We start from the raw sequence: 72,089 nt of genomic DNA, 5'->3' as shown, positions 1-72,089 counted from the left end.
GGTAGACTTATTGCCATATGTGCATGGACTGCTTTTTTCAAGTTTCTTTCATATTCTTCAACCCTCCAACCTCGTACTGCTCTCTCTAAGCTATGATGTGCTTGATAATTTAGTCAGATGAGGCATTTATTTTATTATAATTTCTTCTTTTGGACCAGAGGCAGCTTGAAGCAACAATGCAAAACAGCTTGTTACAATTTGACTATTTTATCTCCCAAAGGAAGAAAGTGTATTAACAGTACTGGACTTCTTCCAGACCAAAATATAGCAATACATATGAATTAATATGGAGAAAGGATAACAAGAAATTTCTGTAGGAATGCTTGTATTGCCACAAGCAAAAGTGGGTACCATGGACATGATATAGATTAAAACCTGAATGTGTTTCAAAATGGTGTGCAGATACATTCATGAAGCAGTTATTTAGACAAGTTTAATTAATAGCTTGCAGTGCATGCAGCATTGCAATGAAAGAGAAGATACGTTAGTGCATTAGACTGTCTCAGGAGGTAGATCTCAATAAAGAACACAGAGCTTATGTCCAGGAATAAAGGTCGAAGAACAAAGCCAAAGAAGCCAGAAAAGTAAAAAACAAGGAAGTCAGCTAAAACAGACAAAATCTGACAAAATTTTAGAACTTGTATTCAGCAGTGAAACTGGAAACCTGAGCCTAAAGGAAGAGAGAAAGGAGAACTGTTGTAAAATAGGAATAAAAACATGGACTGTTATGGAACGGTCAGAGGGAGTGATAAGGATTTGAAAGGGTCTGTATAAATGCAAGATGCACGAGAAAGAAAACAGGGAAACCAGAACTACACAGAGAATATTGTCATAATTAATCTAACTAGACCAGGAATGAGGAACAAAAATCTGTTAGGGATAAACAGCATAAGATATAGATCATGCAGAGGGGAACAGATGGGAGAGAAGCTTGGAAATAAATAAAAAAAAGGATTATCAAAGAACATGAAAATTGGCTAAAAATTTTGGATATTATTAGAAATACTGCTTTACCTCAGCTCTTAATGACTTTCAAAATGGTTTTCCAGTTGTTGAATGTGTTTCTGGTACATCTAATTAGGACAGTTTGGAGAATCATTTCTTTGTGAAAGAAATACCTCAGAAGAACTACAGCCATCCTTATTGGTACAATAGTATTTCTAATCTAGCATCCTGTCATCTGATGAGCTGCCCTGGGTGTCACTGCATCCTCCCCCTATCAGAGAAGCTTTTTTAGAGAACAGATGAATCACTCACAGACAGCAGCCACTGACTCTGACAGAGCTCCTAGTGAAATACAGCATGTAGAAGCCAACACGTGTCCTGAGAGCTGACATCCAGCTGAGGAATTTGAGAAGAAAAGGAACATGAAAATTTTTATGGTATTATGATATTCTCATGGTGTTTTGTTCAGTATCATGGTGCCATAATATTATGATAATGTTTCATAATGGAAGTTGCCTTTGTTTTTAAATATTGAAGTGAACATTCAAAAGAGCTTTGAAGTTTTCTTGGGGAAAAAAAAATATATATATACGAATCAACCTATGTAAAAATGCAGTCAATACTGTTTTTTTTCTGTTTTGAAAAGTAAATTTGAAGCCAATTAAACTCATCTGAATGTTTACTGACCTGTCCTGATCCTCACCATTTCAGGGTAAAGCAACTTGTGTTAAAAATCTTTCACTGAAAGATATGTTTAAAGCAGAAAGGTGTATATATTCCTAGACAATATTAAACGAGCTGTACCTGAAATCACCACTAAAGGGTTGATTAGACTGGATTGGACATACTGTGAATGCATTTCTAGTCATAGTTATGTCCAAACTCTCCATCTGGTCCTTAACTTGCCTTTCTGCTCCAACTCTAAGCCAGCTAATCCTGCGTTTTACCAATATCTCCAAATCCAGAGGAATTGCTTACTGCCCTTCCCGCCCATGGTGCATTTAAGCTCATCCCAATTGTGTAGGAGTGATCTGGCAGTGCTGCTGCCAGAAGGGATGTGATGCCATTTACCCTGGCAGGGCTAATCCTTATTCACCTTTACTATGTCCTACTCCAGTCTTGGATGAGTTGAATGTCTAAGCCAGCTGCATAGGCAGGAGCAGCCTGGGGTTTGCAGCCTGAAAGACCAGACCTCAAGCAGAGGCTTTGTGGCAGAAGGTCAGATTTGGAAGAAGGAAGGGGCACTATGGTACAGTTCTGTTCTCTGAGGACTTACCTTCATAGGTCAGCACTCCTTTGCACTCCTTTTGTCCACACCTCGGCCTCTGTTGCTGCTTTATTTCAGCTGCTTCTCTTCCAGTTTTGCAGTAGATTTCAGTTCTGCTTCAACTCCCTCAGTGGCAGTTGCTTCATCTAGTAGAATAACTGAAATATGACTTTTTTTTCTTTTTTTATGAATCTGTGGCTCTGTGTCCTTAGTTAGGCAGTGCACTTTCGCTCTGTGTCTGCAGTTACTAATGTTTCTTCCAGATCAGAGGTTAATGTAATGATTGGTACTTATGTGGTATTTTTCTCAGTATTTTGGGGCCAAGGCTGCAATAATCAACAAAAACGTATTTTCTATATCTTGAGAATACAGAAACTCTTCAACAATCCTAAAATAATTGTTGCACCTCATATTTTCATGTAACTGGCAGGAGTAGTAAACTTCTGCAGCTTAGTACACTCTATTAAAAATGAGTGTTATACATATTGATCATAATGCTTCTCTTAGCTGATGAGGCATCTCTTGGGGATGAAACCATAGTACCATATGGCTTTAATTTATTTGATATAGTTCTCTAAATAACTGCTATAAATTATATTTCAGAATTATTCTGGACAGCAATTGAGTTTGTCTTCCAAACTGTCAATAATATATTGTGACTGTAGGTAAGAATTTGATTACTCACAGGATGCAGTATTTAAATAATTAACAACTACCCAATCCATTTTGCAAGTGTCATTTGTTACACTTTGAATTCTACTAATTTTAACTTTAACATCCCATGATAAAATGGGCAAATAACATACCCAGCAAATTGAAACTTACTTAGGAAGCAGAATGCACCATGTATCTATCATTGTAGCTAAAGTAATGCAATACATTTTCCTCACAAAGAATGAGATCCAGCATCTTATTACAATTTTAAATGCAAATTTTAAATGGAAACATTCTTCTAAGTATGAAAGCAGTTTACTGCCCAATTCTGGCAGAAGGTGATGTAATAAATAGCTGAATTTAAATTTAGGACAAAGTTAAGTATATAGTTTGATTTTCTAGGATTATATTATATATTTTTTCCCTCAAATGTTTATTTGTCAAGAAGTTAAATTATTAACACAAATCAGTTTCATTCTTGAACAAAACTCGCTCCATGAAATAATCAGCTTTACCTGTTAAACACTAACAATATTGTTGTTTCTGATATTACCAGCTGGCAGAAGACATGATGGCCTTCTAAAATGTAGACCTAGAGGGAATAGTGCAGAGACCAAACCATCAAGTTCAGAATGTGTACAATATCTGGATCCAAATATTGGTTTCTGGCAAGACAGACAGCCTTTCCTCCTTCAAGAGGTAAAGAAACTGGCTAATGGTCCAACACCTTCTTTGCTGTGCCTCACAATTAAAGATCCTGTAGCACTTTCTTAGGATAGGAAATCAGCATTTCAGTGAATGTACTGTTGGGCAAAATCTTCTTGCACCTTTTTAACAGTCCTCTTTGTTCTGCTTTTCAGTGTGGCTGGAGTTGATATCACCACCCTGCTGCATTCCAGGGTTGAACTGCAAAATTCCAGGTAGGAGATAAAAGAGAATTAAGAAAAATGATGAAATTTAGGCAGAAATTTTGTTACTTCCAGGAATGTCATGGAGACCTTTGCAGTTTTTTCAGAGGAAGTAAAAAAAGGCATTGTTTTGATATATTTGCTAGCCCTAGTTGTGAATATAGGGAAAGTTATTAGAACCTGAGTTTTTTACTAGGTGCCTACTGTGATATACAGTCAGCTGTGCTCAGCTTTTCTCCTCAGACATTGTCTTTTTGATTAAATAGCTATTTGCAGATCAGAGAAAATTCAATTCTGAATAAAGTTTCAGATTAACATTATCAATCATCATTTCCTCATAGGCCTAACAGTCAAGTGTGGCTGCTGCTGGTGAGGTGTGTCTCAAAGATTTGCTGAACTCACTCAAATATCAGGGTCTCCAAGGCTTCAGTAAGTTGGAATGGAGGTCTAACTGTATAGGTTTAAGGAAGAGAAGAAGACATAGCTGTAGCATTCACTTTAGTCAGTTTGGATTAAAGCATGCTGCTCTCTATTGTTATGTCTTGATAGGGATTTCTCTTTGGAGTGGAAGGCAAAGTTGAGGAAGAAGTCATTGCTATAAATGTTTTAGCAGTAGATGACTGTGAACTTTTCTCTCCTAGTGGAGAGAAACTTCTCCCTCTTAGTGGAGCTTGCGAAGACACAAATGTTTCTTCCAACTGAAGGAATTCAAAGGTGAGTGCCCTACACCTTTTCAAACATTTTTACAAATACTGTAGAACTTTTGTATAAAGACTCTGTATTACTGAAGAAGTATAAAGTAGTATCTGGACATCACTGATGTCAACAACATTGGGAAGATTTTCCCTTCTCATTGTTGCACCTTTTTTCTTTTCTTTTCTTTTCTTTTCTTTTCTTTTCTTTTCTTTTTTTTTCTTGTAGTGTACTCAGTACCATGAGATTGAGGTACATTATCTTCTAAATGGTAATATCAGTGACTTCATTGTTTCTTTCTAAAGACTGTCAGTTTCTGGAATATTGAGGCAGAGAGGTATTCATTGCCTGTTATTGTTCTAGAATAAGTTTTGGAATAGCATGTTGAGGTGGAGAGGAAAACCTGATCCAGTGAATCCATGAAGGGAATAGAACTTTTCCCCATCCCCAATACATTTAATACTCCACATGATGTAAAACAAACACACATCTCGCTCTCTTTTTTTTTTTTTCTTTTTTTTTTTTTTTTCTGGCTCTTGCTCATGGAAGTTATTAAAAATATTAGATAATGTTTTAGACATCCATATGTGTGTGTGTTGGGTGGTAGAATTACATTAGAGCAGAAATACAATGCTAAAAATAAATTATCCTCATTCTACACATGGTCACAATCAGTCTTCTCCAACTTTGCCCTCTTTAATGGTACAGTACTTGCTGTAGCATGGAATTTAAAGTAAGTTTATAGTATATAAATGTCATGCATTTGATGCTGGTTTTCTATGATCTGTACTAGCTACTCTCATGGATAGTTTACCACATCTCCCTCCTGATATATCAAAGAGATTGTGGAAGCTTTGAGGCATTAAAGATTTGCTTGACAAACCCCTGGAAAATTGTGAGTTTTACTAGCTTAATGGTGTACAGACCTCTGTCTCCTCACAAAATATATATATATATATATATATATATTTTACAACATCGGACTCATGAGATCACATATTTTTCCCAAAGCTGATGAATTACAGGTTACTTCTTGGAGTTAAGAGACCAGAAGTGAAGAACAGAACCAGATCCAAATGGCACAAAAGGTAAGAAGTGGAAAACATTGGCAGTCATTGCTTTTTCATAGGCAACAATCAACCATAGCTGCTGTCAAGAAGGTGTGCCTCAAAGATTCACTGAGCTCATTCAAATAAATTTATGATGTCAGTAACTTGAACTTGAGATCTGATTGCACAAAGGTAAAGAGGGGGAGAAACAAATAACTATGACATTAGTTAATTTGGGTTAAACTATGCTTTACTTGCTGCTGCAAATACTTTGTTGGTAGTTCTGGAAACTTCTTTGAGTCATTCTATTCTCTGCCCTGTGCTGTGTTTAACTTAATTTAACTCATTTCTGTACATTTTTCTTTCTACACCATTTGATCAGAAGTGTTTTTAGAACCTGAGTCTTCCACAGCTCTAAGGGGGGGCCAGCGCTCTTTGCATCTTGCTCAGTAGTCCATCTCTCCCACCATCCCAGTCTTTCTGACCTGCATTTTTCAGCTTTCTTTCTATGCACCAGGAGTAGGATGGTCAGGGAAATGATGTATGTAAGTTTTCTGGTAGTGTAATGTCAGGAAATGCTTCTGGCTAGATATTAGCTATTGTGTATTAGGCAAAGCTGAAAGAATCATAATTTTCTCACTCAGTGTACTCCTATAAAATTCCTTTTGTCCTGTAGTAACAGCAATTTGAAGAACTATTAAGTAGCAAGTAGCAACCAACACAATCAAGCATAAAGCCACTTGGAATGATCCCATCCCGCAGATACCTGAAGTGCTGTGGCTCCACCAAGTCTACAGGTAGAGCTTACAACCCAGATCATCTCTGTGCTTTTGCAGTGAGGAGCACAGTTCCAGCACAAAGAAAGGATGAGATAAATAACTAATTAATTAATTTTATTTATTTATTTAATTTATTAAAGTGATATAAAGGAAAATGTATTGAATATCAGTCATCTCTATGGTATTTGGTATGCAAGTCCAAATTCTCTTCCATGTTTTGCTCCTCTTAAATCTCACTCCCTTATTCCTTTTTTTTTTTTTTTTTTTTTCCTGAGTTACTGTTCATTAATTCTTGTATTCAGGAAAATCTACTAATCTACTAATCTAATTTACTTGTAACAAGCATTGTGCTTTACAAGAAATACATTTATGTACTTACTCAGCAGCCATAGGAGATAATTACATGCTATTTCCAGAAGCGTCAAAAGGCTTATTTGCTATTTTTCACCTTAAGGCCCTGTTATAAAGTTTTAGCAGTTTTATATACTTCTTTGTCTTTCACTCCTCAGCTTATTTGTGAATGTTTCACAGGCTCGTGACAATGAACATTCTCATCTACTATTATGGCCTTAGCGTTAATAGTGATTACACCAAATTAAGCTGTGAATTCACAAAAACATTCAAGTACGAAAAAAACCTGTCAAAGTTTGAATAGGGATTGTACAGAAATTCTCGAAAGCAAATAAAACTCCAATATTCAGCCCTAGCTATCTTTTTTTTTTTTTTTTTTTTTTTTTTTCCCCCACATGTTGAATACAGTGAACATGATTTATGAGACCTTGATAACACTCATTAAATTTTCATATCGGCTGTACTTTGAAAGACAATTGAACTACATGTATTCCTAACAGCTCTTCTGGTCTAAGCTACTCTGAGTCCAAGATTCATGAGTTCTTCAGTTAGTTTAAACTAATACAAAGAAAGAGACCATCAAATTTGTTCATGTAGGTAAGAAATAAAAAAAGAAGGCATAACATGGAGATTAAAAAAAAAAATGCAACTTCTGGTTACCACATGATATGTTATAGTACTGTCTTTATTCAACACTAGAAAATGAATGAAATCACCTCTTGGGTAGAACTTCTTAGTCTCTTACAATAACATTCCATGAAAGTTGATGGGGAAGAAGTGAAAGAAAACATTGTATTCACTTCAAACTGGCAGGATATTTGTTGTATGTCTCTATGTTCTAATTATCTAGTATGAAATTTGGCTACATGAACATCATTACTCTTCTGTAAACTGCCATTGGATTTTTAATGACCAGTAAGTATTAGGATTCAAAGATCTGTATTTCTTCTCAAGTCCCAGACCTGTACTGTTGGCATCACGCAAGAGCCTTAGTTCAGTAGTAACTCAGACAGACGAGGGCTACCAGTACTATTTCCTTCAGTGCACACATTCAGTTTTCCTTGGAGGATCTCCTATTTAAATTCAGACTTGGCTCAGCCCTGCTTAACTTGGGAGGTCTGACTGGCTCACAACACTAAAAGTTGTGGCTGCAATCCACTATATTCATTTGGTCTCCATACATTTGGATTCACCTCCTGTTAATCACATATATTTGATTATGATTCATCAGGCACTTCAAGAACATCATCTGATGGAGATGATATTTGAGAGCCTCTTTTTTTTTCTTTTTTTTCTTCTTTTTTTTTTTTTTTTTTTTTTTTAATTTCTATTGCATTGCCTGTTTAATCTGTGAAATATTTGCCTTTCTTTGTCTTTCCACACCCCCAAAAAGTCATGAGAGGTCTTGAGTGTTTCCTGAAGGATTTCAGAAATTCAAACTGCATACAGAAAGGGTGTCATATGCACATTTGTTAAAGGCTGTGATTGAGCTGTACTTGCTGAAAGGGTTTGCAAGCAGTTCCTCTGATGATGTGGCTGACATGCATGAATATGAGTTACTTATATTAACCAATGAAGCAGGAAATATACTGTAACTTGTTGCTCATTCTTGTCAAGCACATGAATACACTGGCTGCTAAAAATGAGATTTTTGCCTAGCAAGAATCGTATTTAATATTGGTCCTTCTGTGAGAGATTCCAAGAGGATGCAGTTTTTGATAGTTCCTGTTTTATGTTATCAAGTATGCGTGCTTCATCAATGTCTTCCAGTGCTGAACAAGATTTGTGTTTAATAGATAAAGTTCACTGCAGAATTACGTTTTAACCAACTAAAAATAGTCAGAATAAAACTTGAAAATTTGGCTATGAAACCTGAAAATAAGAACCAGGAAGATTTTAGAATTATCATGAGGTTGTTTTGCTAAACTTTTATATGTGTGACCCATAATTATCCTTAGCATTTACATCCATTTAGAGCAGGAAGTCCAAAAGTGGCAGTGATCATCGTTCTGTTTTTTCTTGTGAACTCTGAGTAGGGCTTCAGGTACTCTGATGCTGATGCTACAGTATCTTCAGGAAGCAAAACTCTTCTAGGAAATGTGTGAAAAAGTTCACTGCTCCATCTTAAGGAAAGCTGTTATGCCAAGTGTTTCCTGAACTGTCAGGAGAATCTAGAAGGAAAACGTGATCAGAACAGTCTTTTGATTTCTGCAAAGGAGGTTATATGCGAAGACCACGCTCCCACATGTTGCACAATTTCTAGTTCACTTTTCTTTCCTGTTGTTATGTGCAAAACTTCTTTGGCTATGGGAGAAGTCTCTTGCTTCTTAAAATCCACTGTGACATTAATGATGAGTAGTAAAGACCACTGCACTGCACTTTGTATGCTAATCAGTCTTTGTGTTGCCTTGTATCATGTACAATATGTAACTATGACTTGGCTTGGAAGGAGAACTGTAGCTGGCTGCACTTACGCTGATTGTTCTTATAAAGATCAAACACAGTTTGACAGAAATTTTATAAATCATCATGTTACAAAACATACCTAGCATAAACTGACTTGAGCAAAGAAGGTGTGTTCAGAAAGGACAAAGTTAATCAAAAGCATATGAAACTGGCCATCTGTGCAGTGGTGGTGCATTTTCGTGCCTGAAGACAAATAAATACGGTGAACTTTCTGTACAGTCAGAATGAAGATACTAAAGATTTTTGAAAGTTAAGAAGTGAAAATTCTATAATTCATACCAAATCCACTGGAGGTAGTCAGGGTAGGATTTGTTTGGGATTTACCCTTTTTCCTTTCACATATCCAGGAACTCCCTCTGACACAACCTCAGCCTTTGCTTGTTTGGTTTATGTTTGTAATCTTAACTGCCAACGCATATAAATTAAAAAATATAAAAAGAGGCTTTTACTAACTCAAGGAAGCAGGTGGCAAGATACTTGTTACAATTTTGCACTGAAGAAGACAGGGTGTTCACACTGGAAGTGTTCTATTTGCAAAACGAGTAAAGTGATTTTCCAGCCTTATCCTTTGTATCTGTATCTTTAAAAAATATGTAAATAATCAGAACCAGACAGTCATAAGGGATGCACGAAAACCTGTTTCAGCAAAATCAAAGTTGCTAGTTTAGAGTCCATGAAAGGAAACTAAAGAAAAAATAGAAAATCAGGATAGCATACATATCTTCTTGTTTAAAAAAAAAAAAAAAAAAAAAAAAAAAAAAAAAAAAAAAAAAAGCCTGATGCACAGAAGTGAAAGGAAACATGAGATCTGAAAATTCAAGTCTGTTAAAGTAAAAACACATACAGCACAAGCTGACAACAGAAAAATCAAAAATCCTAACAAAAGCAGTCAATTACTTTATGAAAACATACATGAAATCCATTACGTAATGGCTTCTTACAAATTCTCTAAATATATCAGAAATTGGTTTGGTAAAGTAGACAAAGAAACTGACAGGTCTAATATTTATTGAAGATAATTTTGGTAGAGATGGAATGGAACATAGAGTAGGGTGCTAAGATGTATCTTTTATCTTTGTTTTTTTTAAAAAAAAGATTATTGTGACTAATGTGATTATTGTGATCAATGCAGTAATGTGAAGGGTATACAGAAGAAGAAGGACTAGAAGAACCCAAATGTCAGCTTGAGAAAAAAATAAATAGATAATTTAGGTATATTCTTTGAAGAAGGTGAGAATAACAAATAAATGCTTTCAGTGTGCACTAAACTGTTAGCAGTTACCTTCTGAACCAGCTGGGAATAGATGAAGTCCCAAATGCTTCAGATGATAACAACATGATGCAGCGTAGCACCGCCCCTGACTTTCCAGAGTACAAGTTGTTCTGGGTGGGACAGCAATGATTGTGCTTTATAGCCATTTCCAAAGTACTTGCAACAGTTCTGCAACATATTTGCAAAAACAGACTAGGGGAATGATGCAGAGGGAGCTGACATTAGCTTTAATGTAATCAGAGTTTAGTTCCTGTTAATTCAAGGCTGTATTGGTATGAAAAGTCACTGAGGTTTTGCTCTGAAGGTTTTGCTAGCATCAGAGTAATTTTATCCTTCTGGTTATGTATTAGATTATGATTTTCATAATATAATCGTAAAACGTATGTAAAACTGGCAGGCTAAGAAAAGAGAGTAATTTCAAGTATGTCAGTAAACTTGAGAACTGAATAGATGTTCTGAGATCAGCAACATAAAATTCAACAACAGGGTCATGTCCATTTAAAATAAGACAGGTAAGAATTGACTTGGTCTGCAGAAAAAAAAAAATTAAAAAGAAGTTTCTCAGTTTAGATCACTAAGCTATATATATAAGTAAATATTTGCATAAACCACAGTGAGAGTAGTAGGACTTCATCCTACATTGGAGACTTTCTTTGAAGACACAAGTACATAAGTGATGACCAAGATATGCTTCATGTTATTTGTGGGCTAAGGAAAGGTCTGGATGACTTCTTGATATTCTCATGAATCTGTTTTATCTGAAGTCTTTGAGTGAAGAGAGAAGGGAAATTATTGTAGAGTAGTTAGTGTAGGAGACAGAGATGCTGAAGGGATAACTGAAAGAGGCTTATTTAAGACAGACTTCAGATTTGTGTGACCCTCAGTTGTAAGAGGGCAATGTGGGAACAGAAAGGAAAGCAAAAAATGAGCCAGGAGGATTGTAGGGCAGATACACACTACAAAATTTGATCATTGTCTTGATTATCTGATATTTGTAGCCTAATGATTTTTTTCAGGCAATACTCCCCACGTCAGTAATGCTTGGTATGGACATGCACAAATTAAGAGACTGGAAAACAACTTTTCATACTACATACTACATACATTCTACATACTACATTTTTGAATAGCAGTCTGTAAACACAAACCTGATGCTGTGCTGTTGATACAGAAAGGATTTATGGAAAGAGAAATGATTTAACGGAATGTGAACCCATGGCAAAAGGAAGGTCATAATTATTATAGCTAAAAGGGTTGGGGCTAGATAAAGAAAAAAACAATGGATTTTTCATACATACACAAGTGTGTATGTATATATATATATATATTTTTATGTACACACATATATGTATATCCTGCTATTTTTTCAGTTGGCTGAAATTTTCCTAAGTGGAGATCATCTTGAGTTTTTGTGCCAAGTTTACAAATATGGAAACTGCATTTACTTTATCACAGTCCTTGTAGTACCTGGCAGAGTAACTGACCATTGTAATCTTACGTCAGTTTAATGGCTTTTGTTTGTTGCTGCAATAGCTACTTTAAAAAACATATGTAGAAACAAAACAAAGGAAAAAAAAGTTTGAAATTCATGTGAACTTTGGGGAGAAACATAAATGCAAACTATACCAAATGTTTCAGTTTGCCTCAAACAAATAAAATAACCCGGTGGGACTACATCCCTGTAGTGAGAGACAAACTTTACCTGCCAGTGATTTGAGGCAGATGTAGACTCAGCTGGCTTGGCTGCAGTATGATGTGAAAAAAACCCACAAGATTTTTTGGGTTTTATAGCTGCAGTTCTGCTGACTGCAGCTGCTCCCTCAGCATATTATTAACTCCAAAACATGTTCATTTTTTTTTAAAAAAAAGGAAAGAAGGAAAAGATTTCTGGTGCTTCTTTATCATGCAGGGAATCTCTTGGACTAGTCTGAGGGGATGTATTTGAACACTGCTGTGGAGGATGTAATGCACAAAGATTAATAGTAACAAAATGGAATCTAAATGAGGGAAAAAAAGAAAAAAAAAAAAAGACAAAATGGAAAATATTAGAGGTGCATCCCTCTGGAGCTTTCCTGGATAGGCACCCAGAACCCTAGCAGTGACTTTCGAAGGAATCTCAACAAGCATATTAAAAACCTTGTCACCCCTCTTCATACTCTGCTCTGTTTCTGCGGAAATGACAAGGCCATGTAGCTTATAAAGCAATGAATAATATGGCAGAAGTTTTGTAGCATCACAAGATAATTGAATTTAAATCTGGAAAGTGCCTCCTGAGATCTCCCAGTGCCCCAGTAGAAGAATCAAATACACCTACATTTCTCTTAACACATTTGTCTTAAGGGCTTCCATTGATGGACCAGATAACTTCATTAACTTTCCCCCAGTGCATCACATATATTTGCTGGTGAAGTTTAAGCCCATAACTTCGTGTCTGTTTACTGTCATAACTGTAGATAATTTAATAGCTATTCTCTTTTCAGGTTCTTTTCATCTCATCTTAGTTTAGTTTCAAACTTTGCTTTTTCCCCTTTCCTTTCCCTTTTCCCTCTCTTCATACCCCTTTCCCCTTGCTTCTCCATCCTTTCTCATTCCTGTCATCTCTTCTCCAGACTCTAATGGTAACCTTTCTCAGTTTGTCATTTCTGGGCCAAGCCTCCCAACAGCTCTTAGCATTGTCATAGAAAGGGCTCCTTCAGTAATGTAGTCTCTATCTCTTTCCACAGAGCAAAAGTCTTGCTTTATGTTCAGCTTATGATTCACCACCTCCCTTGAAGTCTTTTCTCAACCCCAGCTGGTAAATTGTTTTGCATTCTGTTTGTGTGTACAGTTCTTCAGACAGAAGCTAAGTATTTCTCAGCTAACTTCATGTGACTCCATATCTTCTAAGCTATCTTTAATTTTCCAAGATTATACTACAGCCTAATGGGCTATCAGCTTCTTCCAGGTCAATGTGCTTTGAATAGTTAGTAATTGCATTCTTAGAAATTGATTGTCCTGGACTAAAAAGTTTTTGGAAAATGTTTTTTGAGAATGATTCTTGGGAGTTAGCTCAAAGGTTTACTATCTGTGACGAGTAGGAACAACTTCTGGAGAAAGGTGCCGTGGTGCCAATATATATGGATTTGACTTTTCCTCAAGAATTGTTTGCCAGATGGCTTTTTTTTTAATCATTTTTCCCCTGTTCATGAAGAAGGACATACATATGTTGTGTCAAGAGACCTATGATGTAAAAACTAAGGTCTTTATGCTATGTACTTGTTCTGCATTTATTTATTTGACGCTGAATACGATAGGCTCTGGGTTATTCCACTGTAATACATAAAGATACAATGAAGTAAGAATCTGATAAAGTTTTATTTTACTGAGTGAACCATTCTCCTGAATGAACGCTCTGAGCACTGTAATGCTGTACATAATAGCAAATCATACTGTGCTGTACCCTTCAAGTTTGGATAAATAATATTTTGTGTTGTCAGAGACCACAGTATTTTTTCTGCTAAGTTTGTCTGGCATATAGGTCCCACATGCAACTGCAAAATTGTAATTCTAAATATTTTAGTACTTCAGAAGAATTTGTAAAAGACTCTTGGTCAGATTCTCTGCTAGTCCTTTAAGATATCACTATTTTAATGAAGACTTTCATTGATTGATTGATTGATTGATTGATGAGTCAGAGGAGTCTTGGGACAAGTGGTATGGATTCTGCAGCATTTACTGTGGTGGTTTGTGTACATCTGTTGCTGAACCAGATGTGATTTGGATAAAACGGTTTTCTCTGAAGTACCCTTATAGAATCACAGAGTCATAGAATTTCTTAGGTTGGAAAATATCTTAAAGATCATCAAGTCCAACTGCAACCTAATCATACTACCCTAATTCTAACAACCCTCCGATATTATGCCATGCACTAATCCAGAGGAGGGCCAGGGTCCACAGGAGGGGCACAAAGATAATCAGAAGGCTGGAGCACCTCTCCTATAAGGAAAGGTTGGGATTGTTTAGCTTGGAAAAGAGAAGACTGTGGGGAGACCTCATTGCGGCCTTCCAGTACTTGAAGGGAGCATATAAACAGGAGGGGAAACAGCTGTTTACAAGGGTGGATAGTGGTAAGACAAGGGGGAGTAGTTTTAAGCTGAGACAGGGGAGGTTTAGGTTAGATATCAGGAGGAAATTTTTCACACAGTGGGTGAAAACACACTGGAACAGGTTGCCCAAGGAGGTTTTGGATGCCCCATCTCTGGAGGCATTCAAGGCCAGGCTGGATGTGGCTCTGGGCAGCCTGGGCTAGTGATTGGCAATCCTGCTCATAGCAGGGGGATCAATAGGGGCGTTGAAACTAGATTTTCACTGAGGTCCCTTTCAACCCAGGCCATTCTATGATTCTATGACAGTCACAGAAGCTGAGGTTTGAGATTTAATTTTCTCTTGATTTTCCTAAGAAAGCTTGTCTTTCTTTTGCCTTCTACATAATTTTTCTTCTGCAGCAGCTCAGGTATGTACATAAACATATATTAAGTAGAAAATAACCTAAATATTAGTATTAAGCTATATTTGATGTTTTCTGAAAGCTTTTGATTATTCTACCTATGTAAATACTCATATCCTTATATATTACTAATGTACTGTATTTACAGTACATATTTGATACTACAATCTACCAAATATTACACATTATTATGTTGATACACACAGAATTATACAGATTATACAGAAGATACTCGCACAAAGCTGCTTTACCGAATATTTACAAGAGCGATGATAGCAAAGTTAGAATAAATGTCATACTGTTCTGAAGATTTGCAGGATACAATTCAGATTATTTTATTCAGTCTCTAGTAACCCTCAACATTCCCTCACATGAAACACCTACTTAGTACCAAAATCCACACACCTATTTTCAATACCAGCTTCTTTCACTGTTTGATTTATTGACACGTTAAGTGGGTTTTCAAACCTAACAAATAGCCTGAAATATTTGTTTCACTTCCACTTTTTCTCTGGGGCAGTGAGGGTCAGTTTCTGTTGTGAGCTCTTAAATCCAATTTAGAATTAGCTGGAAGTCATTAGCGCTCAATATAAATTCAGCAGCAAGCTTGGAATGAGATGGTAGTTTGACTGGGCTTGTACAAGATCTGTTTTAAAGTGGAGGTAACTACTTCTCAACTGACACTTTTTTGTGTCAAATTTATTGAATAGTACTGATCCTGCTGTCTCTGAAAAATGCACATTGCGTTTTCAGATTATTGGTTGCTTTCAGGGCTCAGGAGAAAAACAAGCTTGCCCAATGGCAGGCTCATGGCATAGTTTTACAAGTAGACTTTTCAGAATTGCATGCTGAAGTATTTGTATCCATTGCAAACTGAAGTGATGATATAATAAAATAGGCAAAATTTGCTAGTGGTGCAGTTCTACTGAAAAGGCTGAAAAAAATTTAAGATGAAAGCATATATTGTTTCCATATACAAATACCCAATCTTCATCATTAAATTGGGTATTTCTACATTGCTGCTAAGCAGCTAGATGGCCATGTATACACTGCATTTTATGTAAGGTCCATACAGTTGTCAATTGTGCATGTGCTTTGGAGATGAGTGATGAAGTGGGAGTCTTGCCATTCAAAACTGTTTGATAGTGTGAAAAAACAATCTATTAATAACGCATCGGATCTCATAAGTTTGCCCACCTTGTTCATCTTTGTGAACTAGAAAATATTCTTGCCTTTCCCTCAATAATCATCTAAAATTTCTGAGATAAGGCAATTGGAAGCAATTTCCCAGCTGGTGTTTTGTGACTATATGTCAGTGAGAGAGACCAGGAAAAGATGAAAAAAGGATCCAGTAAAGGGACAGGGAGATGCAGTATAGTCTAACATGGAAAAAGAGTCCTTGGGGAAGCATTTACTCTAACAGAGACTTTGAAAAGTGAGCTGTCTCTTTTCATTTGGTTTTACTTGTGTTCAGGGCAAGAGCACCTTGTAAATTCCTGTAAATAAATGAGGCAGCATCAGAGAACACCTAACTCCCTCACCAATTTCCTCTTGTAATGGAAACAGTGTTCAAGACTTGGCTTTTTTGCTGGTTGTTCAAGTGAATAATGGGCAATGCTCTTCAAATTTTGCATGCACTGCATACTGCCATTCTTTACTTTTACTTGTATTGTAATGGATTAATATCATAAAGCAATGATTGCATTGGTGGATACTTCTTGTTGCAAGATGATATCTTATGTTATAGCAGTGCTTTTACTTTGCCAACCTGAAAATAAGTTCCTCAGAGCATATTTGGCATTTTCTAGTTGGAGGGAGAGATAGTACATGCTTTCTGCTAAAGAGGGAAAAACCTTTCATTTTTGTATAAGATATCTGAAGATCTATGGAAGTTTATATAAATAATTTTGAGCCCAATGGCAACTTTCATTTTGGAGAAACTTCCTGTTTTCTTTGATTGAGGTTGTCTTTTTCAAAATAAAATGCTGGCACATAAAAAGAGGTACAGCACTAGAAAATGAGTATTTGTAATTCACTATCATAATATTGCAAGTTTTTGAGGGTTTTACCATTTCTTCTTATGAATTTGAAAATGGCTCAGGGAAATTTGAATGCATAGGATTTTAAACTCAGAGGTTGGCTTAAGCTGCAGATTATTTTTGTATATACATTATGCAGAAGACAGGTAAGTAGTAAAGTAGGTGCTGGACTTGCATATAGTACTATGTGCCTGTACAAAAAACCTACTGTATTTATGTTTTTGAGGTGAATGACAAAATGGGAGCCTTACCTTACAAACTCATCAGTTTAATTACAAGATTTGCCTAAAGACTAGTGCTCAAATCTAAGTAGTAGTAGCTTTTTTGGTTTTTTTTTTTTTTTTCATGAAAAGTCAATATTTTATGAAACTGTTAGTACAAACATTATTTTGTATGAAACTCCTGATTTTGTAGGAAATACAATAAATACTTGTCCACATTACTCCTCAAAGGTAACTGCAACTTCATTGCCGTTTTGAAGTGTGCAAGTTGGCTGCGTATTGTGATGGTAATAGGAATATTATTTCTAAGCAATTTATTTTAATTCCAGGTGTTCTCAAGTCCTGTGACGACAATGGGTTGCAGTAAAAAGCAGTAGAAGAAATGCCTTCACAAGAAATGGGTAGACTTTTTAAAAAAAGAAGGAAGAAAAAAAAGGTTTACTTCCTGTAAAACTTCAGCAAGTATGATGAAGTTTCCACACTGGCAGATTGTCATGAAAGAATATGAAAGGGAAATTGTTTTACTGGCTTGGGTCCTACATATGGACAATTTCTCTTTAATCATCCTTGAGAAACAACACAAGTCTGGACTATTTATTTAATCATACATGAACCCAAAAGAAGTCCGGTCCAAAAAGACATAGCCCTTGAAATGCATTCTCTCACAAATTAGATGAGAGCAGTGAAGATTTTTTGAATCCTGAGAAGCATAACTGGGAGTAAAATAAGATGTTCTTTTTTGTGTATGGGAAATCTTGCAAAACAGAGAACATAAATCTAAAGACATCATTAAAAATGACTGGAATTTATATATGTTTTGCACTATTTACTTAGGAAGTCATATAGGGAAAAAGACAGAGACAATAAGCATTTTAGATTGATTGTTTCATGGAATGAAAGGTCCTGCAAATGTTCAAAATGCTAAGATTACTGCAATTCAAGAACTTTGCATCAGAAGGGTATTTCAGTATTAATTAATATAACTTTTCATAATTATACCAATAAAGATTTCAAAAATGCTTGGCAAGAGTGGCATAGAAAATGTTCCCCTTTATCATTGCTAATTGGATACTCCAAAACATGAGTATGGCACTTGAACAGTTCTGTAATCTACCTGCTCAAAGTGCTGCTATGTAAAAAGAAATAACCTGATATGGTTTTAATGAAAGCAAACAAAAGGACAGGTGTTCCCCTGTGTTTATTTGATTTAATTTAGTAAGTCAATGCATAAATAACTCAGACACTGCAGCTGAGATTTAATCTCCAGCAGCAGTAGCAAATATGCATTTTTTAAAAATTTAATTCACTTAAGTAAATGTTGCTGAACATATATTCTTAGTTTTCATTCTTTCTTCATTTAGATTCTTCAGCAATGATTTAAATTATAATTTCTTAGTCTACCTCAATCTGTTTACTCTGCATAGCCATGATTTAACATGTAAGAAAAAAAAAAACTTGGTAAAAACATGAAAAATCTGTATTTTTGATGTGCTTTAGTTTTGATTAAGCTTTTACTGGTGAAAGGAGTGTTTTGATGGTAATTTTTTTACTACCTCTGTAAAATGACCCTTCCCCAGCATCCTTACCCCTGTAATATCTGAGTAGTTTCCAGTATGAAATAACCTCTTTCACAGATTGCAGTCTATCTATGATGTGCAGATCCAAAATGTATTTTTTTTTTCTTCTCCTGTCAGGGAAGCAGGGAAGAAGAGAACATTTATTTTGAATTTGTGCGGTTGTTCTTTTTCCAGGATGATTCAGAGTGGCTTTTTTCTTTTTTTCTTTCTGATCCTGTGTGAGTATTGGCTCTTTTTTCCTTAGAAATGATATGTTTCAATCATATCTGCAATGTGACATAACAGGTATCTAAATAATGTGCTTCTCAGTAGCTTTCAAACTGAGCTAGCTGAAAGAAGCATGCTTAGTTCAAGTAGAAAAAATACATATGTCTCATTATGGCAAAAACACAGAACTGGCGGATGCTACCTTGACAGAGCAGATCTATATTTTCACTAGAAAGTAAATTATTATTGCAATCTATAAAAGCGTTCACAATTTCTTTTTCTTTTTTTTCCTCTTGGGTCATGATATAACTGTTAAACAGAGTGGACATGAATACTGAAAAGGTCTTTGTCTCATATGAAGATGCACAAATCAAGCTTGTACCAGGTTTTCTAACATTCCAAAACATCGCAGAAGGAGACAGTTTCCTAAAAACCCTTTTCATCTCTTGAAAACATTGTCATATCTTGCACAAGTTCATTTAGATGTCTTTATAGGACTGATGAAAAGCAGGCTATTGAAGAGCTCCAAGTCACAGGCCAGCAGCTCCTTGAGTTCATTCCGCTTTAGGATAAAAATCCTCTATTCCATGTTGTTTTTAAGAAAGTCTGGGAGAATCCAAAGTGATGCCCAGGAGTGAATTCAAAATTAAGCACACAATAAAAAGGTTCAATACTCAAATGAGAATTCCGGTCCTCTTTGCTTGAGCAATAAATATAAAGATAATGATTTGTTAAGCAGTAAGGATATGCCCTTTAATTCCTAGGCAAAGGTGCCAGAGAATACTGGGATGAAAAATTGCATTGCTGTGATGAGAGGTGATCTGTCTGGCTTGATGCACTATCCCAAGAGGACAAGGATTGGATTCCTCTGAATGTGCAACTGACACTTTCTACAAAGTGTGATTAATTTAGCTTTCTCTGGATGTGTATTATTTTTAGCTTACATGAAATTAGCCCATGTGTTAATTTTACTTGGATTTTTAAAAAGAGACTTAAAAGAGAGAAACATTCTGTTTGTATTGTGAAGGTACATTCATCCAGTCTTCATTTTTTTACTTAAACTAATTATGCACCTTTTCCATATGTAAAAGAAACATATGTATTTTATTACATTTTTATATGGATGAGGCATTTTTTTTTGACAGTTTACATAAGGATGAAAACAGAGAGTGCTGGATGCTGCTTAGAGCTGCAGCCATATTTATGAATTGCTATTTACTAATTTCCTTTCCTTCTTGTCTCCAGGGAATCTTGAAGGTGGCCGAGGTCATCACAGCAGACTGCAAACTGATTGAAGCCTCTGAGGAGGTAATAATACTTTCTCATTCCTCTCTTGTTTAATCTTGACAAACTAGCTGTAACTCGCTGTGGATTAGCAATGTACAATCTGGTGTGGTAGAACAAGCCGGGTTTAAAGTATGTCTTTAAACTTCATTAAGGGTTTTTCATTCCTACATGATTAGAAAGTTTTTTTTTTCTTTGGTTTTTTTTTTTTTCTTTGTTTTTTTTTTTTTTTTTTAATCTGAGCTGCAGTAAAAGCTGGGTCACTGGGTTAATGGACAATAAGAAACAATTAATCTATAAATCCACTGAGTTAATGTAATGATGTAGAACAGATTTTTAAATCTTAAAGGATTTGGAGGACTCTGTTTTCCCTTTCTGTTGCTTGTTAAGTACTAGAATATACTTTACGTGTTCCAGTTTAGCAGACATTTTGACTTCCAAAGCAACCAGTAGTGCTTTCACTTGCCTGTGGTACTTATTTCCTTCTTAGCTGATTATGTAAATCCTTTGACTGTGTGGTGTGTATTTGTCAGCATACACAGCAAACCTCCCTCTGAAAGCTAGTGAGAGATTTTATGAATGTTGAATGTGTAAACAAAACAGTAGTGTTTTTATTTCACTCCACTTGAGGCAATAGATATTTTGCACATAAGAAATTTTAATCGTATCACTGTCATACTCTGCCCTGTGTCTAGAACTAAGTATCAGTGCTGGAACAATCCTTGAAGCCAGGTGAGTTTTACTGTAAATTTTTCCAGCATGGTTCCTGTTTAACTAGTTTAACTAAATGCTTGTATAGGATCAAAACGTGGATATCAGAATTTTTATTTATATATATAATATTTGTAATAAATTCATTATAGTATTAATGCTACTGTTGAAAGTGTGCTAAACTTCCAAATATGCAGACTGAGATATTGTTATATATAAATATTCCATGCTCGTGTACATATTTATATCTTTATCAATAGCAAGCAAGGGTGTATTATACTAACAAAAGTACTGAACACATTTTCTGTATGTATGCAGGCTTGAAAGATCTAAGACATAATTAAAACTGTTAGTTACATCATTTCAGTCAAGTGTTTAAAACCTTGGTGACTATAAACCCCTTTTGTAAGGACTTGGTCATTAAAATGGCTCCTTACAAATAAGAGGAGAATAAATGGGTGCATTCAGGGAGGGAACTGGAGGTTCAGCAGACTAATTGCATATCACAACGGATAGCAAATTGTATGTGTTTGATAAATAGAGAAGAGCACAGAAATCTGTGTCCATCCATAAACCCCCTTTGCCTCTTATCCCCCAACCCAGACTAAAACATTACTTAGTCTTAGAAGCAAATAGAGCTGATGTAGAGATGCGTTTATGGAGAGAAGCAATTGCTTCAAGATGGACCACAGTGGTTGATAAAAATAAATAATGAATAAATAATAGTATATGCTGTGTTCTCGACTAGCCTAAGACAAAAGGATTTATGTAGAGATCACTCACCATTTTTCTGGAAAGTGTTTGAAATCTCTTCCAGATAGACAACACATAGTAAATGCACAGAACCAATTCTCTCATTTAGGGTCTGTGATTATGAGGCAGAAGACCTGATCAGTATATTTGCTCTGAGTGAACCTAATTAGTTCATTTATCTCACACTGAGGAAAAGCTGGATTGATTAGATGGATGGGGAGCAGGTTAGGTCAAACATCTACCTGGAGTTTTCATCAAGTGGTGGCATTGTAGTATTTGAAGGGTTAATGGTTTTTAAGCTTCTTTTAATTGGAAGTAAAGATTGTGTAAAAGTTTTCTTTTTATAGCCTTAATCTACATATTAATATTTCCTGTATTTTAATGACGTATTCCCCAGCACCAGATGAGTGGTATACTAACATATAATGAAAGTCAGTCATAGCCTGCTGGCAAGCAATGACCTTACCTTCAACTCATCATGATGGATAAAGAGGGTTCAGCCTTTTTTATTCTTTAACATTAGTTTGTAATACAAATGCATAAAAGGCACAACTTGTATTTTTTTTGCATGCTCTTCAGAATGTTGGCCAGAATAACAATGCAGTAATATCTGCTTTCTTAAAGCACTTTTCTTTATTTCCTGGTTGAAGTTTGCCAAGGGGTGTGTGTTTGTGCGTGTATGTGAAAAGAAGAGACAGAGACACAAAAAGGGCTGAAAGTTCAGCAGAATTTCTGAGATTTCAAATGCAGTTTCTGTGTTGCATGTACCTAAAAAAAAAAAAAAAAGCATTAGCTAGTTTGGGCAGATTTTAATGCAACCATTGTACTTAAACAAGGCTTCCACTCACAACTGTTTCCTGAGGCATTTATTAGTTCAGGCATGTATTCTATGGATTATAAAAAGAGCATATTACTATATTTGAGTATATCATCTAGATTGTATGTATTTTAGTCTATTTTTGTTGCACAAGGGAAGCTAAGTTTTTTTTTTGCTCTGTTTCCTTTGAAACCTTCCTCTCATGCTGCAGTATTAGGGGAGGAAAAATCTGTCTAACATTATATGCTGATACAATTAAATGCAGAAGCTGGCTAGCATTTCCATGTATTGGCTGCAAGTCAAGGTACCCATAAAAGTGAAAAAAAAAATATATATATATATATATATAAATATATGTGTATGCATTCATGTATGCATATATATATATGTGTACATAAATAATAAAGTATAACTGAAATACGGTAATTATTTTTCTCCTGATTTCAAGTTGGATTCCACTCCTTTGTTTTTGCCAAAGTAAGATAAATCTAGTATTTCTTTCAATCTATCCTGCAGTATTTATCAGCTCAATAAACATACTCTGGAAAACCAAAGAGAAACTATTGGTGTTCTTTAGCAGAGAGTGAAACAAAGCCAAACATTCTGAGAGTTTATGAGAGCATGTAAAAAGATCATTTCCTGAAAAAGTTCCTAGTTAGAGTGAAAAGATCAAAATGGCCTGATAGGGAGATTGTGTTAGTTACAAAATATGATGCATGTTGCATTTTGGAGCTATCATCTACTTAACACTTACTGTTGCTGTACTGAAGAAAAGCAGCACCTGTTGATGCCTTATTGAATGTGGCAACAATAATGAAAAGTGTAGAGGAGGTGTAGTGATGAACAATATAGATGCTAGAAGGAGCCAGCTTTGTGCTGTGGTGAGTGAAAATTCCCTTCCATCAACTTGAGGATTGACTTAGCCCTATGACTACAGACTCCTAGCTCACTGACAGAAAAATGAGCTATACAACCTTCTACTTACATTAAGAACTATACCAGCTCAGCCCATCAGTGCATACTATTTATACTACTTTTCTGTACTGCCCTAATGTATCAGATGCTTTTTTTTTTAAAGCTCCTATGTTATTTGCCAGGCCTATCAGAACTACCTTGCAGATAGTTCTTCAGATAGAACTTGCTCAAGACGCAGTTATGTATATACGTGATTAACCTATGTATAATACCATCTCCTCAGCACACATGGAAATACTAAAAGTATAATAATGAGTAGGACAGGTCAGAAATTTTACATCAGAGCTCCTTCTATTTATATATTTATTTATTTTATTCAAGACTGTGCATTTCATGTTTTAGTTGGAAATTCAATTATCTGTGAAAAGAAACTGAAAGATATCCCTACAAAACAAACAAACAAACCCAGCAAACCAAAACAAAACAAACAAAAAACCCAATAACCTAAAAATATATAAGGGTGTGGTTATGATGATTAGTGAAACCTGTGTTGGGTGCTCTGTGTTTTCCTCTTGCTCTTCAGGATGGAGCCTAGGTACCCCCATGGAAGCAACCAGGTGAGTCAACGAGAGAAGAGATGATATAGTATGTATGTATACTAAATTAGAAACATTCACTAGGCGTGATAGGGTAGATATGGATAAGGCATCATCTGTACAAAAACTTTGGTAATGTTTTTTCAATTCAAAAATTTTTATCCATGAGTTTCATGTTTTAAGCTTTTAAGGTTCAGGTATATTGTGTAGCCTTTTCAGTTTGTATCTCTGTGATTTCACGTGGCAGTAATGTTGCACATTGATTATTGTTTGTTTGTTTGTTTGTTTTTTTAATTTTAGTTTTTGGGTTTTTTTTAGTTTTCCCTAACTTCTGGTAGTAGTTACTGTTGAAAATCAAACATACTTGTTGCATTGTGAAATAATCACTGTTTTTGTAGGATAGTTGCTCAGGAACCCTGAAAAACTGGATGCCATTTTCTAAAACTTTTTCTACATCCGCTTGCAAGCAGAGTGGTAAAATCTTCCCTTCATTATGAAGAAAAGAATGGGGATGGGAGCTGAGAGAGAGGATGAGAAGAAAGTGAAACTCAGCCAAGTGCACTATGTCCCCTTGGGATTTAATGGGCAGCTTATAAGACTTCACGCACTAAAGGATTGATTGGCAAAAGCTGTGGCAATCTTCCTAAGCTAACCCTGATAAAGGCATCCTTATTCTGCCTTTGAGCTAGGTTTGGTTTTCTGTTTTTGTGTGGGAGAACAGAGTGTGTTATATTAAAAGAGCTAAACACTTGAAAATTAAGTTGTGTGAGATGCATGCTGCTTTTTCACTTGTGATTTTGAGAGGACAATGGAAGTGCTGGATTTTTCATCTTTCTGTAACCTCAATTTTACATTGAAGGTGAATCTCATCTTCAGGAATAGAGCATAGAAATGAAAGATTGTTCTTCATGTGAAAAACAGCTTGAGAAATTTTCTAGGAGATCCAATACTCGTAGTTACTCAAAGTGCATTGCTAAATAACAGACTGCGTCTCCTTTTCTTTAATTCTGCTCAGTACTGCACATTTTTTTATTTCATTCCTTGTTGCCATGCATTTACCTGGGATGCTCATTAATCTGGTATTCCTATTATCAGCATACTTTGAAAGAGACCAGATTTCAACCAGAAATCTTGACATATATGTAAATCTTCCAGTTAGGAAAAGATAAAACACCACACGTTGGTGTCTATGGGTCAACCACATGCTATATAAAATAAGGTTCTGTGTAGTTGAAATAAATGAAAAAGAAAAATCATTAATCCATTTTAAAAAAGACTGAATTCTTTAATGAACAGTCCTTTCAAATCAGGTAATACTGATTTGATAATACTTTCTCTGACTGTACGTACTAAGTAACATAGTATACCTCTGTGCTGAGGAGTGTCTGCAGACTACTTCAGAAATACTTTCTTTGTTTTCATCACTGAAATGTCCACCTCTGCTTGCTACATAGTTCCCGGTGGTAGGAGGATAGAGAAAAACACTTTGTACTGGATCTACTGCTCTTAGATTACTTTGCAGTTTTCTTCAATGTGTGGGGCACCGGGGAGGTACTGCACATCTTTTGTTTCCTATTTTTCCCCTGGAATCTTTGAGGTCCCTTCCAACCCGAGTCATTCGTGGTTCTATGATAGTGCTCCTTCTTGACTGCGCCACTGAACACCATAACAGAGTGTCCATGTGTTTGCTGCTGGGTGTGAGGTACTGCCCGAGTTTTCCAAAAATAGTCCCTTATGTGCAGACACTGGAATAGCTCCAGTTAACTGCCAGAGGTGGATTCCCCAAAGATGAATTGTAATGGGCATATTTGAGTGAAATTCTATAAGTTCAGTAATGTAATTAGTAAGCAACTACCTGTGTTGAGCCCTCAGATGGTGCCTCACTCTGGTTTGGTAAAATATTTACATCTCAAACAGAAATTCGGTGAGATTTTGTGTGATTTTCAGCCGTTTTGATAAATTCAAGAATTTTTGCTCTAAGAAGAGAAAAATATAGTTAGCAACTGTGATGTGGGTAATCACCTTGTTCGTGTAAATTACAGGATCATTTCTGAGCCACTGAAGAGAGACGGCTATGAAAACAGTCCAATGCAAACAAGTCTGTATCAGGTGAAAAGTTTCCATGAAAGAAACACTGATGCTTATTGAAGAAATAATAGTTGGAACTCATGTAGACACTCCTCTCCACTTGCAGAAAACCCCATCAAAATCTGAAGCCATCCAAGAGAAAGTGTTGTAGCCCTCAGGAAAAAGGTGAGACAACTTTATAAGTGTCTAGTAGAGCCTTGCCCATTTCTACTGCAGTGTTGTTGCAGTGAAACAGTAATGGGAGGAAGTATTGTTCAAATTATGTGATAAGGTGGTGGATCCACTCTTGTTGGGAAGGGCACTGTGACACCTGTGACCTTCTTCCACTTGCCTTCCCTGGCAGACAGCAACTCTCCTATGCTCTCCTGTCAGCTTACTTTGATTTGTGGAATTAATGTCTTGCAAAATTGTGCCGTTGCCTGTGAAGGCATGGGACTGACTTCAGGGCAGGATCTTTGTGTCTGTGTATAGGAGGTTGTTTTCCCTGCTACATTGGATCTGACCTAAAAACTTTCAGAGTAACTTTCTGAGAGTGTAAGCATGCCCTGGGCTCAGCAGGATGTCACTGAGATATCATGAAATTGTTTGTGTCCAAACACACGTGTTGTTTGATAAGAGTGTATGTTTACCATCTCAGACGACAGGAGAAATGATTCTACTTACTGTGTATTTACTAGCCTATGGACAGTGCCTAAATGCTCATGCTTTTTACTCTATTTAAATGATGAAGAAGTAACTGAGAGGAAAGTCATAAGTTCTTCTATGCTCTATCCTTTAATCCTGGGGAGAGTTTGCCAGCTTAATTTGTCTGGAGTTGAACATCAAGAGCTTTAAACATGAGTGATAAGGGACTTTTAGAAAAATTGGCATGCTAGAACAGAAAGATTTTGATATTGAGGTACTGTACATTGAATAATGTTGTGAGACTTCGAAATTTTTTTTTTTAATTTTGTTTTCTGCAAATTCTAAATTCATCTTTCTTTTCAGGTGTCAAATATTTTTATAAGGATTTTCCAATAATTATGCATTTCATTACTTTAAAATTGAGGATTTTTTGAGGTTTTTGTTTGTTTGGTTTTTAAGCCATAGGTTTACTTAATTTTTTTAGTCTGCTTATTCTCTTTGTTCAGAGCATAGCACATAGAATTAGTATTTGGTGGCTACACAGTGCAAAAGTCTGTGTGATTAAATCTTTCATAAATGTATTATTTAGATAGTTATATGCACACATATACAGTGTTAATATATAAGTTCCTGACTCCCTGCTAAGACTGGGAGTAGGGAACCTCAGCTACAGTGAAGTGAGTGTTGAAATTGCAAGTGGTATTTATAGTCAGAACTTCCTTCATTAGAACCTTCCAATCCAAAGAGTCAGTCAGTCTGGTTGGCTGACACGCTGAAAGCTGAACATCATCAAAATTACTAAAATTCCTCCTCAGTCAGCCAAGTGGATGTATATTTCTACTTCCTCCACACCCCAATTTTTTCTCTTCTTCTGAGGTGTCAGTAGTCAGTCTGTCAGCAACCCAGTCCAGTCATATCTGCACATGAAAAATATTCAAATTAACAACAAAACACACCTCAGCTAAGGTTTCCTCCCTAGTACAGTACTATTTAGTACAAAGTTTCTTTTTAGCAGCTCATTTGATGCTGAACGCCTGACTTCTGCTGCCATAATAGCTGTTAATGGAAACTTCACCTCCTGCAAAGATAAAGATGGATTTTTGGCATCTGTGAGAGATTATGAAGAGTAAGAACAATCTTAGATGGAATCAGAAGAAAAGGAAGCATATGTACCTTGAGAAACACTCAGCTGGTTTTCATTATACACCAAGCCTATGTTTATTACAACGACTAGCCAAGAGATAGAAATTGATAGATCTCTGCTCTCTGACCAAGGAGGCTGATGTCGGCTTGATAAATCCTTCCTTTCTTCTAGGTTGTACATGTACAAGTGACTAGAGCTATTCAAAACTACTGGGAGTCTGTCTTGCAAACATCTTCGGAGAGAATTCTTCATCATGTTTTTCTGTCAGTATTGCTCCTTTGTCTTTAGCTCTCCTTTCTAAAGAGGAAAGTAAAAGAAGTGAGGTAAAACAAGAGTTGTTTCTTTTTACGAGAGTAAAACAAGTTGTTTTTTACTACAACAATTTTAGTTGATTGGACATCAAATAAATTAATCATTTCTTTAAAAATTTTTTTCATTAGAAACTCTTTCTAAGAATGTGCGAATGCTGAGAAATACCTCAAAGCAAAGAAAAGAGTAATTGAAAATCAGAATTTGAAAACTCAATCATTAGAAGTGAAAAAAAAAACACAAAACAACAACAACAACAACAAAACTGCTCTTGAAAAGAGACTGGTTAAAACAAAAGAAAGAAAAAGGGGAAAAATGCTTGTCAGTGAGAATGAGAATTGTTTTGTCTACTATTCAAGTCTGGAAAACACGAAACCTTGCTGAGCTGTCACTAAAGATAACTAGACAACATCCACAAACCAGAAAACATTTGAGTATATGACTGAAGGCACTGTGAAGGGAGCCAAATGAATCAAGTAAACATAATGCCATAGCAAAATGTGTATGTATATATCCATTTAGTTACAACTGAGTAAACTTGGAAATATGTTGCTGTAAACAAGTGTGGGGCTTGGTTACATGTTCTCCACATCTGAATTGAAAATTGAGTTATACAAATCAGATGGGAAGGCCTTTCGGAATTCTTTCTGAAATTAACTTTTAAATTAAAGGAGTGGGAGACAGGAGTTGTCTTTTTAGCTTATCCAAAAAGGATGGGAGTTGAGAGTATTTCAGAAGTTTCCATTATACTTGTTTGGTTTGTTGCAACTGTTCCTGGAGCACTTTTCTCCGTTTAGATCACAGTAGTCCATTCTGCACTCCTCTGGAATAACCTGTAAAAAAAATCATGGTGTGCTGTGTAACTGCCACCAGTACAATCCTCTACCTTTTTCACTGACTGCTGAAGTTGTAAATGCGCACTCTATTGTGGTAGAATTTAAATTGTTATCACTGCTGGAGGTGCCAAAATTCAAATCAGAACTTCAGTGGTGGTTTAATACTGGCACGCTCTTCAAGTGCTGAATGATTGAAAGTTGTATACATCCTCATCCACTGGAAACTAAGCAGTATATGTAGTTAGAATATAAGATGGTGTCAGGATGGAGCAGAATTTCCTCTTCTACAACAGCATTTTAGTTTCTTTCTCTTCTTAAGACATATTTAGATATGGGGAGTAATAACTCACAAGCTAAATTACTTCCTTTGTTCTACATGCCCAATCCCATGAAGAACTGTCCAAGTTAAGAAGGTTAGCCTTGTTCTCACAGAATTTAAACCTGAAAATTTTAAATAGTGAATAGTTCCATGCTAAAAACACTGCAAATGTCCAAATCTCATTTAATAGATTAATTTAGTCATGCATCACAATAGTTCATGTGTAATATGAGCACTAAGCAGAGTGCAGTAAAAGGTGACTATGAATAATTCTGAAATCACTGTGATAGTTTTCCTTGACAATTTGTTTAATGTTTTCACAACAAGTAGTTAAATTATGAACTACTTGGACATAGGTCTGCAAGAGTAACCAATTTCCAATGCAAAAAAGAGTGTACTACTCAGATCCGTTTTTGAGGATCTGGACCATTAGTTCCTGAAGTTTTCTGGTGATAGCCTCATCAGACTTTTCAGGCAGAGATATGTGGAGGAAATGACATCTACTGGAACTGGAGTTACTTCAGAGAAGTAGCTGTACAAGGGATGACTGACGGCACTTCATTTCAAATCACTAAAAAAGAAGGAAATTCTTAACAGACTACAAAGATGTGTGCATTTTTAAATTATTTTTAGATGAAACTCCATTTTGCTTTTTTGCACCCTTCTAAGTTGTGTCTGGAATCTGAAGGAAGTAATTTTGTTTTCCGTTCTATGAAAGCAGCCAGTATATTTTTAGAATACAAGATAAAAAGCTTCACTATGCTTTTTTAAGAAGTATGTCTTGTTGGATCAGCTGTGGAGTAAACTGTTGCTCTGCAATTGAACTGAAATCATTTATAGGATAGTCATTATTCTGTTGCTAAAAAGAACTTTCATTTCAAGTCAAAGTATCTCTTCATTTACTTGTACAGTTTCTACTGGAAAACTTTGTTTAGCAGTTATTTTTAAGCCACTGTTATCTCAGTATAAGAAACAGAGTTTTAGCATAAGAGAAAATTAGCCCACAGAAAATGCAACCCTTAATAAATTTTCAAACATTGAGTCATAAATGGTGTTTAACAGCTATATTTGCTTCATAAGTATGACTCTTACCCTAGAAGTAGTGACCCATAGTATTGTACTGGTTTATATTTCACTTCACATATTTTTTAACCACCTAAACTGGAATGTTTTGTTTAAGCTTACTCTTTGCTTGACTAAGAGAGACAGGCATCTCTTGGAAGCTGCATGGTCTTAGCTCAGAAAACAGTTTAAAATGGGATGAACTGCCCCTGGACATTCTTCTTCCCATCCTGTCTTCCCTGAACAAGGTCTGGGTCTGGAAATTGAAATGTGCAGCCATCCTTCAATACTGAGGCAATGTGTTTAAAAACTCTAGTAGGGTTTTATTTCTAGAATAAATGGCATACACACACAGACAAAGACATAAAAGATCCACAGATGCTTTAAAAGAAGTGACAGGCATTTGAGAGCTGCATGATACTTTCTTCAAATATTTGCAAAACCAGAATAGTCACAGAAAAAGATGCTTGGGAAAATCATTAGCTGAAGACTTTGCAAAATCTCTTGGTTCTGCAAACCAAAACAAAGATATGACAGAAGCAGACTCCTGTAAGTACATTCAGCAGCCCAGAGGAAAACTATGAAGTTATGAATCTCCTTTGGCTATTATGTACTTGTTTTTCTTACATAAGAGTGGGCAAAGAAGTTTATGTATCAGGTAGTGTATATCAAGCTTTTTATTTATTTTTAAATTTACGATTTAGTTTTTCTGTTAATACATCAAACATTTTTTACCTCAATTAGGGAGGTTCCTGACTGTACTTTTGTTGGCATATGAAGTAGTTAGCACTGTCAAGCAATTGGAATACCAGTGGTGTAAATGTGCCCTAGAATCAGCTCTATTAGAGTTGACTATTAGCTTGCCAAAGCTCAGAAAGTTTTTATGAGATGCAGAATCCTTAAGGCATCTATATCAGCTCTTGCATGTGGCTAGAAATTTAGAGGCACAGATGATGAAACAGAGAGATGTCTAGGGCTTCTGTGTGCCCAACATTTTGAGCTGCTCTTCTTTATTTTGTCTCCCTGAATTTAGCAGAAATCTACTCGTGTGGCTCACAGTCTGTTTTAGTATCTCTAAATGAGTCATTGGTTTGAGCAGCATGTTTATCACATGCTAAGTAAAAAGGATCCTTTAAACTTCATATCACACTTTAATTTATTTGTGACTATATCTCAAAAATTTTGCTACCAAAATCAGTGTTGTAAAAGCATATCAGATTTCAGCCTGTGTTCCACTTTTGCAAAGCAGGTACAGGCATAAAGACAAAGATTTAAAGTATGTGTAAGATTGCATTTGCATTTAGCTGCATTTTTTTTGCTATGACAACAGTGAAGAAGGAAGGTGGAGTATCTTTTCAACTGCAAGCAAATAAGCATCTCTGTACCCTTTAAGATCAATAGATTTTTCACGAAGGTAACTTTACATCTTTTGTGTGATTAAGGTATTTTTGTAAAAAACAAACAAAAAAACCCAACAACAACAACAACAAAACAACAAAACAAACAAAGAAAAGCCACCTGTACTGATGTGCGGTAGGTGAATAAATTACTTTAGTATCATCTAATTTTCTTTGCCTATGTACATTGAATTTGCTCAGTGTTGTTGTACAGGTTAGGATTCATGGTTCTCATATATATTGGATCTAAATATTGCAACACAGATTCTAACCACATGCCTTCCTTGAGTATGACCCCAGGATATCTTCTACATGGACACTTAAGAGATCCATTGGCATGGTTGTTTTTTTGTTGTTTTTTTTTTCTCCCCTGAGTAAGTCTTTAAATGCCTTGTATATATGTCTCAGCATCTCTGATTGCCTAGGGGGATTATTTATGGTCTGATTTGAGTTTTCAGACATAGTGAAAGCTACAGACTGGTCAATTAATTGTTATTTTTGTCTGTTAGTCATGAAAATTTCTCTGAGTAGGTCTGTGTCATGATATGGCAATCCATGTGTCAGTACCTTGAATGGAATATAGGAAGAGGAACAAGCAACTTCATACTGCAATTATTTCAGCACGTTTTTGTTGTATTATTTTTTATTTTTTTAATTTTAAGTGCATCTGCAAGTTTTTGTCTCAGCTAATGTCTGGTAAAAAAAACTAAAAACGTTAAAAAAAAAAAAAAAAGGCACAACAGGCTATGTTCCAAGAAACAGAAGCAGTTGGAGTATACAAATGAGACATTTTTCTAAATGGAAGCAGGAGATGTTTAAAATCAGACTTTCCATTTAGCAAGAGTAGTGTAATTGTAGACATGATAAAAAAAAAATCCATTAAGTAGCTTTTGAAAAGTCTGTAAACAGCTTTTGAAAAGGGGGATGTCCATTTGGCAGGAATAATCCTATTAATAGAAGATTTCTACAGTACTGTATAAATTCTTCTGCTCCTGTCTTTCCCTTTCCCATTTTATTACTATTCATATTTGGGCTGTAGAATTTGGAAGAAGAGCATCATTTTTCTTCAACTTGACACTTTTATTTCTTTACAAGCTGAAGTTTATCAGTGAAGACAAAGTAGACCAGGAAAGATGGGAAGTCATGAAAGCCAGGCTGAATGAACTTTCCCAATGAGTGTAAGGATATTTGGGAATGTCAACAGTAGGACTTCCTGTTGAAGCCTTGGGCAACGTTACAAGAAAACTGTCTGATTGCATACCATCATCCTGCTCTGCACTTAGTTATCCGCAATTTCAGGAATCATTTGTATTTCTGCTTTGTAGACACAGTTCTTTCACAGCTAGGAGTGTTCTACTTCACTGCTTTGCCTAGCCACCTGATTTCTGAAGTACTGATACTGAGAATCACTCTTCTAACAAAACAGTGCAACTGAGATGAGAATGACACCATGTATATTTTCTGATGTGTGCGTTACCATACATTTATGGTCAAGAAAAAACAGAAATCTCACTTACTAGACAGTGAGTGTGTGGTATCAGTAAGGAACTAAAATGTCAGGGCAGTAAAGATGCCGTGAGAGCAACTGTGAGACGACTTGTAGAGATATGCCAGTGCCCTATGTTATTACCAACTATGTGAACTGAGGAACTTGTAAAAAATGACTAGGTTGTTAATCTTATCTATCTAATCTATAGTAAATATTTGCAGCTGGAGTTTAAAGTTAACATTCTTTGAATATACAGCCTGGTGCTTATTACAAATTTTAGACACTAAGGGAAGTGCTGTGCAGAATTAGAATTCTATTGTTTTGTATTTGAAGCCTTCTAAAGTGGAAACAAGCAGAGGTATGATTCTTGAGATTTCTTGTATGTCAAATGAGTTCTTTGCACTGAGGTTTTCAGTCCATTAATTTGATGTAATGTAAGCCCATTATTTAATGCTAAATAACATAAATTGCCATTCACTTTGGAAAGAAGTTATGCTTTAAATTGGCTGCTCAGCAGAAAAATGAGCTTTAGTTGAATTTATGAAGTAGTAAGCTTTTTTCTAATAATTTTGGTGGGGCAAAGGAGGAGCAATTGTTTGAAGCACTGACCCTGATAAGTTTGGAATTGTAAGGATAATACCCCTACAACTTCAGTCCTAGGAATGCCTTTGCATTTAAACAGCAGAAGAAAGTATATATAGAATGGAAATAAAACAAACCTAGATTAGATTACATGTCCAGTGGTCTTCCCAAATGAAAATAAAGAGTTGGAAGGATAATTAAGAAATATCCTTGTACCACTTTTTTTTTTTTTTTTTTTTTTTTTTTTTAATTTAAAAAAAAATTTTTGTTAAAATTTTAAAAAAGAAAATTTAAAAAATTTTTTTTTTTTTTTTTTTTTTTTTTTTTAATATCTAAAAAAATGTCTGGTAAAATTTTCTCAAGGGAAAGTGATAACTGAGGTAGATCTTGAGAACAATTTGAATGTGATAAGTATAATGTGATATCTTCCTATGAGCCTTGAGATGCTTCCACAGTTCAAGAGACAGAGTTTGTTGGGAAAATGAGCGGAGCCATGAGGAAGGCACATCTTCAGATGTGTCTCCCCTGTGCTTCACCAAATCTGCATTAATTTGCTCTAGCTGAAAATCTGCTTACTGGTGTTTTCAAGCTTGCATGGAGTGTAGAAAACAGAGTTAACATTTGCAAAGTGCTTTAAGAGTCTGAGAACATAGTATTACTAATAAATCGCAAAAAATATAGGGTTAGAGCAGCATTTTCATGACAGTGCTCTATGTGAAGAATGATTCCCTCAGCTTCTGTGAGATGGAGCTACCTCGGGATAAAAGAAAACTGAAATATTATTACATTACAGATTTGAATTTTATTGAGGTCTGTAAATAACACTAATCCACTGGGCCACAGTATGTTGATTGCCTTTGCTTTCTATTTTCCTTCTTTGTATAAGAATATAAATACAAGTAAGAAGATCTTCTCTGAGTTAACTAATACTTCTGTGAATGACATTGATCTTTATGGTTCCTTCCATCGCAAGTTGCAACCATGGAGTTTTTGTGAATCTAAGTCTTGTAAACATCTTTCGAAAACAAATACAAATAGTAAATAAAATCACTAGTGATTAAAAAATTAGAAGTAATATAATTGAAAATAAAGTAATTATTAGAATATATGCAAGGTGAAGAAAATGAACAAGCATTTCTGTTTAAAAGAGGGGAAAAAAAAAACAAACAAACACAAATGTGCTAAGTTTTCTATCTCCAAATCTGTAGTATTTGCCTTTTTATGTTATAATGATGGTAAAGTTGAAAATACTTTATCATAAAATTGGCATTAGGTAGTGGGAACAGTAACCTATGTTTTTGTATATACACTTACTTTCAGGAAAAAAATAAAAAAAAAAAAGCTTGTCCAGTATTATTTTTGGTAAAAAAAATCTCTACCCTTTCAATTTGAGCACTTCAATGAATTACTAGAGAGGGCACTACAGAGAAAGTGCTGCGTGCGTGTGACCTATTTTTATTTGTCAAAGGGTAGCATGGATTTAACTGAAAAATAAAACTGAATCTCATCTACTTTTGAGAGATAATGGTGCAATTACCTGAGTCTTGCAGCTGGTTGATGTTCTCCATGCAAATGTGAAATGCTTTCATGAAGATTCTATGCTGTGGCCAATTATCTTCAGGAAATAACCTTGCTGTAATTGGCAGCCTAAAATGGAGTTAATTAAGAAGGTCTTTGTGGGACAGCAAGCTTCCTAGTGGGCAAATTGAAGGTGATGGCATATTTACTTTGAAGAACACCATTACAAATTTGATCTCCCCTTATACTGTGCTTAATATTAGGAAAAAAAAAAAAAACTACACTTATAATGAAAGAAAAATAGCCACATATCTATCTTATAAAATGTCTAATGATTCCATTATGAAAGAAACAGACTGAGTCCTATCTAACTTATGGTAGTGTAGACATAGTGCTAGATGCAGTTATTAAATAAAGCTTAAAAAAAAAAAATCAGTAACGGAGCAGTGCATGTTTAGCAGATTTTAATATCTGTTTATTAACTATTGGAGTTTCCTCCATATAATTCTTCATTAAATGTAATGTTTAATTAAGGTATGTTTAATCAAGGAAGTTTGTTTTATCTTAATGTGAAGAACCACACTTTTAAATCTTCAGTAATATTTCTTTGACCATGTCACAGATTTGGATGATTGTATGTGATGCAATGAGATAAAAGAGAAAAACAATGCCAGAAGAAGACTTGTGTTCAGCTTAAAATAGCTACATTGAAAAATAAATAAAATTAAGTGTTAAAAAACTGATGTGAGTTTAATTTGTAGATTTCATGAGGAATAAGTATTTGTACAAATATTTTTGCTTTTATTATGAAGTTTCAAATTGGAAGTATTCCAAGTCAATTAAACATTAAGTTGATTGTGTTTCTAAAGCACTTAGCTATTATTTGTAGAAAAGGGGAGAAATAAAAATTCCACCTAGAAATCAGAATTGTAGGTTGCAGAGGGAGTGGCACACAAAATGTAAATAAAATATAACAAAAATAAGAAGATTTTTTTATTATTTTTTATTTTTTTTTTTTTATTATTATTTTTTTTTTTTTTAGTTTAGGTTGTTGAAAAGATGACCATCTTCTGAAAGGCCACCAGAAAAGGTTGAGTTACTTTCTTTTAATTTACCCTCAAGATGTTAATAAAATTATGGGATGAGGGGGTGGGAGATGTGGATAAGAGTTGGATTACTGGTTCACAGTGAAACAAAATGATCCAGGGAATGGAAAACCTCCCCTATGAAGACAGGCTGAGAGCTGAGAGAAGGTGCCAGGGAGACCTTAAAGTGGTCTTTCAGTGTCTAAAGTGAGGCTATATGAAAGAAGGGGACGCAATCTTTAGCAGGGTCTGCTGTGATAAGACAAAGGGAAATAGTTTCAAACTAAAAGAGGGTAGATTTACATTAGGATATAAGTAAGAAGTTTTTTACAATAAGAGTGGTGAGGCACTGGCAGAGGTTGCCCAGAGAAGTGGTGGAAGCCCAATCCCTGGAGACATTCAAGGTCAGGCTGGACAGGGCTCTGAGCACCTGATGTAGCTGTAAGTGTTCCTGTTCCTTACATGGGAGATGGAGTAGGTGATCTTTAAGGATCCTTTCCAACTCAAACAATTATGTAATTTTATGAAATATAACACTGATTTTTAAAAATAGATTAAAAAATCAAGAGTCTAGATAATTGCTGCTTATGTTAAATCTCTACCTTGGTTAAATTCATGCAAAAACATTGAGGAGAAAAAATATTAATCTCAAGGCTATAATCTTGCTAAAGCATATGCCTCACTGATATTATCATAAAGCCACATGTATAACATTATCTCAGTGCATGTATATGAGAGATGTATATGAATTCTCACGGTCAGCTAGGGGAACGCAGTTAGTAAACAAGCAAAAAATAAGAAATGGCCATTTAATTTTTAAATGTGCTAATAAACTCTCATTATTTATTATTTATTATTCACTTATACAGTGAACAAAACAGATAATTGTAAGGGACGGACCTATCCACATAACACTGAAACTAGTTTGTTAAGAAAAGCTTTATTGTGAAAAGAGAAAAGTAATTGTATCCTAAGGAAGACTAGGTACTGTAAAGATTTCAAATGGGTATGTACTTCTCAAAACAGCATAGAAACCTCTTACACATTGCTCCATTGAACAATACTTTGGTTGTAACTGCTAAAGGCTAGAAGAGAAAAATCTTATTTTGTTAGTAATCATTGCCACCTAAAAGAAATCCACTGGTTTATGGTGTTAAAATCAATTGTAAAAAAAGGGATTTGAATACTTACGTCTTGTTATGTCAGCCCAAGTTCAAGCCTGTAGTAATCTAAAAATAAGCTTGTTTTTTGGGCATGCTGCATAGTGTTACTGGCTGTAAACTAAGGAGCCAAAACCAACATGGTGAATAAGTTCATGTCAAGGGCCAAAAAGATTTATTTTCTTATGTGCCGTTAAGTTAATCTTCTGATATCATGCTTAGATATCTGTTCCTAACCTGTAACTTACTGAGTCACTTGCAAAAATTTAGACTAAAATTTTTGTATTTACACCTACCTTATGCTTTTATAAAACATAATATATAGCCTGCAGAAAAATGTTTTGTGGTGTACACGCATATGCCTTTCTAGTGCAATTGCATTACACATAAATACATACTCTATAGACAAATTTAATACACCATGATATTCAAGACACAATGTGTTCTGTGAGTCCCATTTTATAAGATCTGAACTTCAGTAATACAAGGCCTTCTTATCCTACAGCTATAATAGAAGTTCAGGGACAAACCTGGGTGCTACATCAAACAAAGATGAGCTAAAGTACAGAAGAAAAGCACATGCCAGAACAGTTTTTTTTTTTCCTGACTGGAAAATGGTCACAAAGATTAGAAACATTGAAAGAAAAAAGAAGAAAGAAATTAAAAAAGGCTGCACCACTTTAGCATTGGGCAAAAACTGAGAGCTGAGTAAAGCATTTATTTTACAGTGCTCTCATCTCTCTATGACCTGTTTGGCAGTTCCAAGAATATTTTAAATAGGTAGATAGATCTCAGCAAAGAAAATTGCTTTTATGAGTAGGTTAAAATAAAGGAGAGAACTTGAAGTTAATACCTCCTTCCTTTTCTTCTCCTTCCTCCTTCATAGAGTCTGAGCTTGGTAGATGTCATGCCTGACTGGCTCATGAGCTGATTGATCTAAATGCTGTATTAACCAACCAACTGAGTATATGTTAACCCTGGTCTAGCTTTTAATTAGTTAAAGAGAAAAATTTGTGAATATGGAAAGTATTAAATTAGAAAACATGGGAAAAACTGGAAGTATTGAAAAAAAGTGTGCTAAGAGAGAACATAAGGTCAGGCACTGAGAACTATTACACACAAAAGCATAGTAAATTGGGGCTCATTGTGGAATTACTTTCTTTATTATGGAAATGTGAACTTTTGACATTTTACATGGAATTCCAGTATTTATAGACATTTGCTTTCATAAATAAACTTGCTCACACATGCCTGTGTATTTAAAATAGCTAGAAATTATTCTGCAGCATAGGTTATTATGTACATGATAACAAGGTGATTATCAATGTCTAAGTTTCCTTTCATGCACCGACCGTCTCCAGCAAGGAGAGTGACTTGTCAAAACATAGAAAAGTAAAGGTTAGTGTGGTTTAACTCCCATCTCCCCTTGCCCTCTGAAAGCAACCCTTTTCGTTGCCTTGTTGTTAGGCTGTCTGGTGCTGCCTTCCCCCTTCTCCTTCTGTGCACTCAACCTTCTTCTGTCTTCAGTGGCCATCACAGCTCTCAACATTGAACTGATTTGTTTGCCCATAAGTGGAAGGAGGGGAAGGGAAGAGCATGTAGGAGATGGGGTAGTGGGAAGAAAAGTGTCCTATGGAGAGAATCCCAAGGCTGCAAGGGAGGGGATCTGCTGCAGCCCTTTACTCTCACCAGCTCTTGCATATTGTCTGGAGCCAGATGTTTTATACATAAACTTATACATTATCTGAGATTTATTTACACAGTATTTTTTTTTCGAGGGATATTGGTTTATCTGAGGGTGGGTGATTTATAGAAAACAGGGTGATTCATCTTTTATCAGTTACAACCCGTCCAAAAAACTTGCTGCATAAAATCAGACTAGAAGATAATAATGGTTTAGATCCTTCTAGTGTAAAAATCTATTATGTGCTGGATTCAGTACCTTTTTAGCTAGATGATCATTTATAACTTTCAGAAACTCTCTTATGTTTTGCCATTGGCTGCTTGTGACCTTTAGCATATGTCAAACATATGGTGAATTTCTGAATTAATAAGTTGGAGAATCAAGGCATTGTATTCCTATTATCTAGTTTGTTTTAACTCCCAGTTTTACCATGAGACCACTGCATATGTATCATTCTCTTTCCATCTAACTTATTAAGAATATTAAATCTTTCCTTGTTGATTTGTTGATACATTCTCTTCGTTTCTGCAACAGCACCTGATCTGGTAACAATAAGAAAGCTGAAAGCAGGAAACATTACTTTATATTCAGGAAAAGGAGAAATCCCTTGTACTTCTTAGCAATTTCATATGTCAAGGCTTGTAGGATGCTTGCTTTACACATGTAGTCATTGGGAGGTAAAAATTTTGTTTAACATTATTGCCTTTTTCACACTGTGTGCTATACTAGACCATTGCCACTGAATGTTTCCACTAACACTGGGTGACTGTTTTGACCTATATCAAACCTGGCTGTGAGATTGTGCTTCAGCACTTTGTCGGGAACTGTAAATGTTCAGCTCTGAGAGCAGGCTCTGGAAGAGTCAACACAGGCACTCAGCAGCGAGACACTGACAGTTAGGAAATGTGGGGAAAAAAAAAGAGTAATGCAAAAAAACAGTTGTATTTAATAGTTTCAGTGGGATGAAACAAAGTGTCAAGACATGCTCAAACTGACCCTCTGTCTCGCTCCAATTTATAAGAGGGAGATGAAGTTCTCTTAATATCTGTATACCCAGCATGAGATTAAGAAACAATGGTTCAAATGTTGGTCCAACCAGTTTATTATAAATCCTAATCAGGGAGGCAAGGAAGGGAAGGAGGGTGATAGAAAATATAGGAAAGAAGCAAGAATCGCGTAAAGATTCTATCCCCGGATAGTCACCACTGGGATCCAGCAGCGCTCCCATTGCACATTTCAAAGCAGAAGGGTGGGGAGGGGGGGGGGGCGGGGAGGAGAGGAGCAGCAGCAGCAGCAGCATGCCTGCCCTTGGTCAGCAAGCAGGTATCAGGAGGCAGTCACAGAGCCAATCCGGGAGGAAGCAGCAGGACTCAGGTAGCAGGCCCAGGATAGTCCGTCAGCATGCAGGAATTCCATAGTGAGGAATCTGATGGCAGACACCTTTGTTCTTCAGCATGCTGGTAGAGCGCAGAGCTAGTCCAGGAGGGAGAGAGGCAGGTCGTGAGGCTTCTCCTAGCAGAAACCTCTGTTCTTCTTCATGAGGAATCTGTTGCCAGCAAACCTAAGCCTCATGGTTTTCAATTCATCTTTTATCCTCCTTTTTCTCCTGCCTACATGACATCCCCCGGTGCTTGAGCAAGAGTCATGTGCAGCACCTCCTGAGATGGCCATCTTCCTCTAGATAAGTTCACTCAAAAGACCGCTTCACGGCCATTAAGCTGTGGCTTATCTCTGTCTTGTTGCCCCTGGCCTTGTCCATCTGCAACCCTCAGAGAAAGGACTTCACAACCCTTGCCCAGGACTTGACCATCAAGGTTCTACAGCAAAGGATTTCTTAACCCTTGCCCAGGACTTGCTTGGACTTGTTCATCTGTGTCCCCAGCAAGCTTTGAGACAATGATGTAAAAGAATAATCTCTTACACCCTCTTTTCTCTTCTTTTATGTATAATAGGTATCTACTAATTCACCTGCTCTGTTCCTCAGTGTTCTTTTTTCTTATCTTCTGCCTGCAAAGATGTTGATGATCTGCTAATTTATTCATTGATTTCCTTATGAATTTAGTCTTTCGACAAAACCACTCACAAATAAGGGTAGTCAAATAGGAGTATTTTCACATCTCTCTTAAGCACTCTGCAGGTTCTACTTTAAAAAAAAAAAAAAAAAGAAGAAGAACAAAAAAACAAAAAACGGCCTTTCTTTTATGAGGATTTTTAAGAAAACCCACAGATCTGTGAAGCTTACCAGAATTTACAGGAAACTTTACGACTGTGAGTGAGTAAAAGGAGAAAGAAGAAAAAATAATAAGGCAAGGAAGTCTGAATAAAATTGATAAAATGAAACTGTCAACTCTTTTCTAATAATGCTAGGAGAGAGAGACAGAGATGTGCTAATGAAATATTTCCCAGGTTTCATCAAAGTAAAATTACATAAAAGTATTCTTGTCAATGTACAGTCAGAGAAATTGCTGTGTGGGTTCCCTTCAGTTTTCCCTAAGTTGAACGAATACCTTTAATTTCACTGAAGCATTGAAGTCAAGAAAAAAATTTCATCACATATTTTCTGATAAATAGCGGATAGAAATGATTCCCGGGTATTAATAAGACCAACAAGTGTGTCCTGTGCAGAGAAATACGTGAAGCTCCTTTAGAAACACTCATAAATAAATAAATTTGAATAAAGGGTTAGCCTTTGGTTTGAGATGTACGTACAACCTGGATATGTTTGATTTGTGCCATTAGGACACCAGACTGGAATGCCATTTTAACTTGACTTTGAATACTCATTTTATTGTGAGAGAGGGTATCCAATACTTTATCCTCCCTCATGAGAGTGCATACTGCTTTTGAAAGAAAGTGCAGAAAAAAATGTATTTCTTCTAAGGAAAATTTTAGGAACTTCTGTAGAAATGTACTTTGCTGTAATTTTTCTCACAACGCACTCATGTTCAAGTTAACAACACTGCTGTGGCACTCAAATTTATTGTCTGACAGGGAAGAAAATATTTTAAAGTTACTTCAGTAGCTTTTCTTGTACAACAAATCTTCACGTCAGTTCTGAGTACCTTGTGACTAGAAGCAGGAGCTAAAAACTTTGGTGACTGCATGTCTTGCAGTTTGCAATCGGCTCATGAGGCACCTAAAAATGGAACAGTCTGGATTTCAGTGGTGTGAAATATGGATCTACAGAAACTCCAAAAGCTAGTTCCCAGAGCAATTAGGTACAAGTGTGGAACAGGGGTTTGCATATTTTAGCCAAATATACTCCAGAAATGGAGAATTTCTGTCATCCTTTCTGGTGACTAACAGTTTTTGAAGTAATTGCAGTCTGCTCATCTAGAGACAGAATGAGGAGGATTTTAGTGACTCCAGTGGAATCATTCCACATGTGGTGGAAATGAGATCATGTTCTGGGCCTCCTTTTATAGCTCTGGTGAGATACAGGGTTGCAAAACTTACACAAGAGACTGTGCCAGCTCAAGAAAGTTGCTGCTTTTTTTTTTCTTTTTTAAAAAGTATGCTTTGAATATGTTAATGCCAGGCCATGGACCTTCATAATCTGCAGGCAAACCTGTCTTTTGCTAGTAAGTGCTATGCCAGTGTCATCCTCACATCCTGCAGTTATCTCCAGGAGGTGCCTTCGCAGGTGGTGAACCAGCATGCTTGGATGTTGGGAGTGATCATTTTGGCTACATATGCCAATGTGAACGCCACATAGTAGAGACACAAAGACAGATTGGAAGAGAAGTATTACTTCTCTTAGGAAGAACTGAGAATATCTTGATCTTTGTTCTCCAACAATCTATGAACAGCTATAGAGCTATAGCAGTGCTATTTCCTTTACCATTTCTATACCAATTTCTATACATTATCTATGAAAGTCTATGTGTAGCTTTCTTTATACAATTGGTATAATATACTTAAAGCTCATTTGGCACATTTTTAGCCTAAAATGACATTTCTAAGGTTTGTAATAAAGCAGATGTGGGCTGGAGCCTTAGTTTATGGGGAAATAAATTGCTCTTTGGAATTTAAAAAGGTGAAAACCAATGGGGTGTCAGATCTGAAAGCAAGGACATTATTATTCATTGGAGGTCATTTTTTTCAATCCAGAATTCGCTAGTTTTCATTATGAACTGAAAACTACACTCCATGTATATTTTATTATAGCCTAAAAAATTTATTCTAAGAACTGTGCGAGACCTCTACTTATCTTTTTAGTTAGATCATAAAGGCCTGATTCTGTCCCATAACCACTTTGGAAGGGATGGAATTAAATCAGTAGGACTGCTCATGGGAAAAGTTACACGTAACATAAAGATAGACCTGGTCTCCCAAGTATGTAACCACCGATGGCAGCAGTCATGGGACAGTTCCAGAAATAATAGTGGCAGCCATTTACAGAAATATAAGTGGAAAATTGTCCTTCATTTTTACAATTTCTGTCCCTCAGATATCTGCATTTAATAATCACATTCTAGCAGTCTCATTATTGCTTGTGAAAATAGTACAACTTTCTGGTCTGCTGAGAATGCAAGTGGGGTAATTTCTTAGATAAAGAAATCTTGACATTTTGCTGGGACAAACTTTGTCTTTTGACAGAAACACAAAATGCAGGAAATCCTCACTTCTGACAAACACTAGGAATACGTGAGATTTCACCAATTTCTCTAAAAGTTATATATATATGTGTGTGTGTGTGTGTGTATGTATATGTATTTCTTCAGCCTTGCTGTAATTGACACCAAATGTTCTTGGCAGCAAATGCCTTCCAGTTGGTTACTGCATCTCTACCATACAAATTTGAAACTGCACATCTCTCAAACTGTGCTTTAGTATGAGGAAAGCAATTTGGAAAACAGCTTTAGTTTTATTCTTAAAAGTGTCTGATGCATGTCATTTTTGTCTTGTAATTATTTTATTAAGAGAGGATAAGGTTGCAAAGTAGAATACGTTTCCAAGGAAGATTGAAGAAAAAGACTATTTTTGAAAAATGGTACATTACTGGAGCTCTTAACATTCATTGCATTAAAGAGTGAACTGCAGTGAAAAACCTTATAATAATTCCATTAAATATGAACTTTTATCTTGTAATTAAAATATTGACTTCTGAAATGAAACTTCAGAGAAAATGTAAGGACCTTGACATTTGTCTATTGTATTAGTACATAATCTCCTTTATGTACTGAACAGGCATGCCTTTGTTTTATGACATATATTAAAGTAAGTCACATCATCACAGCTAGCATAGGTCTTGAAAAGAAGTAAATGAGTTTAAAGATGATCAATTTCTCTGTTTTGTTTGTTTTGTTCATTACAATTTATTTATAAGGTTTAAAGTGTCGTATGCATGTATATGTATATGTATACATATAAATATATATGTATATGAATGCAAAGTGTTTTTGAAGTCTGAATAACACCTTAGTTTATGGTAAAGGGCAAGCAGTTGTCTCCCACTGAGGGAGAAGTTGTCTGTCCTGTCCACTGCGTAAATTAAGCTAGGTATACTATCAAGTGTACTATCATGTCTACAACTGCTAAAGGCTGCCTTTGGGCATTCCTGTGGTTTTGTTTCTTTTCACGTGAGAAATATTTGACACAATACTACTACGCTGATAAAAATCTTTAAATCTCTTGTACTGCTTATTAGCATATGCATAGCTGGTTATAGAGGAGATGATTCTTATCTTGCTCATGAGATTCCTACATCTGCTTCTTGGTTAACCCTGGATTTGAATGTCTATACCTTAATTTCATGTAAGTGTTCTTTAGCTATATCTGAACTCTGGAACTTTGGATACTTGTGATTCCATGTGATGAGCAAACCAATATTAACTTTGATCCCTCTAACTTACTGTTTTCAGGCAAAGCAGAACAATCCTGAAAACTGTATTGTAGTCTTGAAGTGTGTTTGAAGTTGTGAGACTGGGATTTTAACACCCATTATGTTCATATTTGATAGATTAAGCATAGTCTTTGCTTCAAGCGTTTTCCTGTAGGGAATATGATTCACTCTTTTCTGACTGATTCTTGCTTTTCGTCATGTGAAAGTATTTTGCAGTATTGGAGTTTCTCAGTAACATACTACTTTCATGGTGTGCAAAAGTGCTCTAATTGACAGAAAACAGATGGAAAACATTTGAAATAAGAATGACTTCCACAATCTCAATTTTCTTAAATTTCTTTAGACCACATGCAGAAGTCAGTGTCAGAGATGGCTCCTCTGCTAATTGCCAAAATTCCCTGTACCATGCTTAGGAAATATTTTGAAGGAGCAAAAAATCCTAGGGACATAAAGCACATTCAGTCTTGCCTGAAACATATCCTTGCTACCTACCTACTACACCTACTGCTTGGTGGATGAAAACATCTAGTTGTCCATTTCTGAGTTAAACTCACTTTCTCCAAACATTTTGTGAAATAACCTTATGTGTTCCTCCCAACCCTGTCTGTTAGAAACATATATCTAACACGCTGCAAGAGTTTTTGTGTTACTTGATTAGTGGCTACTATGCAGTGTGTGTTGGATAATTTTCTGCTTGACTGAATCCATTACTGCACAAAGCATATTCCAGATCTTATTCATGTCCTGTGATGATACAGAAATATGTTTTTCATAAGGAACTCTGTAATCTCTAAAGTAATTGGAAATAATGTGACCTAGATATTGAATATTAATATCGTTACTGAACTAGGTTGACTTTGGATTTCTAAACTAGTTCCTAATTAAACTAATTAAGAATAGTTTTTCATGTCATTATCCAGGTGGTAATGAGCAAAAATATCTTAAAAAAACTACTAAAAATGGACTTTGCACCATATTCTTTGTCTCCTCTCAGTCTCCTCCCACTAGCAAAACATTCAGTTTCTCTGGCACAGAAAGCTTCTGACTATGAGAATCACTATTTCATTTATTAATCCTTCTATCGTGTCATCAAATTCTAAAGTGAAATCGGTACAGGAGGAATCTTCCCCATTTTTTTTAATAAACAATGGAACTTTATTTACTTTTTCAGCCAAGCACAATCCAAATGTATTATATTTTTACATACTACTTTATCTTTAGAAAAAGTTCAACCATCTATTTCCTAGCACCTCTGGGCAAAACCACAAGATTACTCCTTTCAAATGGCTATGTAAAGTAACAAGATATGTTTATTCTGTTTAAATCACTATCTTAGTCATAGCAAGTTAAGTAGGCATGGAAAGCAGAAGCCTGGAAGTCCTTGAGCCTTTCTGTCTTGAAGGACAGAGAAATGAAGGAATTGCATAGATACTTTTTCACCCAGTTGCAGGTCTTTCCTGGTTTGGAATTTTATGGTAACCTTGGTACTATGTTTAATTTATCCTGACTCTAGATTCATGCAGCAATTTTATGGATAGCTCTTTGCATTTAAGTTCTTATGGCTTGTGTGACCACATTGTGGTCAGAGAAGATATTTTCATTCCAAGATAAATCAACATACCAAGTCAATGAGATGTTATAAAAAATATTTCAGAAGGAACTTGGATTGTTTTGAAGTAAATGTTCCCATCAGTTTCAGTCAATGGTTATTTTTAAATTGTTCTTTTTAGTTTCAGGTCCCCTGAACAATAGAAATTTCTACAGCAAATATAAAGGCTGCAATGCAGCCATCTTACATCCATATCTTAACAAAGGAGAACTAGATTGAATTATTATTGTAAGAAAATACAAAGTTAATAGTTAGTTCTATTATACAAGAAGTTTATTGGCACTTCTGCAGTCACAGAAAAATAACTACTGGTGACTTCATTCAATCAAATAATTTTTGAATGGTTTAGCTCTCTGGGAAATATCTAACCATAATACATTTCACACAGTATGTTATTATGAGTATACTAAATGGTTGGCTCACCTTCAACAAGACAATTATAATAAAAACTTCAACCAGTTCCTTAGTTACGAAGTTACAATTTTCATAATCTCATTTCAGTAAGTTAGAAACCTACAGTAAGAACTAGCCTCTAAAAATCCCGTCTTTAACCGACAAGTTGACATACATAGAGCATATTGAATATTCTGAATTTAAAGTAGAAAAAAATTTTATATTTGGAAACATTTGATTTTCAAAGTATACACCCTATCTTTGATATAGTGCATCATAAGAATATTTTAAAATTTCGATGTGACATTTCTATTTCACAATCAAATTCTTATTGCAACATTTATTAAACAGCAGTTTAGATCAAACAAAATTACGTAACAATTTTTTTCAGAATAAGTAATCTCACCGAAAGGAACAGATGTCACAGAATGTTATTAGTTGTAAGATCATTTCCAATAAGAGAAAATTCCATTGTCTTGCTTTCTTGATTTGGTTCCATGATAAAATGTTTTCTTAAGTTATGAAATGACTTTTCTTTATTTTGCATTTAAGTTTATGCATCTATCAACGTTATAAACTAAATATTGAAAGAATTACTAAATTTTCCAAAATGTTTTTATTATGATACAATTTTTCATAGTTTGTGTTCCTTCCAGAATTTGTAATTTTAGCAGCTTCCTCCTGTACAGTATCACAACTAGTCTAAATGTGAAATTTCCATTTAATCTGTGTCTTCTGCATTGTGGTGAAATCAAGCTAAAAATAATGAAATTATGCAGATAATCAGTGAAGATTTTGGTTATGAGTTTTCATGCATTAGATAAATATTTTTTCAGTTTGTTTTCCTTAAACTTGTTTGGATTTCAAAACTGACATGACCAACTCTATTTTCAGTTTTATAGTTTCACTAACACTTAATCAAACAAAATTTATGATTTTTTTTCACTCATAATTTTAAAAATATATTCACTGCCCTGGCCCAGTGAAGCTACTGACGGTAGGGATTATCAGAAATTAGCAACAACTTGCCTAAACTGATGCATTAGTACAATCATTGAGCTGCATAGTTACTGATGTGAGTTTTGGTTTTTTTTTCTGTGCAAGAAATATTTCTAAATTCAACAGTCAGAAAAAAATAAAAGGATTTTTTTTCCCCCACCTCAGTATTTTTTACACGCACATGAAATTGTCTTCTTGGGAAACACGGCTGGATTGCTCATTTATCAAATTTCCCAGTAAGTCCTTTGGGAGTTTTCAATCAGCTTTCTTGAAAATGATGAGTTTCTCAAATAATCAAAATTTCTCAAAACTGTCTCATCATCCCTTTCATATTTCTTTTGCCATGATAGCTATTAAAAAAAAAAAGAGAGTGAGTAAATAGCAACAATTTTATGGCTGTAATTGCTACCTACCAGGCTGTTCATGATCATTTTGTTGTTTTGTTGCTCTCTTCTTGGGTTTATTGAAGCCACCTTTTTCACTGCACTAAGTTCACTTTCTGGCAAATGGCAGGAGCTTTCCTGGCATTCATTCAGGAAGCCAGAACTTTGTTTGTTTCTCCATTCTATGAAAAAAGTAAATATTTTAAGGGTTTCTAGGAGTTTCTAGGGATTTGGGTTTAATTTATTTTCTCAAAACCTTTTCTTTATTCTTAGTAACATTATCGTTATTTCTCTCCAGTTTTGCTCTTGGGTATTTCAGTTGATGCTGACTGGTCAACCTGGCTCTGCATTTAAGTGCTTTGTTGAATTAGAAGGCTCAGCCATGTGCTAGGAGTCTTTTCTACTTCACCTTTGTTCTCTAGAAAACTTAGTAGAAGATAAAAGAAAGCAAATTTTCATGTTAAAAATTATGTAAATATATTAACAATCACAGTTTTTATCTTTCTGCTGTAATACTATTTTTAAGCTCTGTAGAGAGCGTAAAATGGTCAAATTTACAATCTGCATACAGCTATCTTATAAATACGATGGCCAAACCCTCCAAATTACAGGCTGGTTTTATGAAAGGACTCTAGCAGGACATAAAAATCAACACATTAAACTACTCTGGTTTCTGGTGGAAAAAAAAATATATTTTATGGATGTACAGTCAGAGTTCTATTCTGGTTTGCATTATTTCACAATTTTAGTGAAAGCAAGAGCAATTCATTAGATCCAGATAATAGTTTCTTAGTTAATCTGCAAGCAAAGCTCTGTCTTGTTAACTTGCTTTTTACTCATGTAAAATTTAAAACAGCTTTTAAGTGTTGTATATCTCTTGGTAAGCATACATTACCATTTATACACCCATAACTAAATGGGGAGCCTCTTTGAACAAACAATGACATGCATAAAATGCCTCATCCTGCTCTGAATTGCAGAGAACAAAAAACGGAGAGCTCAGAAAACAGAAATCTTTCAAAATTTCACATTGTTCAGTAGTTTTTTGTTTGTATGCTTTTGTTATTCTTTTAATTTTTTTTAGTTCTGGGGTGATGAAAGTCAAATCACCCACTAAACAGTTCAAGAACAAATTAAGTGTTGGCATATCTTGTCAGTGTTTGTGCTCCCAAACATAAAACAACAGTAATCTTTTAAGGACAAATATTGCTACAGTACCTGTAAGCATTTCAATTCTCTTCTAGAAACATAGTGTTAAACAGAAATAAGTACAAAATTAAAGTGAGTGGGTGAAAGTGAATTAATTAGGAATTCTAATAGGAAATAGGCATGAGGTTCACATTCTAAGCACTATTTAGAGAGAGAAGTTGACTATTTGTAGGCCAGATAGAAGAAACTGCGAGGAACATTCAGAAGAGCAAACTGTTTGAGACAGAAGAACAGATTAGTGAGTTGCAATTTCCCACCATTGGCAGGGTCACTTCCAAGGGTACGCTACTGCTCCTCATAACCTGCAGTATGTTTTCTCTATTTGTAGCAGAAAGCCCAAATATGATGTTGGACATCACTTGCTTATTTTCCATTGTGGAAAAAAGCAGGCTGATGCAACCACAAATGGGAAAGAGTGATCCGATAGTCTGTTCTTAAAGGAAATTTTTCTCTGAAACTATTGTCATCAACTCAAAATAGCTGTTATATCTCCCCTGGTTCATCATGTGTTTGTGACAGTTTTTTTTTTTTTTTAGGAAGTGGTATCCATTTGCACAATCTTTTTGTGGGGTAAAATTCTTTGAACATTTTGAAAGCAGGTTTTGGTAGCTGGGTAGAAAGTGAGGCAGAGCAGTGCTTCACTTGGCTGCTTGTACTGCAAATTTAACTCAAAATGAATGTGTACCTTCATGCTTTATGGCTTACATGTTACTAAACTTGCAAGGATTCAATACAAGTGACTTCATTGAATAAGTGTGAAATCCTGACCTAGATTCTGACTGGCAAATGACAGTGGGAAGGGTGAAATTAGAAGTAGGTAAGTGGAATTTACCCAACTCTGCTTTTTGGCTCTTTTTTCTCTCACAATAGAAAATAAAGGGAATTGCTGTACTTTATGCACTTCTGAGAATGAAAGTAGAGTAATCCCTAGATAAAGTCTAATTGCAGAACAGTGCAGGATTAAAGGAAGGGAACTGACTATTCAGTGATTTGTATTTTAAGGTTCCAAGCAGAAGGAGTGAGAATGTTTTATATTCAAAGAATTGGTTAGTGCTTGTTACAGGGAATCTGGCAATGCTGTTTTACGTCTGTGAGTTCATGAGTGAATTCTGATCCAAAAAACAGGAACTTACTTAAGTTTTCACCAGAATGGACTTTTTTCTAACCTTACACTGTATAAAATTGTTTTTTTTTTTTTTTTTCTTTCTATTTTTTTTTTTAAAGATTCCATTAATCCAGTTTCTAAAAACTGTCAGAAATCAAAGTGCTACTGTAACATGACAAAGGAAAACTTTTGGCCACATTTCTAATATATAGACAAAGGATCTAGTGGAAAGCTTGCAAGGAAGGCCATTCTAGTGATTCAGTCCAGTTTTGCATTCTCAGAATTATTACATACTTTGGATAAGGTTAAGATAAACATTCAGTCATTTGGGTTGTTATTCCAGTTGAAACTCAAAGTATTTGTGTTTTTTCATCAGCAGATCTGTTCTTGAAATTTCCAACCCTATTAATTACAGCCAATTTTTTTGTTTTTCATAGCACTTGATATAATGAGATATAATCCCAGTGTGGGTACTTGTGAAGAGTAATTGTACATTTGCAAGATACTGCAAGATTTATAGCAGCATCTTCTATTATCTTGCTATGTGAATAACTCTGTCTTACTGAGAGGTAAACTGGCACAATCACACAGTATGGCAAAGTTTTGCAAAGTATTTTATCTCCCATAAAATCTAGGAAATTATTTCTTGTCTGTTTTGTGTGTTTATTACTGAATATTCTGCAAGGCTGTATTTCAAATTTGTTTGTGAACATGAACAAATCCAGACTAAACAGGATGCAGTTACAGATGAAGTATTATGTTTGCTGAATTATCAGCATAGAGGTCATAGAGGCAATTTCTCTAGACAGGAAAATGAATTATAGGTGCCAAGGGCTAAGAAGTTAGAAATAAATGTAATAGTATAACCTGCATTTCAAGAGGAAAATTGGTTGCACCCTTCTGTAAATATGAGAAGTTTTCCTCTCCATTTCCACTTGTATCTTTGCCAGAAGTTGAGGTTTTGTGCATCTATCAGGAACCAAATATGCTTATAAATGTTTTTCACTCATCTCCCTGTTAACAAGTCAGCTTCCAAAGTCGTTTAGTAATCTTTTCCTAAATACTCTCCACCACATACTCCCATCACTGTCTGGGAACAGCAGCTACTGTCTTGCACTCATTGTGTTCAGAAGAATTTGTCAGCCATTTAATGCATTCTAAAACTTAGAAGTAGAGAGAGATTTGTTCTCATTGTCATTTAAACCCTATGAAGTACCTGATGAACCCAGAAAAAGAATGCAACAAAGCTACTGGGTAGATTATAAGCAGTGCTGGGGGAAGCCAGCAACCTCTAAATAGAAGCAAAGTTTAAAGGTATATACAGTACTGTAATTTAATGAGACAGAAGCAACTGCTCAGTTATTCACAACGTTTCACAGCCAAGCTAGATTACGTGAAAAAGAAATATATGATTTTATCTGCAGTTTGTCTGTGTCTTTGTTTTTCTTTGTTACTGGTACTCCATGACAAAGTAATACTCTGGATTCAGTAGCTGGACACTAGTTACATATTTAACATTGTCATGGTTTTGTGTGATTTTTGGTTTTCGGTATTCCACATCATGACATCATGTAGTACACTGGGAGTTAAAGTTTTGATACTCCAATTTGTCTCCCTGTACATCACAGAAGTCATGGGATCTGACCCTTCCTGGTGGGGCGGTCTCTTACTGCCTTGCAGTGGGTTCTGGAAGGTGATTTCCTAGCCGTACCAAGTTTTTCAAGTTTGACTCGGTCTTGGGAACTCTCTCTCTCTCCTATTTTATTTATTAGTCCAAAATCATAATTAGTAAAATAAGTTTTTCTCCATAGATTGTTGCAGCTTTTTTTGTTTTTTCTTCCTTGAGCCCTGTTCCCATTTCCCTATCCCTTTTCCCCTTTTCCTTCCCATTTTGTGGGGCTAGGGGGGGCCCAGGGACCTACAACTCCCCTGTCACGGGCATAGATCGATCTAGTTAGCTCCGTGACAAGCAATACTCTTGTTCTGTCTGCTTCAGAAAGCCCAATGGGATAAGAAAAGGCTTGTTGCATTGCACATCTTATTGCTTCCTATGTATGGAGCACAGCTCTTTTCCCACCACTTCTTGCCACCTGGTTGGGTGCACACCTCAAGGACATGGCCTGTACACTGAAGTCACTGCTGCAGAAAGGATCTGTTGCTGTTTTCCTGCCACTTCCATTCCAAGGTGCCACTGTACATGGAGGCATTTTGAAATATTTACACACAACCTGCTTCTGAGGAAAAAGAAGTCATCTGGAAGGATGAAAAAAAACTAGTGCACTCTCTGATATGGCTGTAAATAATTACACTTAAAATGAAATCAAAGTCTCTGTCGTGGAACAAGTGTGCTAACTTTGGGGAGAGGATGGAATTTTTTTATGGCAGACTTATCACTGGTTTCCTCAACGAACCAAGATAAACGGAGTAAACTCTTTCATGTGGTTGCTGTGATTAAAGCAAGGTCCTCAAGTTGGCAGCCTATCATCGAAGGTTTCAAAGTGGAAATGGGAGCTGGCTTTTTTCTTTCTTTCAGAGAATCCCCCTGCTATTTTTGCATAGTCTATCTTGGAGACTGGCATATGCTGGAGTACATGCTGCCTTTAAGCTTGGAAATCTCATGGCGGTAATCAGGAGTGCACTGGTCCTTATGGCAGGCATCAGATGGGCTACTGCCAGGTCTTTGAACTACAAAAATAAATAGAAAATAGAACTGTATTGTATTGGCAAAGCCTGAGGCCTGGTTGTCTGTCTTGGAGCATGCTCTGGTGAGAGTGTTTAACTTGGATTTTGTCCATCACATGTGGTAGCTGCAGAAGTAGAAGAACAGAGCAATGTTAGATGGTGCATTTAAATAGTGTGCTGGCTTAGCAGTCTTCAGTAAAATGTTACACCCGTTTTCTCCCTTAGGGTGCTGAACTCTATCATCTTTGCTGAGCAACTCTGTAAGTAGGAGTGTTTATCTGTCAGTGCAGCTTGCTCCTTGGTGCTACAGTAAACCTGTGTGAGCGTGCACCCACTGGATAAAGGGCTCCATACATGTATTTATAATCCATAGCCAGGACTAGGGTAAGACTTGGCTATGCCATTTCATTGCTGATTTTGACAGCTCTGAGTATGGGATGGACTGGGTGAACTGCTGTGCCCCGGAGGACTTTGGATACAGAGGACAGGAGGTCTTGGTTTTCGTTGAATTATGTCCTCTCCGCTCTCATTATCTTTCTTCTTTTCTTCTCTACTCTATACTAATTATCTACAGTATTTAGATGATAAATGTCAGTCTATGAGGCATCAGGCTGGTTGGTGGCTTGCTGCTGAAACATTCTGGCATACTTCCTTCTTTTTCCATATGTACTCCTTCAGAACATTCTGATAAAAAAGATCAGAATAACTTTTAACAGAAATAATCTGTGCCTTTTGATGTTTCTACTGTATCAAATAATACTTCTCAAACAAGAAAGCTTTTAATTCATTTTCTCAAAAAAAAATTTTAACTGCTTCTAAAGTTTTTAATCTGCAGATGTAATATCCATTGCTACTGTTTTGACTTGCATGCTATATATATAAATCTAAATTCATTACCCTGAGAATCCTAAAGCAGTGGTTTCTTCTGGTTGTATTCATGCCTGGTGTGTCCTTCACATATCTAGGTGTTTAAAGTTGGTTGAGCTAATTTCTTTTGGCTTGTATATGTTTCAAGTGCTTTCACAGACATTTTTCCCCACCTGTATATTCTTTAACTGGTCAGTCCTCTGCCTCAGCTGTTCAGAGGCTGTTGTCCAAGTAGCTTATAATTAATTATACTGACCTTCACAGAAAGAATAATTATGGAGTACTCACTGTGCTAAAGTAAAAGAAGCTAAAATCATGTAGTGTGATCATGTACAATATCATTGTGCAGCATCTTTGGTAAAAAGAAGTAGATGACATAAGTTTGAAAATCTTATCTTTATTAGGAAAGGATAAAATTGCATTATTTCATTTTGAGCAGAAGGATATTGTGTGCAATCATTGAATTTACAATAGATAGAAGTGATGAAAGAAAGCTGAGTTGCAATAACAGCATCCACTCTGTTCATATTCCAGGGTGAAAGAATTTTTAGAGTAAATTTGAAGAAAATTTAATTGAATGCTTCAAAGCTTGCCTGATTTTTACTAAAAGCAAAACTATAAATATATTACTTACTACAGTACAAATCACAAGCCCATATCCCACAGATTCTGCATAGATTTTCTTAGTAATACGTGTAGTATATAATTTAAGAACCCACAATAGACATCCTGAAACTCATAAGAGACTTGCTAGTTCAAAGACTGCTGCAGAGCCAGTATGCATGCTTTGTTGTTTCATGTTTTTCAAGTTTATGCAATGAAAATTAATAACTGTGAATAAATTAACTTACTAATAAATCTTCAAAGCATCTTTACTTTCCTGATTTTAATTATCTAATTGATAATTGTGCAGATCAAAGGTCCCTTTGGTACTGATCTAGTTTCAACAAATTAATGCTAGACCCAGATACACGTTTGTGTGTGAAAGAACCAAAGTGCTGCGTAAAATTGGACACAATAAGATTTACATTACATTTTAAATCTTTTTCCCAAATCATAGTAACAGCAGTGTAGCTAAAACATTTATGATTAAACATAATCTATTCTGTTAGATACCTAATATTTTTTTTTCCTAAAGTAGTTTACCATTTGTGATTTTCTAATAAAGTGTAATTAGACAACTTGAGTGAGAAATTAAATCCTGTTACCATAATTTGGGATTAGCATATGTTCTATACATAAGATGCATTTCTGAAATTTTACTATTTCTATTGAGATTGTAGTTTCCATAAGCAGGCCTTTAAAAGCTCAGCTACCGCAAATAGATGGTGAAGTTGAAATAATTGTTTGTTAGGGCTAGGAAAACCAAACAGATGAAGCATTTAAAAAAACCTGTTAGACATCATGGATTTGTAAATGTTGAGACTGTAAGAACACTTAATCTAATGTGTCATAGAAGATAACACTAAGACATGCACACAAACCCATTAACTTCCTCTCCAAAAATATTATTTATACAACTCAAGTTGGAGGAATCTCTGTATCGAGGGAACGTTGCAGACAAATATGTTAGGATGGAGGTCAAAGCTCTTCTCTTTCTTCCTTGACCAAGTTGTTTTTTTTTCTGTGACACCATATTTCAGCAGCAGTGCAGAGGACTCTGCTGTAGAGACTCACATCCCAAGCAAGACAAAATTTTGCCCTAATTGTATTAGTCCACCTTTTTTTGTCTCCATGTTTTCCAAATGGCCTTGTTGTCTTCCAAGCAAAATTACTGGTGTGGATACCTAAAAGCCTTTAATGGCCTCTGGCCAGTCTGATATTTGCTCCTGGGACTTTGTCCAACAAATTTTTAATTTCCTTTTCTCCTCCCCCATTTTTCACTGTTCTTAATGATAATAATAGTTCTAGAATCCATCCATCCAAAATTACAGAACCTAGACATTGGGATTCATATCTCTTCTTGCTATTTCTGAAGTGCTTCAAGATGTACAAGGTGGTCTGAGACATCCCTTTAAAAGGATGTCTAGTGTAGCACCTTGTCTTACAATCTAAATTAAAAGTAACTAGGAGCAGAAATAATGTAGTACAGCATATAAAAAACCTGTCAGCTCAGTTTATCTAGGATTGTTAATGGTGTAGCTAAAGGGAGGAGAAAAAATGTTAGAGATAGGAAGGGGAATGATGTGAATTGCTAGAGTACAAAGCAGGCTTAGATCATGAAAGAGCGGAACACCAGGCCAAAGTAACTAGATGATGTAAGCATAAGGCAGGAAAGTTAGTCAGCACTTATCTTCACTTATAAATAACACTTCTGAACATTTCTTCTCATCCTCATTTAGAGACAAATATTTTACTTTAATCCAGACCTACTCTGAACATCAGAGTCTCACTTACCCTAGATTGAGCTAATGACAATGCAACATATGACAATTCAGCATACAAGTTTTCAGTTCAGACTACACCAGGTGCCAGTACTCCATGATTACACTTCCTGAGAAATAATAAGACTAATAATTGTCTTGATTTCAGGAGGAGAGAGAACCTGGTAGCTTTCTGTGTTTGGAAGATAGTAGCATTTATTTGAGGAGGATTGATTTAGGATGTCACTTTCAAAGCAGCTACTAATAAAAATCTTAGTTGCAATTATTGTCCTTTACTCTGGAAAGGACAAGCTAGAGAAGCTGTTGCTTTCTTGCTTTTTCCTGTTGGTGTTTAATTTTTACTATTTCATGTGTGATTTAAAAAAGAAGAGTTATTTACAAGCTAATGGATTTATTCCATTTCTTTTTTAAATGATGCATGCAACTTGAACTGTGTGCCTCATGGTCTTATTTTTCTTCTCTGCTAATGTTCAGTTTGATTGCTTGAATGTGTATGGTATTATGGCCTTTTATCTTTCATATGACTATCACCTGCAGGCAGTTGCATCTGAGCTCCTGATCCCTGACCACAGCTTCTCCTAAACCTCTATGAAGCATCAAAAAGATTTAACAAAAGGCCAAAGAAATGAATAGTTTTTTGTTGTTGTTAAAGGATCTCAGTTGACTGTTCAGATTATCACTGCACTCATAAAAGAAAAATGCATTTATTGAGTTTTGTCTATGCTCTTAGGCTGGTGCTCCTTATACAGTAATAAATGTCCTCTGCATCAGACCACCAGGGTAGGCTTTCAATTGGAAATCATTGGTTCCAGCAACTCTCTCCTGTTTGATAATCTCAGTTTAGCTGTAGTCATTTTCTTCATTTTGTTTATATCCAGCAGCACATACTGTACCATTGTGTTTTTCAAGCTGAACTTGACATGAACTCAGAGGTGATATCCTGCTTCTTTAAAGTGGAATTCTGTTTGAAATGGTAAAATTCTAGTAAATGTGAATTTTTAACTTTGTTTAGGCTTTCAAAGCTAATTTTATTTATTTATTTATTTATTTATTTATTAAGATTTCCTGAATTCTTCAGTCAATAAAAAATGAAATGCAAGTGCAATCAATGTTATGACTTGCTAGACATTATAATGTTGAGCTTGTTTGGTTAGCCATCTCTTGTCTTTGTGCCACTCAACAAGTTCAAGTTGAAGTGATGCCCTGATGATCAAAAATATCTGAAAATGATGTAATCAAAACAGTGTTTAATTATCTGATGTCAGATGTGTCCATCTGTAAGCTCAGAAATGTTTTTGTAGCTTAACTTCAAGAGCAATTCAGCAATGACTTTCCTCCTTCTTGCAGCTGTTCTCTAACATGACTATTCTGCTGTCTTTTGGATCAAAATCAATACAACTGCAGCTTTTTGAAATGCCTGGATGATGTGTCTTGTATGAAAATTTTTCACCTTCATGATTAATATTTTGAAGCTTAGTGATTAAAAAGTGCAGACGATTTGGGATGAGTATTGAAAATAATAGCTAGAACTGCCTATCCTACTTCTGCATTATAAGTTTCCTGTCTAATTCTTTTGTGACGTTTGTTGTGCTGTTTTGATCTACATCATTGCCCAGATTGCTTTACATCAAAATATTTGGCCTTGAAATGCACAGCTCTGCATGTCTGGCAGCTCTGGTAGCTCTGCCACCTGTGGAGTAGGTTAGCATTGAGTTTTGTGTTAGTTGAGTCGCCACTTGATCCCCTGGTTCTGCTGGTACTGCCTTGCTTCCTAATCCAAGCCCATTTTGAGAAATATCATTTTTAGAAGTATGGATATCCCACAGATGGTGGTACTATAGGGAAAATTCTATACTAATGAAAAATATGCTTTTAAAATACTTTCCCATTGTATTTAATGTTGGAACGTTCAGTGCTGAGTATAAATGAAAATAGATATATTATTCTTCCCCTAATCCTTCCATATATTACAAGATTCTCTTGCTTTTTCCACTTGTTCTTGGATTGTGTTTATAAAACTATCCTAGCAATATACTACAATAAAACTCTCTCCAGCTGACAATAATCTTTTTCCCAATATTTTTTGAGATTTTCTCTGATAATACTGAACTTTGTCAAGAACATAACGGGATTGCACTGGTAATATTTCATTCTTCATTTACTGAAAGAAATAAAAAGAAAGGGGGCCAAACAATTGCTTTATCTAGTGTACTGAAAATACTTGTAGATTAGAGACTGCCTAACTTTCTGCTTTGTATTATTGGAAGTATTGAAGTATTTTCCTGTATTTTCCCTTTCAGAACATTTTTATTGTTGCTGGTTATGGTTTTATTTTGTTTATTCTCTGAATACTGATCTGAGATTCATCTTGTTGTGATTATTCCATTTTTAATGCTATATGTCAAAGGAAGTGTCTTGGCTTGCTTGTTATAATTCTTTGAGCATTTCCTGTGCAAATCAGGTGTTATCAGAAGCCAAATCATTTTCATATAGGCTTTGAGAAGTGTTGTGCACTTCATGATAATTCTTCATTTTTCCTTCTCAGCCTTCACTAAACATAAAAAAGGCCCTTAAATGGAGTTTATAATGTGGTGATGACTGAAGATAAAAAAGGCAACTGAGTTCACCTTGTGTGACCTGAAAGCAATGCGGAGTGCATACTTAAAGTTTTGCTTTCTCAAAAGTCGTGTTACTTATTCCTCAAAATGATTGAAAATGATCTATGAGATTTTTTTCATTTGATTTAATAGGGCACTATCACGACAATTTAATTGCTATTTCTAGTATTGTACCTTTTTATTTTCATTTGGAGAAATACTGGGCCAATAGCAAAGCACTACTATTTATTTATTTGTTTGTTTGTTTGTTTGTTTGTTTGTTTCCTGCAATGCACTTACTAGGACAGATTATAACCTGCTCCCTTTCAAAATACTGTCTTACCTTTAAGTAGTTAGATTTTTCATTTGTTTTTCAAATATTATTGGAACAGTATTTCCTAAGCTAAAATTTCTAAATATTATTCTTTTCTTTTTTATTATTTGATTGAAGTCTCTCTTCCAGAAAACTAAAGGAAATGTGCAAAAAAAGGTGCTGTACTGTAATTGTATGTAGAAAATGAGCTCAAGATAGGACTGCACCTTGTGTAACAATCCTTACTGCATTAAGCACAATTGTTGACAATATTCATGGCACATAGAGAAAACAGTGTTAATGTGGCTGTGTAAGCAATACCGTTCATCTATCTGTCTGGATATATGATCGTGAGCTGAAGATCGTTTATTGTCAAAGGCTGAGTGGCTAATAAATGCTGGCAATGGGTTGGATTCACTGGAATGCTGCACAGCTGCAGCATTAGTCAGACTTTCCCTTTTCTGAATTCTGTAATCCCTTCAATATTGCATTAAATATGTTTTCAATATTTATCTGGATGAAAATGTGCTGAATATTGCAACTGTTTAATTTTGATGTTTGTCACGTAGGAAATCTGTGTAAGGCAGAAAGTAACAATGTTTTTGCTGCTGAAACCTAATGCAGTTTTTCCTTCTCTCTTTGCTCATTCAGATGCTTGTGATTTGTCTACTTATGACATTGGTAAGCCTTTGTTATCGTTCAGAGGTGGAAGCATGTCAGGATTTCTGAAGCCAAATTTCAGGCCTTAGTGCTTGGCTGAACTTACTGAGCTGACCCGTCACCCTATGTAAGAATCAGAGCTCCTATAGATTTTAGCGTCAGTGGAATTTAAAGGATGGATTTTGGATTTGTTTTACCTCACAGTCCAAATCCTTGACAAGCCAGGATTTGGAATGGTTTATTAATATGTCACTATTTTTTTTATTAGTTTTCCTAAACAATCAGATGGTCTATTGTTAGCTGAGCTATTGTGTCTCTCTCAAGATTTTAAAACAAATTTTATCTATGAACCAGATTATTTGGATAACAGTGATTGCAATTAATGATGTGGGAGCAGGAAAATATGCTCGCCTTATGTTGTGGGTTCAAAATTAAGACAGGGAATCCAAACACATGCAATTCAAGTTAACCACATGGTCTAATGCAGTCCTGGCAAAGCTAATGCTCACTGAGTCCATGTGTTTCCACCATCAAGTGCTTTTCCAGCTGCTGTTGAAAATAAGGAAAGCACACCAAACAGAACGGACTGTAGGCACCATGATAAGTTTGGGATGATTGCTTTAGACATTAGCCTGACCTGAAAACAAGTGGGCTGTAGACACTAAGAAAAGAGAAGGTCATTAAAAAATCATATTAAAATTTCAAGCATTTTTTTCTGCACTTTGCAAAGCTCTATTAGTAATATCTTGATCAGACTTAAGCAAAAAGCTTACTGAATCCTTTAGCTGTAGGTCACTAGTTCAAGCAGATTAACAGTAGCAGAAATATACATTAACTGAAGGATGAATTCATGGTGTCCAACTTCTTCTGGTGTTCACATTGCAGTTAAAACTAATTTCAGTCACTTATTTGCAATTATAGTGCCATCAGTGAGTGAGTGGGTTGTAGAGACTACACCCTGCATTCATACTGAAGTATTCCCTTAAGAAAAAGGTGGGAGACTGTTGGGGAAGCTTGAATGAGTGTTCTTCCCGTTCCACAGTGAAGTAGAAAGCTTTAGAAACCAGAACTGTTGACATCATCTGGAGCATAACAAAAAAAGTTTGACTGAATTTTTGCAAGCTTGTTTTGAAAGCTAGGTGCCTACATAATAATCTGGAACACAAAATTGCATTATTTGTCACATTATCTCTTCATTAATTTTTTTTTCATCTGGTGTCTTGACAGCGATGTACTGACAAAACATTTCAAGTGTTCCACTTAAATAGGAAAATTGAATACTGTTTTATTTGTTCAAGAATACACTCTAAACAAAGAAAGAAACAAAAATCCCCAACCTGAAAGGGTGTAAACCTTGTTCTTCTTCAGCTGTGTCTGAATTTTGGCTTTGCAGTTTTTCCAGGCACTCAAAGCAGTTTCTCATTTTATATAAGTCACTGATAGCCAGTATTACTCATGCAGATTGTGATGTAATATTTCATAACAGAACTTTTTACCTAGAATGATTTATCTTGTTTGGGAGTTTGGAGCTGATGCTCTTCCTCTAATTGTGCCCACCTCTTCTGAAGTGCTAATATCCTCTTCTCTTCAGAATATTTCTGGTGGGCCATTAATCTGTAGGATGTAGCCTGCTGAACTGAACTTTGTCGCTGCTCTCTTATTTTGTTGATGCATTTGCTGGGTCATAACTTAAAAGTTGTGCGGCTTAGATGCTAAGGCTGCTTTTTGCACCAGCAATTACTGACTTTTGAATTGAGATGATTGTACAAGAACAAGGACATCTAATTAGCAGACTTGTTTATTATCTCTAGTAGTAAGGCCATCTTACAGTGTTATCTTGCCTAGATCACTGCAGGTACACAAGTTAGGGTGCCACTGAGATCTCTGTTGTCTTCTTGGAGAAGGAGTAAACTAAAAAAGAGTCAGGACCATACATTTTTAAAGTATTTGAAACACTAAATTAGTCATCCATTTATCCCCATTACGGACACTGCATATCCTTTCAAAGGAGTACTGCTATAGCAGATCTTGATAGTAAAATTAACAGACACTTATTTCTACTGCACTGAAAGTCACAGAACAGAATGCCTTCAATATAACATTGCTGTCTGGCAGAACTCATTGCTTATCAGATTTTTGTTGTTTGTTTGTTTATTTTTTGTCAATATTTGTGTTGTGACATGCAAAGAGAAGTCTTGGGATTGGAGAATAAGAGGGAACTTCCAGGTAAGCAAAACTACATGTTCTAGCAGCTGATCTGCACAATTGCATGGGAATTATCTGATCAAGATTAGTCAGGAGCTATGTCAGTCAGGAAAGTTTTGGGATGGGCTGTATTTATAAAAGTAAGACATTTAGAAATATTAAGTTATATGTCACTGATGCTGTCAACACAACTTATCTAGGAACTTTTACATCACTACTCCCTCTAGTAACGTCACAGACCCCAGTCCACATGGACTATTTTGCTGCCATGTCACATTTATTTAATTGGTTTTCCACTGTCACACAACAGCTGCTTTTGATATTGCCCAATCAACATTTTTCTCACTCAGCAAACATGTTTCACATTATACTTTCCCCACATCAACAGGCATCCATTTTTTCTATTAGAAGAAACTTTCAGCCCTCAGACTCAACTGCTGTAGATTTCTTTCTCTACATTTTTTCTCTGCACAATGTTTTTCCAATCAAATATTGCTTCTGACCTTTATTCAGTAGCTACCACTTGCAAAATACTTTTAGATAAGTATTGTAGCTTTCCTTCAGGCATCTCTTCTCATCCCCATACACAAATTTGTATGATAGTATTAGTCATGACCATTTGTTTACAGTCAAGGAGACAGTGAACTCTGTTGGGATTTACAGTCCTTGTTTCCACAGCTTGTTTTGTTTTGGCATGATTTGCTGGTTTTATATCTATGCTGCTATTGTATGGTTCTGTCAGCAAGCACCAATTGTGTGTGACCATGGCAATAGGTGAGAGCCCTGGGGGGTTGTGGAGGGGTTTAGGGGGGGGAGGCTCTCTCACCCTCTTCCATCAGCCAGCTCTCCAGTTGCCACTTCTGCCTCTTGGAAAAAATGCAGCCCTGTGTCTGCTCTGCCCCGGCAGATCTGTGGTCCAGGGTAGGAGTGGGCTACTCTCAGCAACACATGGGTGCCCTTTGGAAACTCTTGAACAAAATGTTACGGCAGATTATATCACATATCATATCTTTGATGTTAGGTGAGGAAATCACCAAGAAACAGTTTAACAAATTATTTGGTTATGGAAAAACATTGCGTAAGAATAACAGAGAAGAATTGCATGGCACATAAACGCTATTATTCAAAGATAGTTATCTGTTTTTTTCTTTAAATTCAGTTTGGGATTTAAATTCAGTTTGCAGATACACAAAGCAGGTAGTTTACACCTTGTTCATATCTAAAAAGACTATTCTCATGAATAAGTTTACAAGTAGAACTAACACTGAAGGTTTAATCTACTTAAACTCATAAAACCCCAGCTTCAGTACAGGTGTTCTAGAACGAGGGATGAAGTAATTTTCAAGTTTTAATTCTGAATCATCTGTATTTACATTGTTAAAATTGGAGTTTTTAAAAAAGTATTTATACAACCAAACACTGTTTTGAGGTTTTGTCATGTTAATTTCTCTGTCTGGAAGGTGTTTGCTAAATCCCAAGCATTATCACATAGTCTAGCTGTTGGGCTTTCAATAGTAACTGTTCTTATTGTCAGTCTAGATCATCAATAAATAAATTTGTTACAATTAGGAGAAAAAAACAAGGCGTCTAATAGCAAAAAATAAGTTTTTATGAAAATAAAAACATTGGGATTAGATACCTCCTACTAGATTTTTATTATTATTATTATTATTATTTTTTGGGGGGGGGGGATTCGTTAATTTTCTGACTTAACAACTTTCTGAAAGACATAAGCAACAATTTTGCATTTTAGTCTCTGTGATCATTAATATTGTCTTCTAGTTATTCCAGTTTTTCTGACCACAGTCAGAAATTCATGACTTTCTTTTGCAGTCCACCTGCTTTATTTAAACCACAAATTACAATTCTGCTCCTTTGCCACTACTGTGTAGTCTCAAAACCATCTCTTCCACATTGAGTATGAGAATGAAATCATGGCTACTTGCTGCTGGGCTTAAGACGAATTCTTTAATAGGAAAACTGCATTTTACATAAGAGAATAACATCCTGTGGCAGGGCTGCGGCAACAATAACACCTCTGCTGCCAGAAAACGCTTACCCTGGGTGGTTTAGATGGCCCCAAATATTTAAGAGCATTTTTCTCATACTGTAAATTCCCCATGGTGCATTATTTTCTACCAAGAGCTAATAACTACCCTGTCTGTAAAGCAACTGGTCTTAAGTTTATTAGCTTGCAAGACAGAAAAATAACAGACACATATCACTGACATTTAACAAAGATATCTTTCATGGTTTTCTGTATTTTTTCATGTGCACCACACATCTCTCTCTAGTTAGAAAAACACATTTTGAACCGCATTCTGAGTAGCTTCTTATGAAGCAAAGCATGTTTCTCAAAAAAGTCCTTAATGTTTCACCAAATATTGAGTCCTTTTTCAGAAAGTTCTAAAGGCTTTTGCAGAAGAAGTAATATGTCAACTTCCCCAGTGAAAGCTGTTTCACCCTTGCCATGCAGCCATACTATTTACCTTGGCATCAGGGGAGAACATCATCCTATTCCTCCACTGTAGTAGAAGTGATTGCAGAAATGATATTCATGTGAAAGTGACTTCCTCCTTGCAAATTCCTATTTGTGTCTTTTAATAAGTATGGTACTAATCTATTTCTTTTGAGTGAAAGAATATGTCACAAAAAGATTGTGCACATGATTACTCTAAAGCAAAGATGTAGTGACAGTGTATTTTGATGTCTAAATAGAAGATCTTTCCACTAACTGGAACATCTCATGGGTAGATTATGTGTGTGGAGGTATTTTTGTTCTTTTCAGAGAATAATTTTATCCAGAATATATTGTCTCTGCAGAAAGTTGAAAGCCACCCTCACCTCCTGAATTTTGGATAGGTAATCTGTACAAATTAATTGGTACTCGGTGATACAGAGCGTGCTGTTTTTGGCTTGTTCTTGCAGCAACCACATCCTAATAAAATAATAGTAAGTCACATGTGCACTTGTTAAGTTCATGGTAAATAGCAGGTAGCATTAGAAAAAATGAGCTAAAAAAGGATGACATATTTTATAGCTTTGTTTCTATTTTAAACAGATCCTTACAATTTTTGGAATGTGATTTTTGATGTGTTAACAATTTGAAAAATTCTTCTTCCTAAGTGACTCAACTTATGAATTGAACTGCACAGAACTTCAAAAGCTAAATCTAGATACTCTGAAAATTTTCCTCTAAGGCCTGGGATACTATTGAAACTGTGGCAAGTATTTCATTAGCTCAAATGGGAGTGGGACTGAGACTGTGATTATTCTCTTTTGAAACCTCTGAAGAAGTCCAAACACCAGCTGTCTTGACTAATAATAAGAAAAATTCAAAGGAGAGCAATAATTCAGCATATTCCTATGCTGTCAATATCATGTAAAGCAGAGGGATTAATTTTCATTTTCTGTGACCCAAACATATACTAGGTCTACTGAAAAAGCCTGCTTGGGTGGCACATTAGAGGGAAAGGAACTGAGATGAAAAAAGAATTAGAAATGATCCAAGCTTCACACTAAAGAGAAGGGATTATGTCTAGGGCTAAGGGAGAAGAATGCTAGTATTTTATAGCTGAACAGTTTCGTATGACTTACAAGGGACTTGTATATTTCTTTCTTTATTGGCTCACCTACTTAAAGGTGAACAAAGGTGCAAAATTTGGTTTTTACTGTGTCAATGCCATTTAAGCTGTAGGGTGATGGAAAAGATGTTTCTGCAGGAAGAAAAAACATTTGACAGAATGCTCTCCTTCTTCTTCACTCTCTCCTGCTAGAAAACTTAGACATGTCAAAATCTTATTTTTTTTTTCTGGATGTCACTGTTTCTAATTCAGTCATGAATTATTTGGCTAAAAGAACTGTGGAAAAAAAAGAATAGTACATTGAGAAGTGTTTGCAAAATTTGGATAGTACAACTCTAGGTTTTATTTGGACAATTTCCCAGGCACTGCAGAAATGGGAATATAATGCTTTTACATTTAAATTTGAAATAAAATGGTCTTTTTAGAGGTATTTCAAAGTACCACATCTAGAACCTAGCATTCATGGTGGTTAGAAAAACTTACTTGCACCTCTGAATCTGCCATGTGGAGAAAACTGGCTAACAGCAGGAAAGACTTCCTAAGATGAGGTGAATGTCTTTCATGAAAGGTTTAAGTTGCACCAGAGGAGATTCAGATTGGATATTAGGAAAAACTTCTCAGAAAGAGTGATAATGTATTGGAACAGGCTGCTTAAAGAGGTGGTGGGGTCACTGTCCCTGGAAGTGTTCAAGAGCAGAGTAGATGGGGCACTGAGAGTCATGGTTGGTGGGCATGGTGGGAATAGTTTGACCATTGGCCAAGACAATCTCAGTGGTCTTTTCCAATCTTAATAGTTCTGTGATCCTACAAATATTCATGTGAGAAATGTGAACCATTTTTCATGTGGAATTAACACACAGTAAGTGTTCCAGGCAGTCTTGTACATCTTGCAACAGTTATTTCAGTCAGTGAAGGTTTTCTTTCTCCTGCACTACAGACTAATTTCCATTCATCTGTATCTACAGCAGATGCTGATAGTAATAGACAAGGGTATTATGCCTTTGCCTCCTTTTTTTTTTCTTTCCCCAGTTTTCAAGGTATTTTCTTTTTTATGTTTGGTGTTTTTTTTTTGTTGTTTTTTTGTTTTTTTGTTTTTTTTTTTTTGGTGTGTGTGTGTATGTGTACTTTCAGCAATTATTTTGAAGGTCTATTGATTTAAAATAAAATGCAGCTGTTTCCAGAGTACTTGAGGATTATGGTCCTTAGTCACTTCTGCTTTATATAGTCACTGAAAGAACAAAAAACAGTTTGCATTCTCTGTCCCAGTCAAGCAGCTCTAAGGTCAACAAAACTGGAAACTCTAGTGGAAGGAACTACTCTAAATTTGACAAGCTATCTTCAAAAGCTGGTTTGTTTAGTATTTGGGGATGATCTGTCTTTCCGTCTCTTTGTGTTTGGAGGAAATGTTTGTGTGGTTGACTGGAAACAGTTTACAGAGCGTGGAGGTAAACTTGGGGCTTGCAGTCAGCCCCTTATCTGTCTACACATACTGCTCACCCATGATTAATATGCTCTATATTAATCATGGGTAAACAGTCCTCTATGTGTGGTTGACCAAATAGTTCTCATTTGACTAGTACACATACCAGGCTAATAAAAAAATAATTTTATACCACCACAGAATACAATGTAATACTTGGGGAATGCAGTTCATAATTTGAAACTGTTGTACAAATGCAGATATATTTGTTGAAGGGTTTTCACATTCTATCCGAAAGAGAGGGAAAAGATATATTTGTAGATGCTTTCCTATTGTTGTTTAGTTGTTGTTGTTGCTTAATTGTAGCACTCTTTGCATTCAGTTATTTCTTTTAATCAAGTTTTTAAAGAATGTATTCAGAATTCAAAAAAATGTAGTTTTTGTCTGTGTTTTTCATTTGCTTCATTTATTTTGTTTCAACATCATTTTCTAAAGTATATTGATTTCTGATTGAATGTAGATTTCAAATTAGACACGGTAGAAAATATAAACAGCAATTATAAACATAAGTTTTAAAATTCTGAAAGTTTTAAATATTTGTTCATATGTCACTGTTGTACAGGCAGAATATATATATATACACACATTTATTTATTTGCAATACTGATACGTAACAAAATCTACCCCTTGAAGTTCAACAGTCTTCTTCTGTTCCTTCTAAAAAAACTGAAAGGTATTTATGTCATGCAGTGTTGGTTAAGTACACAATATGTGCAATAGAAAAGAGCCCTTTGTCTGAGGTTTCATCCTTTTTTCGCTCGGTGTCATTAAACGATAAGAATTTTTCATTAAAAAAACTTCTGTCTACTTATGAATAATATATTTAAGTTATTAGCAGTACAAGGAACATGGCTTGTACTAAAGTAGTGTAACAGTGACTTTATGGAAATAAATATAATTTTTATTTTGCACTGGGGGCACTTGAAACACATTCATACTTTCATAGATAAGTTATAAAGGCACATTCAAGGTTCCCACAATTACATCATTACAGGAAAATAACAGACTTTTTTTCCTAAAACATCAGAAAGCTTCAATATCTGGAGACTCTTGCCTTGCCTGGTAAAGTTGCATAGAAATATTCATACCTCAGCTGTAGTATAAAGATTAATGGAAATATATGGCATAGAAATAATGAACTCTTTTTTTTTTTTGCTTTTTTTTTTTTTGCTTTTTTTTCCCCACAACATAACTTAACTATAATGGCATTATCGATACATCTGGAATTTCAATTTGTGCTCTATGTAGACTTGATACAACATGGGATCTTTATTTCCCCTCACTATATTAATCTATAAATGAAGTGACACCGCTAATGGAGGAGTCTATAAATAAGTGCTGATTGTCTGACCAGACTGAGTCTAATGGGATAAGTTCTTACTTTGCCCTAATTGATAACTTCAGTTCTTACCTGACAGTATGAAATAATTAGTAGTGTCAGTGAGAATTAATTATTGGCAATTCTGAAATTCACACATTAAGATATATACTAGTAGATTTTATATGTGTGATAGGAATTTATAGTTTAGTAAGTTATGTAGAACAAATTATTTTTAAATTTTATTTTTGTTTTATTTTTGTTTCACACATTTTAGGAAAAGTAAAAAATAAATATAGGGAAATGCTGCTGACAGTGGAATTTATAACTTCCAAATGAACTCTTCAGCCTTTAATTATAGTAGAGTGGTTTTGAATTTAACAATACCAACACTGGAATATTAAGATTTATCTTAATATGTTTATCACTAAACATTTATTATTTTTTGAAGTTTTATTTTTACAATTGAAAAAAAAATCACTTCATAACTTGTGTTTATGCTGAAGAGTCTTCTGTAAACCTTGGTCAGTAAAATCCATTTTATTATTGATGTAAAATCTAAATTGTTAATGGGCAAAGAAGAAAAAAAATTGCTTGTTTCTTTAAAGGCTTTTTAGGTACCTGCATGATTTGTGGGTTTTTTTCTGATGAAAAATAAAAAATAAATATGAAATGCAGTAAAGGTTGTATTTTCTGTCCAATTAACTTTTATTTAAAGGTCTTGCATAAGGTTCCTGTCTCCTGCTTTACCAGATCTGTAGTCACTTAGGAGGGCTTCGTCTGCCTTATCACAGATTTTAAGAATAAGACTTTAATGAATGCTATCATTAGAAATACATTAAAGCCTCCAACAAAAAATAATGGAGATAAGAGAAATACCTTTCAGAAAATTATAGTCATTTTATGTCAGAAACAGTTATATTAAATATATTTAGATATCTGTATACAAAGGCATTTCAGAAGAAACATAAACTGGATCAAATCTGTACTGAAAAAATTAGACTTTTCTTCCTGTCTGATAGTAAAAAGTAGTAAAAAACCTCCCTGGTGATTTTGTTTGAACAAATTTATCTACCCTAAAGACTTCGAAGTAAAAGCTCTTGAAATCCAAGAGCAATGCTATGGACAACACTGAGCTCTGAGTCCCTTCACTGTTAGTCCTCTCCTGATTTACTACTGAGCTAAAGTTCTTAGCTGCTGGCTCTGTAATCATCCTGAGGCCAAATTTTACAACTTCCATTTTAACTTCCATATTCAGAGTGCTTTCTGACATATTATACTTTCTAATTCTTATAAGCATTAGATAGGGTGAATTTTGCAACATTTCATGCTTCTTACATTATCCATAAATTTTAATGCAAAACCCCAGAAATTACATATGCATGTGAAAATAATGGTAATATTCTTCTGTCAAAGATCTAATTCATACCCACTGTTCAGATAACCTAATTTCTGTTGTATGAGTCCACTGTAGAGCCAGACTCCTTTGCATTCAGTCTTACTTTCACAAAACTATTTTTTACACTTTGTTCTACCCACGCTGCCACATGAATATAAATTAGCAAGATGATATTCAGTAAAATAAAAAATAACATGTAATGGCATTTCTACATAAGGAAATGGGAATCTAGTGGGAAAATGTTTGTTTCATTTATACAAAAATGGTGTGCAGAAATAACCATTGGCAAAATCTTTGAATGTAAGCAATGCACTGATTGAGAGTTTGTTAAAATCTGTTTGTTTGTTTGCTTTTAAAAAGGGCTATTTTGATATTTCCACTTATCTGAAAATATGTTATTTTGACAGCTATGAGCAGATTTGTTTAACGAGTCTAGCTGTAGGACTGAGGTGTAGAAATGCTTAGTTATTTGTATTTAATACTTCATTTAAAAAATTGAATAATACCACTTTGATAATAAATTAAGTTTGTAGAGGATGATTGCAACTTCTGTTACAGAACCCACTAAATGCAGCTAGTTTGACTGTAACAGACTTGAGGATAATTAACTTTGTAAATCTTTGTCCGAGATAAAAAATACTCGGGGAGATGGATTTCAATATATTTTTGCATTCCAGTTCTGTACTCTCCCTTTACGTACGAAATACTTACCATATAATGGAAAGCTTTTGTTTTTTGTCCTAACCTTGCACTGTTTTGCAAAAAAAAAAAAAAAAAAAAAAAAAAAAGGAGAAGAAAACAAGAACAAAAACAAACAAGAAAGTCATTCCTCGAGGGATTTATACTCCAAATGAAGCCAACATGGAACATGAAAATAACAGACAAATGGTAGGGTAGGAAATTAAGAACAGAAGGTAAAATAAATAAAAATAAAGAACCAGAACTGCAGCTGCTGGAAATTAGTGTCATTCTATTGAAGCCAGTGCAATTACACCAACTGAGCAACCAGTTCATTACTTTTATTTGTTTTACCCTTTGTTCCTTTCCTTCGCTGGGGCTTTGAATTAACTGAGCTGAATTAACAGCAGCTGAAGTACAGTTCCAGTGTGCATCCTGTTATGCGGCAAAATCTGTTGTCTGTAAGAAGAGGGAAGAAACAGCATGAGTAGCTTTTCAGGAAGAGTGAGTATTTACCTAGGCCATAGCATACTGTTTAAGCTTTTGGGTTTGTTTGTTTTTTTTTAAAGATGTCACCACAACACCAGTGATGCAAGGATGCCTGTGCCTCATGATGCCTACACGCATGCAGCTGTCTGCACTAACCAGCAGTAGGGCTGAGGAGTGGCAGTGGATCACCAGAAGGGTAGGGAGATGCTCCCAGAGAGAATGCAGAGCAGAGGGCAATAGCTGAGTAGAATATTGTAATAATGGTGAGAAAAAAAGAGGAATATGACCACTATGTTACAGGTTGTAATAAATGCAGCTCTTGAATGAGTTGGTTGGACCAGTTTTAAGATAATGGTTGTATTATTATTATTTTTTTTCCTTTTGATAATGAATATTTAAATCATAAAATATCTTAGGTTGGACTTTAAACTTCATCTAGTTCCAACCCCCCATAGGGAGAGTAACCAATAAAATAAGTTAAAAGCCTATTACTTTGTCAATTCTTTTATAGTTTTGTTGTTCTAAATTGTGCTATTTACCCTGCACAATTACTGCTATGAGATTAATACTTTAATTGCAATCCATCTGCCCTCTGGTTACCA

Source organism: Centrocercus urophasianus, unplaced genomic scaffold, assembly GCF_019232065.1.
Source record: "Centrocercus urophasianus isolate 14NV4802_14NV808 unplaced genomic scaffold, USGS_Curo_1.0 seq_13, whole genome shotgun sequence".
NCBI classification, from domain to species: domain Eukaryota; kingdom Metazoa; phylum Chordata; class Aves; order Galliformes; family Phasianidae; genus Centrocercus; species Centrocercus urophasianus.
The sequence above is the reverse complement of the archived record's forward strand: the minus strand, read 5'-3'. Positions refer to the sequence as shown.